General features: G+C 41.8%; 2 protein-coding genes across 4 annotated transcripts in view; both read right to left on the bottom strand.

Annotated features, from left to right (window-relative positions):
• Positions 1-262: 262 nt before the first annotated feature.
• RPRD2 (regulation of nuclear pre-mRNA domain containing 2) lies at positions 263-44,643 on the bottom strand. 2 transcript variants are annotated; one of them, XM_065420142.1, is made up of 11 exons: positions 44,422-44,643; positions 27,944-28,073; positions 15,214-15,314; positions 13,693-13,770; positions 12,270-12,322; positions 11,207-11,333; positions 9,156-9,331; positions 8,015-8,300; positions 7,341-7,601; positions 6,509-6,712; positions 263-5,547 (listed from the first exon to the last, which is right to left on the bottom strand). In XM_065420142.1, exons 1-11 carry the CDS (start codon positions 44,621-44,623, stop codon positions 2,825-2,827), a joined length of 4,341 nt encoding a protein of 1,446 aa, XP_065276214.1. In that variant the 5' UTR covers positions 44,624-44,643; the 3' UTR covers positions 263-2,824. The 2 variants fall into 2 exon arrangements, with proteins under 2 accessions (XP_065276214.1, XP_065276215.1); XM_065420143.1 differs by lacking the exon at positions 6,509-6,712.
• A 4,522-nt stretch (positions 44,644-49,165) lies between these two features.
• Positions 49,166-60,948, bottom strand: part of PRPF3 (pre-mRNA processing factor 3) — a 23,926-nt gene continuing 12,143 nt past the window's right edge. For both annotated transcript variants that reach the window (XM_065420017.1, XM_065420018.1), the window contains exons 8-17: positions 59,558-59,864; positions 58,513-58,679; positions 57,666-57,748; positions 56,527-56,670; positions 55,559-55,658; positions 54,257-54,370; positions 53,365-53,483; positions 52,558-52,641; positions 50,980-51,041; positions 49,166-49,822 (exon numbers count right to left, since the gene is read on the bottom strand). In XM_065420017.1, the coding sequence (XP_065276089.1) occupies positions 49,676-49,822; positions 50,980-51,041; positions 52,558-52,641; positions 53,365-53,483; positions 54,257-54,370; positions 55,559-55,658; positions 56,527-56,670; positions 57,666-57,748; positions 58,513-58,679; positions 59,558-59,864 (1,327 nt within the window). In that variant the 3' untranslated portion in view covers positions 49,166-49,675. The remainder of the gene's footprint in view (positions 49,823-50,979; positions 51,042-52,557; positions 52,642-53,364; positions 53,484-54,256; positions 54,371-55,558; positions 55,659-56,526; positions 56,671-57,665; positions 57,749-58,512; positions 58,680-59,557; positions 59,865-60,948) is intronic.

Below are 60,948 nucleotides of genomic sequence, written 5' to 3'. Positions count from 1 at the left end.
ATAAGGTGAAATACAAAAGTTCAAGAACGGTTGGGTAGTTTAAATCACAGACACAGGAAAAAACGCCTTCATGTCCAGAAATAAGTTGTGTGGTTTCTACATATGTACACGTGTCTTCAGTTACTGTAGACATTTTGTTTAAAGTAACAAGCACAGAATAAAATGAAAAACCTCAAACAAAAAACATGGAGCTTTCATCATTAAAATAGTCCTTTTTTTTTTTTTTTTTTTACAAGAAGTTTTTGTGTGTTTTTTTTTTAAATCAGTCATTTTACTTTTCAAGTTACCCAAAAAGCCACCTCCAAGAGCAATGAAGCCACTCGCCAGGCATGTCAGATGGCATGGAGAGCAGTTCTTAGATGGTCACCATCTGATTTTAATAATTCTTTACTTCGAAATCACCACTTTAAGCAAGAACAGCAGAAATAATTCACATTCTTTTATTCTAGAGGGAAATTTTTTTCTAGTCAATATTGGTTCCATTCTTACATCAGAATCTCCTGCGTTTTTTCACCCCCTTGGTTTCCTCCAACAAAGTATCTTTAAGCTATGACTTCTCTGAAACTGTCCCTTCAAGCCAGGATAGATATTAAAGCAATGGGATTGTGTAGTTTAGGTTTGAGGTAAATGGAATGCCACGCTGTTACTGAAAGCTTCATTTCAAATGTTCCAGTAGAGCAAAGAAGTTGGGCTAAGCTATGCGTCATTTCCAATATATATCAACAACTGTGAAATGTTTTCAGTTTTCGTGCTGGACATTAACATTAGATATTAAAATATATCCACGTCCTACAAGTCCTAAAATTTAAGAGCTGTATGGCTAGACTAATGAGAAATATGATCAGACATTCTGAGTGCTGGTGTATAGGGAACTGAGTTAGATCATCTTACTTCATATCATAGGATAAGTGAATTCTCACATCTTATTACGTAGTTTTCTTGCTTTATATCTTGACTGCTTTTTTACCTTCTGAACATTTTGCTTAACTTACACAAGCTACCCTCACAGTAGTACTTTGGTGTGTTATCCATTCAATAATCATATTGGAGGTTCACTGAAAGGAGCTGCGGTGTCCAAAGAGAACAGAACTCAGAAGGAACAGAAAAGGAATAAATACTGTTTAAATTTAACCCAAAAGTTTAAACACTCAATGTTTGCATGAATTACACATGCAGTTACTTTTTCAGGAATTCTGTTTAACTGAAACAGTCCACACAACAAGGTGCACCATTCCATGATGCTGCCTAAATACAGCCCCCCTATAGACCAGCAGCAGCGACATCTGCTGCTGGCTGCAAAATGAAGTGGAACGCACGTTTTTGTCCTAAGATTAGAAAAGAGAGGTGGTTTTTATGCACTGGCACTATAACATCATTCTTTCTGTAAACCCAGGGCAATTCAATAAAATACACCCATACAACCTTCCGATTCACTTACTTGTGTATGGAATTATACATATTATATATATTAAATAAAACACACAGCCCAAGCACAAACAAATGCTCTGCCATTTTCTCATTCTGTAGTTATTTTTATAGATATTTTCCCATACCTTTATCAGACACTAGTATGTTGTATTCTACTCACTTAAAAAAAAAAAATCAAATAAAGTAATTCAAACTCCACACAAAGTCCTCTATGCACATGGCAGCAGAAGTGAGTTTATGAAAACGTGGGAAGAGTTTAGGTATTGTTTTCACATTGCTGCATGCAGTTTCTCTCTCATCTTACATGGGACTATGTGCTTCAAACAAAGCACAAGGAAAGGTGTGATTACAAAAAGTGAAGAATACATGTATGTCAACAATGCTCCCAGCAAAAAAGTAAATATAGTTTACTAGACCTGGCCTAGCTCTGTGATATAAGACAAGAAAGAAAAAAAATGATGCAGCTTGTACATGTGTATGCAGGCACATGTTTCAAATATACACTGTATACATTAAATGTGTGTGTAAGCACAGATTTGAGTTTTACCACTAGCTACCTCCCTGCATTCACTTATTTTAAATGCATTACTTGATTTATATTCAGCAAAATATAACCCTCTTAGCATGTTGAGGAAGGAAGCCAAGTTGGAGATAGGAAGTGCACATACTTTAGAGACTGTTTTCTGAAACCCAACTTAGGAGAAAAGTTCAAGACCCTCAGTGGCAAAGCTATCAACTGTGAAAAGCAGGTTTTTTCCTTTTGCATTTTGAGAAAGGCAGAAAAAGCAAACAGAAGGGCTGAAAAACTGACCATGTTAGTTGCCTACCCTCTCCCTATTCCTATCAGCAAGATGGAAAACAGCAAGCAGCAAGATGTTCCAAGGCTTCATAGCAAGGGACCGACTGAGCAGACATCAGTGAAAAAAGTGACTGATTAACCTAAACAAAAGGCACAAGGAAGGGTTAATATTTCTATTGCCACAGGGAAGGCTTTGAAAGCTTGGACCCTTTATCTTCCTTAATCAATAGTAGCAACAGAGTTCCTTCCCCCACCTCTATTTTTTGACATGGGTTCGGAGGACTCATGAAGCAAAACAATTTGGTAATCAGCTAAAAATAACATCCCAACATCGCACATTCAATCATTTTTTATGACTAGAAGTTTTATTTCAACGGCAATACTCTTCGGAAAATTCTTATTTTTTGTTAAAACATTTTACTAGATTTACGCCAACTGGTTGGCTTAAAAAAATAAACAACCAAAAAAAGTACCAGAACATATTTAATTTAGAAAAATGTTATGGGGCTCTTTAAGGAAAAACAAAAGTGAAAGCGCTACTTCCACTGCTCTCTAGAATATCCAAAATACCTTCACTTACAGAGACGCATGTCTGTTTCAGTACCTGGGAGGAAAGAACGGGCGTTTTGGTGCAAAGAATGGAGGGCCCCTTACAAGAGGTGGCCGAGGCCTTTTTAAGCTGGGAAATGGGTCTCTGTTTATGAAAGGTTCCCTAGGCCTAAAGTCTGGTCGTGGGTTCCTAATCATCATTCCACTCCGGTTTACATTGTCTCTATGAGATGGGCCAATGTGAGGAACGCTATGGGATGGCCCATGCTGATCTCTCGAAAGGGAAGTTAGGCCTATGTTTTCTCGAACCCGACCAAGGGGTGGACCACTGTGGTCCCGCTGAGGTGGGGCCACATGGTCCCTTGGTCCTGAATGCACATTAAAATGCTCTTTTATAGTTCCTTGATGAATAGTACCGTGATCCTTGGAAAACGTGACACCACCATGTTCCACGGTCAGGGGAGGGGCAGGAAATGGAATGCCCCCGTGTTCCCCAGAAGGTGGCGGCGGGGTAGGGAATGGAACGCCACCATGTTCCACAGAGTGAGGTGGAGGGGGAGGAGTAGGAAATGGAAGCCCGCTATGTTCCACAGAAGGAGGAGGAGGGGCAGTATGAGGCAATGAGAGTGGAGAGGATTTTTCTTTTGAAAAAGGATTAGTGTGATCCACTGATGACATGTGTGGAGGAACTGAGTGATCCCTAGGAAACAGGCTTCCATGATCCTTGGGCGGAGCAGATGGGGGCCCAGCAGGTGCACCAACTTGTTCCCTCTGAAAAGGAGTTCCATGCTCTATGGGAGGAGGTGGTATGTGACGCTCAAAGGCAGTGCTGAAATTATTTGTTCTGAAATTGTTTACACTCTCCTGAAATTGTGGCACGTGTTCTTTGTACTGTGTTTGAAAGCTGGCAATTCCACTGCCAGTACCCATGGTGGGCAGCTCAGTAGCACTTGAGGGCCCATTATCAAAAGCACTACCTGTATTACTTAGCTCAAACCAGCCTACTCTAGATGCCTCTCGCCCGTGTCCTCTATTTCCTTTCCCAAGAACTCTTATAGATTCTACTGTTTGAATTGGTTCTCCTGACATTCCCCTATTGGATGCATTATGGTAACCCAGAGTTTCTATAGGGGCTCCTTTCTCTTCAGTGCTATCAGGCAAGTCTAAACAAGATGACGACACCCTAGTTTCTATACGATAGTGCTCCTCTTGCTGCTGCTGCTCTCCGGTAGAAGTTCCAGCTTGGCTGAGACTAGATAGGCTAACCCCTTCATGTGAGCTACCTTTCGGAACCTGGCTAAAATGCTTTTCCTCAGAAGGCTTGCGAGATGCATTTTTAAGCATGTTCTTAAACTCAATTGTTGAAGTGGCAGAAATGGAAGAACCTAAAGATTTCTCCACACTGGATGTGGGTGGTCTACCAGCAGGATTTGAAAGAGTGTTTTGAGGAGAGAAAAGTGATCTGTGAGGAAGTGAATGGGGAGAGTCTGGATACTGTTTCTGTGACAGGCCAGAATGTATCACAAATTTTGATAAATTATTATGATTGGAGTCTGGTGTGAAAAACACATCGTTCTTACTGGGTGAAGGGGAACCATCAGATCCAGAGTCATTTGCTCGTAGGCTGTAACTTCCATACATTCCAGAGGACGATGACAGTGGATCACAGCTCTCATTCTTCTCAAGGATAGACCTCATAGACTGAGGAAAAGAAGACTTCACACTAAACTCTTGCGCTCTTTGACTGTAACTAGAGAGAACTGGCTGGTACTCTGCAGCGTCGGCAAGCTTACTTGCTTTCAAAATGGATTTTGAAGGCTTCTTCTCCAGGTTCATGATGGCAGATGGTGGTGGCCCAGAATATTCAAAGTCACGATAATCTTCATCTTCTTGAAAAGATGTGTCTGGGTAAAACTTCTCCTGAGGGGAATCCATTAAAGAAGAAGGTATTTCCATATTATCGGACGACTGCTTGTACATGCTGGCTGGAGAATCCCTGCCGAGACCGAAAGACCTATAGGCAGGCACAGAATTAGACAGTTCTTGGGGATATCCATCATCTCTGCTCTGAGGAGGGGACCTTGTGCTACTGGGAGTAGACGATCCAGGGCTTATAATCTTTGATAATAAAGACATAGTGTCAACATTGCTTGATGTTGGTTTATCCATCATCTCATCTTGGGTTGGCGTTCCACTTCGTTCATCACGGACTGGCGTCCCATCCACATTGTCCATAGAAGTGCTAGTAGGACCACGCTGAAAGTCAGATGAATGGCTTTCTGATGTGATGTTGGACCCTAAACTGCTTAAAATTGGAATATTCAAGTTTAGACCACTGAAACCAGGGTTTCCCTTTAAAAAATTGTGTATCTTCATTTCCAGGCTTGGAGAGGTCGGTTCTGACTCCAGCTTTGTTTTTGAAATCTCAGAGGACTGACTCAGTGAGGTTTCTGTTGGTAAAAGGGAAGGACTGGTAGGATGGGTATTGACAAATCCAAGGGAATTTGTTGGTGGTTTAAAACTAGAACTTGAAAGCCCTGGGCTATGTCCAACAGGAGCCTTGTTAACCGAAGTTGAAGAAACCTCAGCAGTAGAAGAATTTGGAGAATAACCAACATTTTTAGACATAAAAGACTGAGTATTGGAAGGAACATTCCTCCCTTTCATGCAAGAAACAGTTGTATTGGCTGGTGATGCTGAAGTGCTCTGAGATGCTGTTTCACTTGATTGGGCTGTATTTCCAGCAACGCTTTGAAGTAAGGATGATAAACCTGGAGGAAAAAAAACAAAACAAAACATTTTAATTACATATTTTAAGAGGCAGAGTAACCTACAACCATTTCAACAGAAAATTCGTGCTAAGCCATCATCATGATTGGTTTTGTGGGCAGAGAAGCTACAAACTTACATTTTTGAAACTAGTTGACATCTGAGCCAACAAAATGGTTAGACTTTGCCATCTCTACGTACTATTCAATACTAATTACTTTGCATTTCCATAGTGCTTTTGATCTCAAATTGTTTTACCAATATAAATTATAACACACATCTAAACCACGTCGGTATTATGTTCATGTTACAGCTAGTTAAGCAGAGGCATGGAAGTGATATTATTAACCAAGATCATACGAGCAAGTAGTAGAGGGAACCCCCCCAGAATCTAGAATCCTCCGCTGCGAACCCCCTGCTCAAACCACTAAAACAAACCCCATCCCAGAGCTAGGAATAGAATCCAAGAGGTACTCACTCATGGGTCCCCTGCTCTGCTACATTTTTTCCATGCAACTTAAGATTTTAGTAAGCACATTACAATATAATTATTTGGCTAACTGGAAAGCCAGGGTGAAGTCCAGCAATTAAACATATTCACACTATTTGCTTACTGTGCAACAACAAGATTTAGTCATAAAAGTTACAACTAATAAAGCAAATATAAAATGTTCTAGGATGGTATCCAACACCATCAGATTTTTAAAAGATTTTTAAAAGATTAAACATATAGGAAAACACTCCCTGAATCTGTTACAAAATTGACTTGGCCATGCCAAATACACTACCTTGCAAAATGTAATTTACATTTGGAAAAAGTGTTACATACTACAAGCTAATTTCCTCCCAGATAAAGTCTTGTTTCAGGAACACACAGTAGGATGCTTTAGTATTGATGCTGCCATCCAAATATAGATGCTAACTATTTATATTGTGCAAAAGGAGTGGATTTTAAATACTTACTTTGCAATGTTGGTGCAGTCTGGGTCTGGGTTTTGGAGAGAACTGACAAAATGCTTTCAGGAGTTATTTCAACTTTGGAAAGAATATTTGCTAACGGATTTGGAGGACCGGATGGAGTCCCCACAATAGGAGTCTTCAGGCCACTAGTAAGAGTCGTGGGGCTCGTTGGGGTTCCTGGGGAAGGTCTTGATGCAGGACTGACCCCTGAGGTGAAAACATTTGCTGCTCAGAAACACAAAATGCTACTTTCCAAGAGCAATGAAAACAGTCAATAAATACACTGCTCATACATACTGCTTTGTTAAGGTAGGGTTTTCTGGCTACTTTCAACTATTACTAATACCAGTAGAGTTGCAGTAAGGTGCTAGTGTAGACAAGGCTCCTGAAGCAACCAGCGTTTAACAGCATCACACAGACCTACATGACACTGTTAAAAATGTCAGCAGCTGTGGAAGCCTTGTCTACAACTAGCATGACCACCTTCACTACTGCATCGTTAACAACAGTAGGAACCCTAGCACAGACCAGACCCTAAGATCACTATGGTGCACAGACGTAGGTAGCACCATGTCCTACTTGGAAACTCTACACTACAGATGCCCTTAAATCATTTAAAAGGAAGCATGTTTAAAACTGATATTGAGAGGGCTTTTAGTACTACTATGTCACAGCTCTCCTGAAGTACAGAGTGAATTACAATTCAATGTTTTAGTTCTAAAATGTTACAGAAGCAAAAAAAGATCTGAGCAACAAAGTTATTGCTTGTATAATGCGGAATTCTGTCTCTGCTGAACAGCACCACTCAGTCACAACCTGCAATTTAGACACTCACCTGTATTCTTCATAACGGAAGTTAAGCTGCTAAGAATGGAGCTGATCTTTGCTAGGTCAACGTTGGCAAGGTTTGGCAGACCAAGTGCCGGCGATGGAGGGACAGGCACTGTGCTCACTGTCTTGGGAGTTGGAGGAGTCTGAGCAGGAGTTGTTACTGCTGGTGTAGCAGCAACCACTGTGGAGGTTGTTGCTTTGGGGACACTTTCAGTCTTTGCAGGTGCTGAAGAAGGAACAACCTGTTTCTCCTTCCTCTCCTCCACTAATTCAAATAGAGAGAGAAAACATGGAATGTTCAATCTGCCTCCCAGAATTCTTTTGGCTTAAGAGCTGCAGGCTTCTCAATGTGTCCCAGGTTTAAAACAAACTACTGTAAAGGCTCAGAGGAAAAGCAATTGTTGATGCCCTTTACTGAACTGTTAGGGTGTGTAAGGACAGCCTCATGAAAAGAAGGTTTTTTATGCTTGTTTTTAAGTTAGAAATATCTGGGTCTGACTTTCCTGCTTTTTGCTGGAGGACTGGCATAGCACCTGAGCTGCAGTATTCCCAGAACAAGGAAAGTTTCTCACCATCCTCTTGATTCTATATGAGGTCTGGAAAAACTGTTTGCCTAGATAGTTTTGTGGATAGTATAAAACTATTAGCCCATTTTACTGCTACTTCCACAGAACTTACCAATAATTTTAGATGCGTCATCTTCCACATCAGACAGTTCCATGTCCTCCACATCCCGATTATCTGCCACAGGTTCAGGAGATACAGACTTCTCGCTTTCCACTGCTGGAGACTGGATGTCGTCCTCTTCCCCCATTCCCTGGAAAGGGGACTCAGAACCAGTTGGAGATGGAGCATCCATACTTGGAGAAGGGACAGGAGACTCTTCTGGATCAGGAAGAGTTGCTTTCAATTGATCTAATTTTTTCTTTAGATTGCTCACTCTATTGGCAAATGTTTTATAAGCCTAAGACACAAAAAAAGGATATTTAGCTTAGTGTCCTTTATAAAGAAGGAAAAATAACGTACCTTTGAACCATTTCTATAGTATTAATAGCAGCATATTCAACTCCCCAATCATCTCTGCCCCTGCATTAAGTATTTCCCTTTTCAATATGGATTACAGAGCAAGAACCTCAGAAGGGATATTCATGTGTCTACTTTTTCCATTTAGTTAATGCTTTTGTTGGAAGAATCTTTTCAAATCCATAAACTATCGTGTTTGATACAATGCTTCAAGAAATGAGGAAAAACTTCAGTACCCAAAGGTCACTCTCAGATCTAGATTACCGACAAAGGTGTTCAGCTTCTCAAAGTTAACTTTACACTCGGCATAACAAATGAATCTTTTCTTTTTTCACATGCAGAGAATTTGCAAAACATATGAGAAAAATGGTAGGTCAAATTATTAGCTCCTACCAACCTTAACAGCATCTAATTATCTAATTATCTCATTAGTTGACCTCCATCATCTCTGCTCTCCTTTTAAACCATTTGTGTTATAATCTCACACAATTTCTACTTCATTCATTAGTACACTGAGATTTTATCAGTCATTTTTCTAGTAAAGAGTTTAACAAATGCAGATAAACTTTGATTATCTGCATGACAGACATTTTGGAAATCTGGACTAAATAATCTGAGTTTATCTTCATTAATACAAATCCCCAAATATTAGCTGAATTACAACATTAAGATGGCTCGATGATTTAATAGACTTTAATAATCCACAACCATATCAGTTTGTATTCTGCATTATGTCCTCTTATTAGTAATGTTGTATCAATAAGATATTTGCTATTGGGGAAAACTTTGCACTTACATTTGCTACCACCTTGACTTCTTTATATTGTGCTTCATAAAAGATACCAGCATTCTCAAGCACTTCAATTAGTGAGGGACCATTTTTCACCTGCTTGTCTAAACCATTTACAAATTCTTCTAACTTTGAACTCGCTTCTTCAAATTCCTTGGAGAACTTTTTTCCTCCTGTTTTGTCTGAAAGAGATAATATTAAAGACAAATTACATTATGCACATTACCTCCCCTGGAATAAACAGCGCTCTTCTCTCTCTCTCTCTCTCTCTCTCACACACACACACGGTAAGTTGGTATGTGCACTTCATGGTTTTTAAGCAGATAATTAGTTTAATAATTGGTAATGAAGTCATTGGAAAGGCAAGGTAACAAGCTGTCTGTGATTAGTAAACCAGTGATTAGTAATAACATCTAAGGTGGGTTGTTTTTTTTTTTTTTTTTTTAAAGAACAAAACCACATTCTATATGCATGTGGGGCCACTAGAGTTAGCCTTTTGAAATTCTACTCTTCCAATCACCTGGGGTCAGTAGTTTTGATCTGTTTAGGGGGCAAGAAAACATTATTCAGCTTTCTTTCACCATTACATTGGTAGGACTATGTTTACGGGCGGCTACATTTTTATGACAAATTATGGTATCCAGCTGCAGTAACTGGATACCAGGTACTTTTAAAGCAATTCCATTTTACAATGAAACTTCCTATTCATTTGGGCAATGAAACTAAATTTGTTTACTCCCTTGTAACATTATTTCCAATCAAGTTTACATAGCTTCCAAAATCTTAAATTATTGTAGCTTTATTGAAGAACTAAGCAGCTAATTATTAAATCTGTAATGTTAAAGTTACAGACTACTGAACACATTAAGAAATCCATGCATTCTGAAACACATACAGGGCTATCCTCAGAACAGAGTAACAAACAAATCCTGGTCATTTACAGTTTGTACTTTGTACTTGCCAGCAGCTGTTGTACATATAGGGACAGATTTACAAAGGTATTAGGTGTCTAAAGCTGCAGATGGGCACTTCTGAAAATCTCACTAAGTGCCTATCTGCAACTTTGGACACTTAAATAAATACCTTTGTAAATTATCAGAGGGGTAGCCGTGTTAGTCTGAATCTGTAAAAAGCAACAGAGGGTCCTGTGGCACCTTTAAGACTAACGAAAGTATTGGAGCATAAGCTTTCGTGGGTGAATGCCCACTTCATCAGAAAAATTTCCATTACTTGCGTCTGTTGAAGTGGGCATTCACCCACGGAAGCTTATGCTCCAATACTTCCGTTAGTCTTAAAGGTGCCACAGGACCCTCTGTTACCTTTGTAAATCTGGCCCAGGGCTCTTATCTCCATGCAGGCTATGTACTAAACTGATGAAGTGTTCCATCCCCTTCTCCTAGCCAGACTACAAAGGTTGGCAGCCTACTTCAGGTATCTGCAGTTACTCCTTTAGCTCAAGCAGCAGAGATGTGCTTTTGGTGCTCAAGCTCCCAGGTTCAATCTCAGAGTTGAAGTTGTTACTACATCTTCAGGACAAGTGCTCTGAAGTTCTGTACTTCAGACTGAAAGGGCACAATGTGCATCTTTAAGTTATTTGAAAAATAAAAACATTCAATACAAGCATTGGGAGAACTACATTTTTAATTAAAAACAACTGTAGAAGGATTACAAGATCTACTACATATGAAAACAAGATATTGGGAGACTATGTACATTAGGAGGCAGTTGATGTGCTCATGACTGAAATCAGAAACATTTCTGTCCTGTGATTTATGAAATACTACAGTGACAGCTAAAAATTTTGCAGTATCAATATTGCTGTAATGTACGGGATCACTGAAGTAGAATACTGCAGTACTGTATTTTTTAAATAAAAGGAGCTGATACCTCTGAAAATGTGTTAATTGTGCTTTGACATCATTTAGCATTCTACAATCTGAAATTCATTAGAGAATAAGGCAGAAATCTAACCTATGATGTAAAAGAGCCCATGAATTACTACAACTACTGATACATTTGTGTTTCCTTTGATGACTGCCAGAATACACGACTTGTACCTTTTAAGCATTTAAGTGTTTCAGTGCTGCATACATCCACCCTCATGGTGGAAAGCTGCTTCTCTTTCAGTTCTATCTGGTCTTCTGAACGCTTATATAACAACAATTCATCAACAAGGGATTGTGGCTGAAAAACAAGAACAGCATCCTCATCACATTCTGCAGAAGAGAAGCCCTAACTTTGCAATGATAACGTCATGGACCTGATTTTAAGTAACAGAAATAAATATTTCATTGAAAAGCTATCTCTGTATCAAAGCAGATGCTTTTTCACTGATGCTGAAATAAATTAATTCAGAGAAACATATGGTTTAAATTCATAACAAATGGAAGTGAAATGAACAAGGTGATGATCAGAACTCTATGTCTGGTAAACAGGAGAAAGATTTGCCAGCAGAGGTATGTCAGTTAGGAGTGTGGGGGGGAAAAATTACACCCTCAACTGACAAACAAAAGCCTTTGTGCAAATCCAGTTATACTGGCAAAAAATCCATTTGCCAGTGTAGCTAATTCCATTCATGAAACTGTTTTAAGCTATAGCAGCAAAATAACTTTTGCTGGTGTAAGCTGCATCTCCACTACGGGGGTTGCAAGTATAATTCTACCAGTAAACGCTTAAGTGTAGACAAGGCCCTAATAAGTGTTTCTATATTTAAACACACATTAAAACAATGGGCAATCATATAATCATACTCATTGGCTACAAAAGCTACAGCAGTTCACTCTTAGCAAGAAGGCAAACTGCTTTCTTGCAGCAGATAATTCTAAATGGTATGGAAGTATTAATTGCCTTTACTAACTACCTCCAGTCCCTAGCTCTATTTCCATGCCCTGTTTTTAAATAGCACCAGCCTACATGATGCTTTACAGAACAGGCTGCACGCCTGCAGAGCTTGCAGCCTCAGGGCACTGTGGGCACTATACAATAACGAACAAATCAACACTGAGGGCCACAGCTTCAACACAAGCCCCGATGACTCTTGGATATAAACAAACTAGTCAACATAACTACGGTCCAAGGACAGAGGTTAATGCAAAAGAGGTTTTCACTTGCTAAACTTACTCTGAATTCAGCAACAATCTTCGACTTTAGAGCAACTTTTGGATTTGTGGATGCTGTTGGTATAAAAATGTGTAAAGAAATTAAGATATCAATTACAAAGATTAAGTACAACAAACACTCAGTACTGACTGCAAGCAAAATTCAGAAAAGACTGTTTTATTTCAAAAACCTTTTAACACATTTCTATGCAAAACATACACAGGATGCATTTCATTGGATTTCCCCCACCACACAGAACACTGAGTGACATCTATCTGCCTTTCAGACACATTAGAAAGCACAGAGCTATGATTCAGAAGCCAACAAGTTAGACTGTAGAGTTCCTGTATTATATATGCACTACATAAACAGTTACTGTGAAAAACTTTTCCAGATCTATTGTATATAAATGTTCTTGTAATGGTTCATCCACTAACCTTGAGTGCTAGTTTATAATTCTCTGAAGAGTTCCTGACCTCTAGACACAGAGAACTGACCCTCTGAGTTTAGTATTTCCTTGGGATGATAGATCACTTACTCCTTTACTTGGACTAACCCATCTCCCTCCTAAAGATTTCCCTGCCCTTACAATTATGTTCTAATATCTCATTTAGAGATTGAGAAACAGAGGAGAAAAAAATGAGATCTAACTCCATTTGTTACTAAAAAATAGCAAAGAAATGTACAATAAGATGATCACATAAAAACCGCTAACTCCCTTGTCCAATTTTGTTCTAGAAAATGATTTTCCATACATATCTTGTGGCCAAATTCTTTCTGGTAATCTAAGATTCCAACTCTCTTGTCCCCTTTTATTGTCCTCCTAGTCCCAGTTGTCCCAGCATTCACACAGAGTGGCATGTGCCAAGTTTTACATCTAATGTTCCATCATCTTGCTTTCTTGCCAACTCAAGGATTCTCCATAGTACAGTTATTGCAAGGTTAGAGACTGATACATTATAAATGTGGTTCCAGCTAGCAAGCTGTACTCCTGATAGTTTTGAATGATTCATTAACTGCACTGCCTCACTGTAAGTATTCCATTTATCCTATAATCTAGTTTGCTGTCGAAGATGTATTCCTGAACTTGAAGGGAATGTCCATGTTTCACTGTTGCCAATGTACATGGTTATTATGTCTGTCTTCTCTTCATCTCTGAATATTCTAACGCCAGTTTCCAAGAAGTTCCACCAGATCTTTTCTCTACCGTTCATAACTTTTGCTCTTTTAAAATTTTATTCACATTTCATTCCTTAAAAAGTGATTTTCTAGCAGCAACTCCTTGGTGTTTTACACATGTCAGTAAGGAACTTCACAAGTCTGGAAGACACATGCTTGCTCATACTTTCGGCCAGGTACTTTGCCAGTTTTGCACTAGTCTTTCTTCTGTTCCTCAAGAAGGCATTTTTAATATTAGTTCACATAGTTCATATTGTTTCCTTACTTTGAGATTTCTTCCACGGCTTATTCGGTTGTTTGTTCAGAGTTTCTTTCAGCTGCTTCTGAGTTTTGAAAGTGGTACCTGGAAAACATTTCATTTTTTGCAGTCTGGCATTATGGGATTCCTTTAAAGGTCTCTGGTTTTGGTGTCATATGGTTGCATGGTAAAAGATTAACAGAAATTTGTTTTAAAATCCACAAACCAATTTTCCTAGATGAGCTGTTGAATGCCCAAGACAAACTACGTTTACTCAGGAATACAGCAAGTTCTATGACGGTCATTCTATTTTTAAAGCAAGTTTCTGTTCGCCTTTAAAAGAACAGAGGATTCAACAATCACAGAGATTGACATAATTTGCTCTTTAAACTCTTAGACAATGACTTATTTATGACTGGCCCAAAAAAATCAAATAGGAAAACACAACACATTTCAAGAGAAATAGTAAGGTATGTTGTTTAGTAGTTTAAATGAGCATTTACTTACCCAAAGTCTAAATTAAAAAGATATGCATCCAACTGAAAAGTTTCTTGTGAAACAGTGTAATAAGAAATATTTATTAAATCAAATTTAGAAGTGAGCTGAATTTTTTTCTAAATTACAAAAGCTGTATGAGATTCCAAATCATTAACAGAACACACATATAGATTTCACTTTTATAGATTTGTAATGTTTAACTGAAAGTCTTTTCATTCGCCAAGAAGCAAGTACAGTGTTTTGTATTTCTCAAGTAACAATTACTGACCCACAATCACACAAAGCCACCTCTAAACCAGCAACAGAAAAGCGGTTTTAACTGTCAATAACGTAATCAGGGAAAATAGAATCATGCATTCATCTCCTTCACCATCAGAAAGAACAGATTTTCCATTATTTAGTTTTAATGTGCATACTGCTTTCAGTTAATATTTGGAATCTCAGGATTTTTAAAAAATATATTTACATGAGTGTCTGAGGACTTTTAAACTATTCTACTCTCTAATTGGTGTTTTCATATTTTTTTCAAATATGGTAGATATTTTACCAACAACATTCAACCTTATTACTATAATCTACAGAGAGAAAATTGAAGAGATTATTTTTACTCTGCCCTGTTCTTCTCAGATGGAATCTTAGTATCAACTGAAGTTGTAGATGTAAAGTCGGAATGTCCCAAAACCTCAAGGTAAAGGGAAGAGGTTTAGGCATGATGCTCAGAACTCCTTTAGGATGAAGTCACCTTAAACATAATATAAATTTTCTATCAACTAGTACAATTGCAATTTACACTATAGCTAAAAATTAAAGGGATTTAATATTGGCTTTATTTAAATGGAAGAATTGTCCAACAAATAATTATCGCAAAGCTCATTCATATTAACTTACTAGCTTTCCTTTTTATTAATTCCTGCAAATGCAGAAAGAGCAATGAATGCATTTAAACAGTGATTAATGAATGTTTTATTTTATTGACTTCAGACTACAACTACTACAAGCACATACTAAATTAGCTTATATGTTAAGAAAGGCAAAAGATAAAGGACTTACTTAAAGCTTCTTTTAGTGCCACAATAGTTTCTTCAGGGTATACATTTCTGTCTTCCCAGATTTTAAAGATTCTTTCTATAGATTTAGAGACTGATGGATCCCTGAAAAGAAGGGCATAAAATATTAGTGTTTTAGCTGTATAATTTTCCATTGTTCTGCAATGGAAAGCTATATGCTAGAAGTGTAATCCCAGTGCTAAAGAAAAGCGAATTTCTAAAAGATCTTTGAGATATGTCAGTCTGTTTGTAGGTAAGCCCCAATTCAACAAGATACCGAAGCACACAGGTAACTTTACGCATAAGTAGTCCCATTTAAGTCAAAGGAGCTATTCTTATGCTTAAAATTATGCATGTGCTGAACTTTGGCTAAAGAGTTTAGCACATCGAAGACTAGCATTTCTATCCTGAACAAGACAAGGTATTGTCCACATGGGAAAACTGCCTAATATAGCTATTATGGAATAGTTCCCCATGACGACACACTATTCTGGAATAAAAGTGACTTTTATGGAATAATTAATTACTCTGCTCACAAAATAAGAGTAAAAATTCCAGAATAAAATCACTTTTAATCCAAAATAGTGTCCACACGGGAGTTATTCCAGCATAGCTAAATTACATCAGAATAGTTATTCTGGAATAGCTATGCCAGTCAATTCCCTCCATGTAGGCACGGCCTGGTACTACTATACTCTAGAGCAGTGTTTTTCAACCTTTTTTTGGGCAAAGGCACACTTGTTTCATGAAAAAAATCACGAGGCACACCACCATTAGAAAATGTTAAAAAATTTAACTCTGTGACTATATTGACTATATATAAAGTAATTCTCTTGAATAGGAATCAAATAAACACAAAGAAAGTATTTTATAATTACTTTATTATGAAATAGTAAGTAAACAGAAATATGAAAAATTATAAAATACTTTATTCAGTGCGCAATATTTTTTTCCCACGGCACACCAGGCAACATCTCGCGGCACACTAGTGTGCCGCGGAACAGTGGTTGAAAAACACTGCTCTAGAGAACTCTAGTCTCAGATCACATATCCTCCTTTCTGTGCCTCTAAGAACCAGTCAGTTTTGGAGATTTTGCAGTTCCACCCATCAGGAACACTGATGTAGGTGGGTAGACACATTTTACCACCATCTCACAAGATCAATTCTTTCTCAAGCCAACTGTCTTATCTTGGTAACTTGATTCAAGGGTAAATTGATAGGAAAGTGAAATAACCTGCCTACCTACAAATAAGTACTCTCAAAGTATACAGATACCACACTTGAGTTAAATTCACACAATTCTCGCTATTTAAGATGTCTCGTGGTATCTCCTGTACATGCAGCATGGTCAGATCAGTCTGGGCAAAAATACAGTCAAATGTAAAAGTACTTTTTGATTCAATGTATTTTGTAATATACATTGTAAGAAAATTCTACCATGCAAATTGAAACAAACAAAAATAAGAGACATTGTGAAATAGACAATTAGATTTTGGGGAGCTTTTAGTGTTCCTTAAAACTGACACCTCCCCAGTTCTCATAAATGTAAAGGCCACCTTTTTAAGAGTCAGGTTCAAGTTCTACTGTCAAAAGCACGTCCCGGCACCTGTTACTTCAATAAAAGCCCCATTTGAGTATCCAAGGGCTGAAGTTGATACTTAATCCAGATCTTGAAAAATCTACTCCCTCAGGGTGAGTGGAAACCTATCACAGCTGAGTACCACCAACTTCTGCAGAACAGCGCGCTCTCTCTTCAAATTAAGTTTTGTGGCCTTTACAGTTGAAAAGACAACTTTCCAAATGTGAACAAAATATTTATCTAAATCAGTAGACAGACACCTCCAAGGCCTCTGCCATTGCTCAGGCCTTCCCAAATTGCAAGCAGACTGACATTAACTGTTTCACAGAGGCTTTCCAAAACTGTGGGCCACAGTGAAATTGTCAAGTATTGGCTAAATTTCTTTCTGCTGCTGTTTGCGGGAGTTTAGAGCAGCTGCGTAAATATATTTAGGCACTGGAGCTGTTAACTAGGAAGAAGGAACTAAAATACAAAGGCTGGTGAGGGACAGATTAACAAAGATTCACACCAGCACATTTGCAAAAGCTAGAGGAGTTCCGGAGGGAAAGGGGAGAAGAAGACAAAGAAGAAATGCATCTTCTCCTTTCCAGCAGCAAGAGAGCTGGAGGAGTAGGCTTCAAATTTCAGACACCTTATTAGTCAGAGGTCACAGAAATACTCCAAGCAGTCTCTTCTTTCCCAGCAGTTTTGGAGGGAGAGAGGATTGGCTTGGACACTAGAGCCCTTCAGTTTAATCATCCGGCTATTGTATTTGGTAAATTTTTCTAGGAGATGGGCATGGATGGGTGACAGACAAAATACAGGGAGGGAGTTAAGGAATAACTACTTAGTCTTAGGCAAAGAGAAAGATAGGCGGGGGGGGGGGGGGGGGGGAGAAAGACAGAAAACAGGCCCTTTAAATAACTGAAGAAAGGCTACACCAGTATCTATTGATGGAAAGAGTAGAGTGAAGGTAGGAAGGGAAAGAAGGGAACACAAAAGACAGGTAGAGTAAATTACATTTTTAGAAATGTATTAAATAAACTATGTTACAATTAAATACAGCACACAAACACAGCACATAGCTGTTATGTTTCCTTCAATGACAGTAGAGATGGCTTGGAGGCTTAGGCATTTTTCTCTAAGGCTAGTAGGCTAAGGCCTGGTCTACACCGAGTGGGGGGTGGGGGTGGGGAAGAAAGAGATTGATCTAAGGGTACGTCTACACTTACTTCCTGGTTCAGCGGCAGGCAATCGATCTTCTGGGATCGATTTATCGCGTCTTGTCTAGACGCGATAAATCAATCCCGGAAGTGCTCGCCGTCGACGCCGGTACTCCAGCTTGGCGAGAGGAGTACGCGGCATCGACGGGGGAGCCTGCCTGCCGCGTCTAGACCCGCGGTAAGTTCGGACTAAGGTACTTCGAATTCAGCTACGTTATTAACGTAGCTGAATTTGCGTATCTTAGTCCGAAGTGGGGGGTTAGTGTGGACCAGGCCTAAGTTACGCAACTTCCGCTACTTGAATAACGTAGCTGAAGTCGACATACTTAGATCTTACTCACCGCGGTGACTCAACAGCTGACACTCCCCCGTCAACGCCACCTGCGCCTCTTGCCCTGGTGGAGTACCGGAGTCAACGGGAGAGCGCTCTGCGGTCAATTTATCGCGTCTAGACTAGACGCAATAAATTGACCCCCCCCCCCCCCCCCCGGATCGATCGCTGCCCGTGGATCCTGCGGGTAACGTAGACAAGCCCTGAGTCTTCTGGCTAAAGTACTGAGTAATTTTTTTTAAGCCTTAAACTTAAGTGACCAAACTGAGATAGGAGGAAGGTGGTCAATGCTGACAGAATTTGCACTTTAAGGAAAAGCACCTGAGATTATCTTAATTTTATTGAATAGCTGACTGAAAATATACAGGAGGCGTTTTAAGCAGGTTTTGAAAGACAAAAAGAACTTCACTTTTTTCTCAGATTCATGAGCAGTGATTTCTTTAAATTATTTTCAGCTTTCGCGAGAATACCGTTTTTAGCAGCAATAACACTTCAGACAAAACTTATTAGAGATGGCTCAATATATCGACTCTGCTTCTTCAACAATGACATTGTGACAAATTCCACATTGAGACAAATTCCACATTGATATCAAGAACTATCAATTGACTCAAAGTGATCTGGCTTAACCTGGCCAGGAATCCAATGTTAACATTTAACAAAAATAAAGTCACAGATTTGTCAAGGCCATAAGAAGTTTTAGGTCTGTGCCCTCCTCTGTGAGCACAGGAGGGACAAGAATTGGGAGCCTGAAGCCATGTAAAAGGTATAAGATTGCTCTAACAAACAATACTGAGATTTATTTTCTGCAAATTCTCTACACCAGAGAGAAAAACAGGAATTTCCTTTAAATGTTAATGGTTTCTCAAGATCCATCCTGAAGCTGTGGTGCGGGCTGGGACTAGACAGCACTCTCTAGGGCTATATACAGACAAACTTGAAACAACACAGCCAGAAATAAAAATCCCTCCCCATGCCCCACAATTCCTTGAATCAATACAAAAATGCAGGGATAAACAAGGAGTTCCAGAAACAACATGGGGAAAAGAAAAACAAGTAGTAGCACCTAGTCATCAGTCATTAGCCACTACAGGGAGTACTATTCCTTTCAAAGTAACCTTAATTAAAGATCACGTACACAGGCTCCAATGACAAAACAGTAAGAAACCTCAAGTGGAGGCATAGGAACCTAAGGCCTGCTCAGCACCTACGTAAAAGCAATTACCCTAGAGAATTTGAGAGACGAGAATAATAAACTGTCTAATTGGAAGTACAAACTAATATCAAAGGAACCTTAGAGGCACTTCGCACCACAGCATCTCTCAAAGCTCATTGTAAGTGGGTTAAATCCTACACTCATTACAGAAGTCAACCCACCTCATATTTTAAGATACTCTGCCAGGCAAAACTCTGGCGAAAGGAATAGACACAGTCTATTCAACTGAACAGGAGTAAAAGTTAACTTACCGCCCTTGGACATTGTAACTTAGTGATCGTGGGAAGTTCCTCAGGTAATGGGATGATGCATTTTCAGTATCTTTTGATGGGTATTAAACTGACAGGGAGAAGCTGGTTGGAAACAGACTCAGTTTGAGAAAGGTAGTGCTGCTTTACAGTTTGAGAGGTTATGACGGGATTGTGCTTGGGGGCTTGGAAGTCTAAAGAAATCTTTGTAGAGTGATATGTTGAATCTCATCACTCATCAAACCTAGAAAGACAGAATTGCATTCTTCCAAATACAAGAGATGGAGGAAAGGTCTCCAAGGGTATGTCAACACAGCAAAGACAAACCTGTGGCTGGCCTGTGCCAGCAAACTCAGGCTTGGGCTGTGGGGTTGTTTCACTGCTGTGTAGGCTTCTAGGCTCAGGCTTCCATGGTCCCAGAGCTTGGACTCCAGCCTGAGCCCAGAAGTCTACACACCAGTAAAACAGCCACACAGCTCAAATCAGCTGGCACAGGCCAGCCACGGGTTTTTCTTTGCTGTGTAGACATCCCCAAGCATACATCTACACTGCAATAAAAAAACGCAGCATGAAGTCTCAGAGCACACTTCAACTGACTACAGCAGTGTAGACGTTCAGGCTCGGGCTGAATCCTGGACTGAGACTCTCCCCTCTTACGGGGTCTCAGAGCCCAGGCTCCAGCCCAGGAATCTACACTGTAATTTTTAGATCCGCAACCTGAGTCCCACAAGTTTGAGTCAGTTGACTCAGGTCAGTTGCAGGTCTTTTATTGCAGTATAGACATACCCCAAGATAGGTAAATTAAGGAGCGGACAAACCAAGTTACCCTGCCATACAGCACTGGGAGAGGATGGAAGTAGTGAGGAGTGAATTGATTTCCCTAATTTAGATACTGCCTTTGTAGATGGTTTTATGGGTCTTTCCCCCCCATCTTTTATTAATTTCCATATGTTTTTCCTCATGTTCTTATGTAATTAGTGTTCCTGGAAGTTCAATATTTTCCTTAGTGTTGATGTATATGAATATTTTTGTTAGTTTCATCGTCCCCTTGTGGCCTGCTACATTTATCTATAAGAGAATTAGTAGCCTAACTATGATCTGTCCCCAAACTCATGTTGTGCTTAATCATTAGCCATCTGGTAGTTTCCACTCTGCCCTGAAGACACATGCAATAGCTTATGGTGCTACTATTTTTATAACCACACTCTTTAAGAACTACTTCGTTACATGTAGATTCTGCAACTGACAGGTCTAAAAGGTGCTACACTTAACTGAATACAAGATTACTCGAAGGATAAATAGGGTTAAGCTTGTACCATCTGGCCAAGTGCCAATTTTAAATGGCTGAGCGTTTCATGCTATCAACAAATACTAAGTGTTTAATACAGATACATTTTATGATGCAGAACTTAAATAGCATCTATTTTATTGCATTTTCATTTTTCTTTGGGGCTCTTCTGCTATACAACATATGTTAAAGCTGTAAAATTGGACTTGAAGTTAAACACTGCATTATTGAAATATGAAATTAGTTTACTATTTTTGATCACAGGAAACTAACATTCAGAGCCAACAGAGTTGTAGGAACAGCATAAATGTAAGGGACATGGACACACTATGCCACTGCTACAATGATCAGAACCCCCTACAGGACACCTTTCAAGATCCATGGATCCTACACATGCCTATCACAGGCCCCAATAACAATTATGTGGGTGTGACCAGACATTCATTACGCTCTCGAATGAACTCACACAGGAAGACGATAAAAGACAAAAACACTATCACCTGTGGGTGAACACTTTTCACAAAGCAACCATTCTATATCTGATCTACCAGTCCTCATCCTCAAAGGAAATCTGCACGACACTTCAAAAGACGAGCTTGGGAGCTTAAATTCATTACTCTGCTAGACACTAAAAATCATTTATTGAACAGACACTGGATTTATAGCTTATAACAACAATCTGTAACCCACTAACCCTCTTTTTTTGTCCTGACTGTGCGTGTTAATGGAACTATGGGGTTTTAACAGGCCTCTACTTTGAACTGTCCTTTACAATGTGCTAACTTTTATGCTAAACGATCTGTTCCATCTTGTGTTTTGCTGTGACACTGGAAGTACCTTTCCCAGACCTGAAGAGCTCTGTGTAGCTCAAAAGCTTGTCTCTCTCACCAATAGAAGTTCATGCAGTAAAAGATATCACCTCACCCACTGTGTCCCTCTGAAGCTCTGAGTCTATAACACTTGTGTCCTATTGGAAGAAAATATCATTTCTGACAATTCTATACTGCCACAAAGTCAGGTACATCTGTCTGTTGAAAGTTTTACTCATCCAATTGCCTGGAGTGAATAACGTTTTTGACAGATGATTAAAATATAACTAATTATTATCGTGGTATAGGTGGGAGAGTAGAGTTTGTGCCTGGGCTGGTAAATACATACATTTCTATCATAAAAAAAACCCATCAATACTAAAGTTACATGTCCAAAAAATCATTTTTTATGCAGAATTAAGGTAACCTACTGGTGCCTCATATCCTTCCAAAATGTGGAAAGTCGGTAAACTTAAACCTCTAAAACCCAGAAAATATAAAGTTATGGTACATGCTAACCCTGCAACGCAATCTTAACTGCCCCGAGAGCTGGCAATAACCACTGGGAATGCTTCAGTAAGTGATGAAAAGGTTATCAAATTACCAATGGAAGTGATGGATTCTCCATCTCTTGATGTCTTCAAATCAAGACTGGATGGTTTACTGGAAGATGCTTTAATCTATTACAAGCTATTAGGCTCAATACAGGAGTAACTAAATGAAATTCTCCAACCCGTGTTACACAGGAGGTTAGATTAGATCACATAATGGACCCTTCTGGACTTAAAAATCTATGAATATACAAAAAAACCTGCAGTATGAGGAAGGACTAAGAGAACATGCAATTGTTTGTTTTCCACAGATTTGAATTCCAGCATTTATACGCATGCACTCCAGCTGCACCCACTTTATTAGGTGTAGCTGTATTGAACAGTGGGGGGATTAGCTGAAGCAGTTTGGCAGAGCTGTGGCTGCAACATGGAGAGTTGCATGTTACCTTGAGAGAATAAGTATGCCTCATTTCTGCACATAATTTTGTAGGCTGTGTCTGTAGCACTGCACAAGGGTGTCTTCTTGCCCGGGGATTGTCACCAGGCTGGTGGGAGACATGACAGTGGTCTCCATGGCTAAATGAGGGACAAATGAAGGAGCTGCTTCAGAACGAATCCTCAAGGTAAGGGTGAAGGGGTAGTAACATTTAGTAAGTCTGAAGTGGAATGTGTGGAATAGGTTCAGTGTTTAAGTGCAGGCCCCATGCAGGGCCTCCTGTTTGCTATGCCTGACCTAACTCAAGATTTGCCTTAGCAAAGAGAAGCTGTAATACCATCCTACAGTGCTCATTTGCTCTGTCCCCAAAGCATTTTGTAGCATCCATGAGTGCAGAATGCTAGTACTCCTCTTACTGGGATACTGGGACATTGCTCAGAGAGGGCTGAGTTAAGGCTTGGTCTACACCTATAACTTAGGTCGACCTAGCTACATTGTTCAGGGGTGTGAAAAATTCACACACCCCAAGACACACAGTTAAGATCACCTAAGTTCCGGTATAGACACTGATAGATTTACAGAAGAATTCTTCCATCGCTCTAGCTGTCCCCTCTTGAAGGGGTGGATTAACTAGAATGAAGGAAAAACCCCTTCTGTAGCAAGTGTCTCCACTATGGCGCTGCTGCACTGTGCAGCATCTGTACTGTAGACATACCCTAAATTAGGTTGCATTATAGGGGATGGAGAATACCTTCACTTTATACTCCCTGATGGTCAGAGGTTCAAATGTAGCCACTTTCTGCATTCGGGAAGGACCTGAGGCACCTTTTATATTTCCTTGGGTTTTGTTTTTTAATAATATCTCTGTTCTCTCTCCCCCCCTCAACAACAGCTCACCTCTCCCCATCCACTGCCTCCTTGGTAATGATTACTCCATTGACAGAATGGTGAATACATGGAGGTGAATACAGCTTGAAACAATAGCTCAGAGAAGTGAGAGTTACCCCATTCATCTCAGTGGATGTTCTTATCCCCTCTACCTTGGGCATGTAGTATCCAGGCTCACACATAGGGGGTAGGAAGAGGGGTTAAGACCTTGCCAGGAGAGGAAGGGCTCCGGATAAATTGACTCTCATAGGGGGCAGGGTCCCCCGATCCCAGATCCACACATAGGAAGGCAAGGACCTCGCTCCCCAGATCCCGGCTTACCTTCGGGCACGGAGAAGGGCTCAGACCTCCCCAGGAAGCAGGACCCTCCTGAGATCCTTGCTCATGCAAAGGAGGGAGGGGGGCTATCCGCCCAAGGGCTGGGGGTCCCTGCTGCCACATCCCCCACTTTTGTTTGAGGCACATCCCTCGCCAGCCCCCAGCCACAGAGAGATGGGGCTATGAATCTCCCACCACCACTCAACCCAGCCTGGGGGAGCAGGGTAGCTTCAAATGGGATGGGAAGAATGTGGGGCTGACAGTCCCCTGACTTCTGCAGTGATCCACCTGCAGGTTGCCCCTCTCTCAGCCTCCCACCTCCCAAGCCCCCACATTCCCATTTATCCTCCTCCCCTTGCCACAGCTCCAAATGTCCCATCTTCATCCCCTAGTTCCCCCAGCCTCTCCTTGCACACACAATCACCACACCCCTTGCACTGCTCCCTCCGCAACATTAATCTGACCCCCCTCCCATATTCCCTAGCAGCCCATGCTGGAGGAGCTGTGTTCAGGAACTCCTTGACCAAATGACGCAGCACCTAGCTTCCCTTTGATCTCACGCAGTCCCACTGTTCAGGAAACAAGATCATGGTATCCTAAATGCTTTCTAGAGTCTATCTTCCCTCTATTTAATGCTAATTTCCTTGCCAATACTTATAAATTAATATCCTCTTGCAGGCTGAGATATTAGAGCACTTTAAAATATCACTCAAACCAGAATCTTTGGTCTCAAGACAAAAATGTGCCAAAAGTTGCCCCCGCAGAACGCAGACAGAGAGCAAAGAATGTGCATAAGACACTCTCTGGAAACTGCCCCGGGTAGAGCTCATACTCATAGTGCAGGGGTACAGCTCAGGTTCAGGGAGCACAGCATGTCACCCAGCTACTTTTACAACAGGCTGCCTGGAAACCCGTTTTCGTCAACAGACCCCTAATCTTGCTGCACAGACTCATTTCACTTTTTTAGGCATGTGCTGACCTGGTGTACCTAACTTAACCCTGAACAACTGTTTCAATATTTCTAAGGGACAGTGGGAGCCGTGCACTAGCTGATATAAATCCTGAGCAACTGAGATCAGTTTGGAGGAGATTAGAGCCAGAGCGTGCACCAAAGTTGTGCGCGCACACAAATGTCTGAACAAGATGATTTTGTAAAATGCTATGGGGGGGGGGGGGGCTGTATCTTGGAACCCCCTTGCTTGGATGAGCTCAAATTTGGATCACTACCACTACCAAACACTCCTGAGGCAGAACAAATTTCAAGATAATTCAAGTCAGCATATGGATTTTAGAACATTTAGGATAGTCCATCTAAGTGGAAAGCTAGTGCTCTGCTATAATAGAAAAAAGTGGATTAAAAACACATTCCGCAAAGTGAATGCACCACAAATATATCCTCAAAGCTTGGTCATGTTTTTTAAGTCATAAAATCGTAGCATTTGGGTTTATAACATAACTGAAAGGCACTCTGGAGAAAGGATAGTCTTGTGGTTAAGGCACAGGACTGGCAGCAGAGAGGTCAAGTGCTATTCTTGCCTCTACAACAGATATCTGGAATGATCTTGGCATTCGAGTCACTTACGCTCACTTTACTTCTTTTCACATGTGTAAAAATGAGGACAGCACTTCTTTGCTTCTTCACAGAGATAGAGTACCATTAAATAAAACACTAATGAAAAGATGCAGTTAAAAGCAAGATGGAAACTCTCCAATAAAAGTTAAAACAACTCTAAAGGCTCTATCTTTCTGTGAAAATTATTGAGCTGCCACAAAACGGTTAGCACTTCACTTGTGGAATGAGCAGCAGGAGTACATCTAATCTCAAGAAACAAAGATCCGTTTACATTAGTATTTGTGAATGAATAGGCATTGCCTGCTTCACAGCCCTTCTGCTTGATCCTGAAGTGAAATTACAGTCCAGCCCAGCAATTAGGGTGTCAAGCAACAAATGAAAATATGATCAGACGCCTTAGAAAGTTTCCACCTTGTATAGATGAAGCAGGTGCACAAATGGTTGCAAAACCACTCTCAAAGTGCAACTCTCAATGATTTACTGTCAAACTGGGCCAACAAATCTAGTGGGGTCTGTCCTGGGTTCAGTACTATTATATATTTTCATTAAAGACATGGATTGGACAGTATGCTTATAAAATACGTGGAGGACACCAAGAGGGGAGGGGTTGCAAACACTTTGGAGAACAGGATTAGAATTCAAAACGACCTTGACAAATTGGTCTGAAGTCAACAAGATGAAATTCTATAAACACAAATGCAAAGAATTATATTTAGGAAGGACAAAAAAATCAAATGTACAAATACAAAATGAGGAATAACTGGCTAGGCAGCAATACTACAGAAAAGGATCTGGGGTTATACTGGATCAAAAACTGAATATGAGACAATAATATGACGCAGTTGTGAAAAAGACACATTCTGGGGTGCATTAATAGCAGTGTGTTCTGTAAGACACAGGAGGTAATTGTTCCACTCTACTCTGCACTGGTGAGACCTTAGCTGGAGTATGGTGTCCTGCTTTGGGCACCCCACTTTAAGAAAGATGTGAATACGCTGGAGAGAGTCCAGAGGCGAGCAACAAAAATCATGGAAAGTTTAGAAAACCTCACTTTATGAGGAAAGGTTAAAAAACCTGGGCATATTTAGTCCTGAGGAAAGAAGACCGGGGGGGGGGAGGGGAGAGGAGAGAAACACACCTGACAATAATCATCAAATATGTTAAGGGCTGTTACGAAGAGGATAATTGTTCCCCATGTCCATTGAAGGTAAGACAAGAAGCAATCCACTTAATCTCCAGCAAGGAAGATTTAGAAAAATCTTTCTAACTGTAAGGATAGTTAAATACTGGAATAGGTTACCAAGGGAGATTATGGATAGAGCCCCGCATGGATACAAAATTTGTATCCGCATTCAATCCACAAAAATGGTGCGTGGATATAAAGCGGATATTCACACACTTGCAGGGTTCTAGTTTTGGAATCGCCCGCACTGGAGGTTTTTCAGAAGAGATTAAGCAAACATCTGTCACGGATGGTCTAGGTATCCATGAACCTGTCTCAACATGAGGGGGTAGACTAAATTGACCTCTTGAGGTCCCTTCCAGGCCTACATTTCTATGATTCTATGAAAGACTTAAACCCTTAAGAACACTTTAAGTACAGTAGCATATATAGGTTAAGATAAAAAATGTGAAAATAAGGAGGTGAAGAGCAGAAATCAAGGCGACAGAAGGCAAAATAAGAAAAAGTGTTGTAATTAATATGACGCTAACAACAACAAAAAAACCCTATCAGTCTTTCTTCACAACATTTTTGTTTTTTTTAAGAAAGCATGTTCTTAAAAACAGAGAAGGGATCATAAAGAAGTAACCTTGTCAGACAAATCAAAGCCCTCAAATTATACCTTATTTACATAGTGCGTACAGAATATTAGGTGCTTTACAGATAATTTCTTCATGTTTCACTTCACCATGTTTCCAGTCAGACACTTCATATCATTAAAAAACATTTCACAGTTTAAAAACTTCCATAAAGCCAAATATACACTCCCTTCTATTCCCCTCCCATATCAAGATCCTCAACTGGCATAGTTGTGTTTATGTCCTCTCCAGCAGAAGATTTTTTTTTACCAATAAAAACAATGTTCTAAAAGCAAGAGATTCTGTTTTTTGCAAATGTGAATGCACCGATGTGTGCATTAATAATCTTAAAAGGTGGGACAATTCATTGAGTAAATAAGGAAACACCTTTGAAATATTTCTAACACTTCTATATAGCTTGATCTGTTAGGGCAATCACAAGTAAATTCACATTTTTAAGCTATTAACCCACAAACAAAAAACATATCACTTACTTAACTAAAGCAGCTGCTTCAGGAAGCACTTCTGCAAATGTATCCCGAAATACAATTGCATTTTTTCTTTTACAGTTCTGTATGACATCATTGGCCAGGTAAAACAGATTCAATCGATGAGGAAAAGCAGCTAAAGACAAAATGAAAAGAAATTCAGTTTTACTCCAAAGCAAAGAGTACCATTAGCATTTCTGATGAAGTTTTATAAATATGTGATGATTTTTTCAGCAATATTTCTATTAATGGTGCAACGGTAACAAGACAGGACTAGGAGTTAAAACAGGGGACTGGAAGTCAGGACACCCCAATTCTATGCATCGCTCTGACAAAGATTTGCTGTGTGACTTTGGGCAATCACTTCAGTGTCTCCATTTCCTCATCTGAAAATTACGTACAATACTAATTTAGCTCAGGTATGTTGTGAAACTTCATTTTGGGAATTGGTTCAAAATCCTTGCATGAAAGGTGCAACTAAGTGAAAGCATTCTCCCTACAAGTACCAAGTCTCTAGTCTAAAGTTGGCCATATAAGGAACCTAAATAAATAGCAAAGGGTCACTGACTTCTTGTAACTTTTATAATCTTTACTCAGCTCATGGGACCATATGACCAGAAAGACTACTGACATCAAGGGGTGGTAAAAGGTCAAAATAAATACTACACGTGATCTTGATGCAGAAAAGGCCAGTTTGGCCCAGAAAATCTGCATTATATGCAGCCATTACAGCCTTTGAAGAAGCACTGTAGCTTGCAGTTTTTGGCTGCCCTGTTATGAAAAATATTTTTACAGAAATTTCATTAAGTAATTAAGAAGCCTGCTATATCTAAAAAAAATAATCACTCATATAGGGTCCCTTTGGCTGGGCAGCTAGCCTATAGCCACACTGAGTGCAGTGACTGGAATAACAATATTACCAAGGAAAGTGACAAATAATTGACAGATTTTAACCTGAAGAGTAATCGTGTTACCATACCTTTACTATAAAGGAGCATTGTCAATTTGGAAAGCTTGTTTATCTGAAAGTTTTGCACCCAAAATAGCTACAAACAACACCTACAATTATTTAAATAGTTAAGAAAATTTAGTTTTTCCTCATTTTTCAATTTGCTCACTTTGTGAGTGAGAGTGCTTCGTGTATAATCAGTTTACATGCTTTCCCTTGTATAGCAGGTTCTCCCTTGAAGAAAAGATCCTTATAACCAACCACAGAAAGCAGTGAAAAGTCATAAAAATGTTATTAAAGGATTTTTTCAGTTTTCAGTATATATTTGAAGAGGACTTTAACAGATATGGGATTTAAAAATGGAATTTTTGAATTGATTCAAGCTGACACACTACAGTACCAATTATTAGTACAGAGCAGTATAAACTAATCTAATTTCGAGTTTTATACTTCAGCCCATCACTACAGAATGTGAGCACCTTCCACATATTCAATGCCAGAGTTATTGCATGAGATCCAAATTTACCATCGTCTACCGCCCTAGCCCCACTCACTGTTTCACCTCTTTCTTTCCCAGGGGCTTCCAGAATCTCCCCACCTTCCTTTCCCGTTCACTCCCTCCGCAAAAGGTCACACAACAAAGCACTTCTCTGGTTGTGGAGGGATGGATATGGCACCCTCTGGAAACTATTTATGCTGCACCTTCATTCAACTCAGGGTGGTTACAGCAAAGAAAAGCTCAGCCTTACCAAAGAAGTAGAGTGTACGGCTTCCCAGCTCCTCCTCTCAAAGAGCAAGCTGATAGACCCAAGCAGGCCAGTCCGCTGCTGCTTTGCTTCTGTGTGCCTAGTCCATTTACTACCGCCTCACTTTCCTCCCTCTTCCCCAAGGAATATACATGCACTGCTGCTTGTGCACAAAGCACTTTCCCAGCAACAGAACTGCAGTGATACACAGGCCTAGATCCTGCTGCTCCTGTTGGGCCATGGGAAAAGCATGGTGTTGAAACACAAGAGGTATAAATCCTCTGCTACTTTTGAAAAGTTGATGAAAGGAAAATGATTATGCCTTTGGGGCACCTATATAAAGCTCTTTCCCTACAGTCCGGCCAAAGCAATACAACAATTCCAACTAGGTCTGCCCTAATTTCACTATGCTCCTACCAGTACCACTGAGGGAAGGACTGTGCATCAGAGCAGTAGCACAGGTGCTACCCTCTCCTGCAGAAAAAGCAAACATCTTCCAGAGGGAAGCGGGATATACCCCATTAAAAACCACTGGAACCCCACTACAGTAGCTTCAAGAAACCTTTCCTTCAGTTGTTGATGCTCTTCCAACAAGGTGTCATACATGGTCATATATAATGGTACTCTGTTAACATGCAAACGGAATGTTGGGGTTTTTTAAATTCCCCACTTGTAAACTTCTTTCAGACTATTGTTCTGAGCATTATTTTTCATATAACCATAACTCCACTAAACCCGTTTTAGCAAAATTACTGCTACTCCAAATGTGAACCAAATTCAGGAAGCATATTAAAAGAGCTGCATAATGACATTTCTACAATGCATTTCTTTAGCAGAGGTAGAATGGTTCACATAGTGTTCAGTTAAAACATTTCTATTATCATAATGGGGAAAGCTATGAGAAGGAAAAATGTTGCCCATAAGTTTGTAGCTTCAATTATAAAGCATATGCAAAGAGGCCTATCCTGTATTGTGCTCTAATCAGAGAAGAGCCCTAAGTATCTCTCATCAACACTTAGATATTATGGTATTAGCAATACAGAAAATACTAAGATAAATCTCCTGATACATGAAATGTCTCTTCTGCCCCTCATTCCCCTAGATGTTGTGTTGTTCCTGCATAGCCAAAAAATAGTGACACAGCAGGGAAGTGCTAGATGCAGCTTATTTTATTTTGCTGCCCTGCAACTGGCCTGAACAAGTCATGACCCAGTAGCTAAATATTTTAACTTTCAAAAGTAAGAGTGTTAGGAGAAATATAGATTTTCATTTGATGGCATTGCTCATTGAGATGAGAAGAGATATACTGTAACTCATTGTTTACTGCATTGGTCTCATTCCATACCATGTAAACAGTCAAATAATAGTAACAAAAAAAGTTTATGGGAAGCAGCTCAGGGCACCTCCTGCTTGAACAGATGACCAAAGAGATTCCCTTGGAGCCATGTCATCTATGTTCTGATTTTGCTAGCTGTTACAGTAGAACCTCAGAATTACAAATACCTCAGCAACGGAGGCTGTTCGTAACTCTGAAATGTTCGTAATTCTGAACAAAACATTATGTTCATTATTGTTCTTTCAAAAGTTTACAACTGAACAGCTTTGGAACTTTACTATGCAGAAGAAAAATACTGCTTTCCCTTTATTTTTTTAGTAGACTGTTCAACAAAGTACCGTACTATATTTGCTTTTTTGTGTGTCTGCTGCTGCCTGATTGCGTATTTCCGGTTCCAAATGAGGCGTGTGGTTGACTGATCAGTTCGTAACTGTGATGTTCATAACTCGGAAGTTCTACTGTACCTCTAATCTACCTATTGTGAATTCAGAGGTATTCACTTACAGTGTCTCTTTGACATGTTGGATAACATGATCTAGACCAGGCAATAGGCCTCTATGGATATGTCTACACTGTAATAAAACACTCGCCACTGGCCCATGTCAGCTGGCTTGGGCTCCGGGACTTTAAAATTGCTGTGTAGTTGCCTGGGCTGGAGCCTGAGCTCTGGGCTCCATGAGGTGGAGGGTCCTCGAGACTGAACATCTCCACCTCAATTTTACAACCCTGCAGCCCGAGTCAGCTGAGCAAGCTGTGGGTGTTATAGTGCAGTGCAGATATAGCCTATATAGCCTAGGGCCTTGTCTACATGGGCAAGTTTTATCAGTTAACTCTATACTGGTATAACACCCCCCCCCCCCCCCCCACGGACACTTTTATTCAGGCAAAAGACTGGCCTTTTTCCTTTTAGATTACACTCCTTCCCAACAAGCTAAATGAAAAATGGCACTCTTGTATTAGAAAAAATGACTACACAGGGGGTTATACCAGTATAACCATATTGGTATAAATCCATGCCTTGGGTTATACCGAAAAATCTTTCCCATGTATACTAGGCCTGCAGTTCGGGCAGGAAATATACACTAGAGAGAATACGTTGCAGCCAGTTGAGAAATGTGATCACTCACATGTTGCAAATTTAAACAGTCAGTGGCCAAGTTTCTTATATATTTGCTGCCCCTCATTTATTGAAACACCATTGGCCACACCCTATATTTCTTCCAAGGAATGAAGTTAAGGATGCTTAATGCAAACACTTGTGGGATGTTACTGAACCTCTAGAAAAGAGATGGAGCCTAATGAACCAATCACCTCTCTGCTTGCCTGCATGGAAACATCTAGAGAGGGGAATCTACTTATGGGTATCAAGGGATATGCTGTGTTTGGTGACAAGATGATGGCCTCAGTGAAGGGAAAATACAGTGAGAAGTCTTATGATTTGTCAAAATGAAGTCTTCTGGCCCCCTCCAAAGGTGGAAAAATTTCAATTAATTTCACAAGTCTGTGTTTGATGACTGGCAAGCTATAGCACATGGTAACATCACAGTTGCTCTACTAGAATCAGAGCATAAGGCGAGAAGGGACCACCAGATCATCCAGACTTCCTGAATATCACTTGCCACTGAATACCACCCGACCACACCAAGCCAAGAGCTAGAATTAGACCAAAATAGAACTGCCCTCATGAGACTAAGCTATTGTGTGCCATGGGCTGAGAGCAAAAGGGACTGAAGTGAACAAATGCATGCGGCCCCTGCAATGGCAGGAGTTGATTAATAGAGATATAGACAGATCTTGGGGAATGATGTGAACCCCATGATGCACAGGAAGATGAAAAAAACCAAGGTCACTGCCACTCTGAGTTGAGGGAAAATTCCTTTCCAAACTTGGTTTAGAAAAGTAAGTTATAGGTGTGCAAAGTGTTAGCTATAATCTCTAACATCCTATTATAGCATGGGCCCTGACTAACTAGCAGACTAGGTCTCTTTCTATGAGCCATGGTGTGATAGACTGGGGTATGTCTGTGTCAATTTATGAACTCAATCATGTTTTGTAACCACCATTTCTTTTCAGGGGCCACACTGTATTGCAACCTCCACTTTGGATTAGAGCATCCATTTTGTAGTAGGGGTTTGATATTTAGCTGAATTACAAGGGAGAGAAGCTGGCATAGATCAAACTAGGGTCAACAGCTCTCACCCCTCCACTACTAGCCTGTCCACAAAAACAATGAAGTCTCTACATAGAAGTCTAGTCTGGGGAGGGGGCTGGAGTTCCTCAGCCTGGGCACGTTCCCTAGAGGAGTCAGAAACTATATTTAAGGGGTAATGGTCTGTGAGGAGTGGCCATCCAAGACCTCATGCCAGAAGGCCGGGGTAAGGAGAGGGAACTCAGGAAGGCCTCGCTAGCCCAGCAGTTTTCAAACTGTGGATCATGACCCCAGAGTGGATCGTGACCCCATTTTAATGGGGTTGCCAGGACTGGCGTTAAACTTGCTGGGACCTGGGCCTGAGCCCCACTGCCCGGGACTGAAACCCAAGGGCTTCGGCCCCGGAGCTCAGGCTTTGGCCCCGGGCGGCAGGGCTCAGGCTTCGGCTTCAGCCCCAGGCAGTGGGCCTGAAGCCCATGGGCTTCAGTTTGATTCAGGCGGGCTCAGGCTCCGCCCCCTCTCCTGGGGTCGTGTAGTAATTTTTGTCATCAGGAGGAGGTCACAGTGCAATGAAGTTTGAGAACCCCTGAGCCTATGGGCACTGACCAAACCCAGAACTCGCAGGAGGGTGAGATGAGACACAAGAGGGCACATTCAGGACTGTGATATTTTCCAAAGATCTGCATCTCTCCAGTGCTCTTTAACAGTAAAGTACCTGTGACTAAAAAATTCCTTTGCTAAGCCTGTATTCCTTGCTTGCCTGCCACACGGTTGTTGAAGGGATTAACACAGAAGACCAGAGCACCCACAATGAGGGGAAACTCTAAGGGATCATGTACAAGTAACGGGGGGCCCAAGAGGAATGGAGATCTAAGGAGGCCAGATTGTAGAGTCCCACTGCCCAAGAAGGGTGTCAGACATGGGGACTGAACCTGGAAGTATGCCTGAGAGATCCAGAGCTAGGAACAGTGACCAGTTACCACCCAGAGCCAGGAGGCTTAAAAGCACATGGGATCCAGCAACTGAGTCCAATCAGAACAGGCTGATGTCCATCCACAGAGGGGGAACTGAGCCAGGCTGCCACACACCAACAGCTGAGGAGCTTGATGTGCCTAGATTTGAATTTTGGAGGACTAAAGGCAGGTGTTTTCTGAGAGAGGATGGTCTTGGACTCTGGAATTTTTGACCCTTACCAGTCTACCAAAACTCAAAGCCAGGGCTTCTCCTTGAGGAGAGGTAAATGGGTAGTTTTTTCTGTATCAGTAGTTCTGGTAGTGACGTATTCCTATTATATTAGCTGTTATAGGCAGTAGTTGCACCTATGCTTTTAATCCACACTGTAAATGTGCCCATGCCATACAATGGGCCCATTTATAAAGCCCAAAATAACCGTTAATTCTCACAGTGTAAAGTCTACAATTTCATCTCTACACCTTTTGTCTTCAGAAAGCAAAAATTAAAAATAAAGCTGTTATGACAACATCTTTTCAGCACTTAGCCATAAAATTATCAAATGAAAAAAGCTATGGGACGAGTTAGTCAAAGCTAGTTTAGCGCAGTTGGCACTACCTGTGGCAAAGTGCCCATGGTGAACTTATTTTAAAGGTGTGTGTGTGAGATCATGAGTTGCAAAGAATTTGCATCAAGTGTGGGAATGTATGCAATGATTACTTATTAATGTGTTTTCTGAAGCGTTAAGTCACATCTGCTTCAAGACACTGACTATACATAGTCATTTAGGAAGATATCCACTGGAGAGCTAACTTCAAGACCTGAACATTTTACTAGACTCTAACAGGCCAGTGCCCAGTTAAAAAAAAAAAAAAAAAAAAGAAGAGAGATTACACCTCCCAACTCAAGTTGTGTCCAAGTCGTCCCAAGGTAGTGATCTAAGCTGCTATTGCCCACCCACCTCGAGTCTTTTGTATTAGCTTTGGCTAGCAGATGACGGGGGAGTCCTATGTTCAGTACACAATCAGGAGGAAGTCTCTTCTCCCCATCCCTGTCATTTCTGGTGCTGAGGATGAGGGAGAGAAAAGACAAGGGTAGATAGGTGTGTTGAGGGAGAAGATGCGTGCGCACAAATGCTGCTTCTTTGCCCTCCCTTTCTCTATCCTGTTCTATGTAGTTTTTCTGATGCTTTTCCTCTCCATTTGTGAGAGCATGCCCACCTACACGCCTCCTTTTGGGAAAGGCGGGCGAGGTCTCCCTGCAGGATGAGGCCCTCCAGCTGCTGTGTCAGTGAAGTGAAACTGATTATAAGCTTGTAAATTTCCCTATGCCGCTCCTCTTGCAGACCTGCAACATGCAGAAGCCACAGACACTGGCCTGCTGCTTCTGCAATCTCTTAGGAGAAGGAAGAAGATCTTTATTCTTCATTCCCAGCCCATCCCAAATAGCAGCAGAGGTTCATATGAGACTCTCTTCTACTGCTACACATTGCACACCCCCAAGTATAAGGCCAGAAGCAGCAAAGGCTGCTAATGGGATGGTGGGACTAGATACATTTATCTTCCTCCTTCTCCAAGAGCAACCCAGTAGCAACAGAATACAGTCCACTGTCTCTACCACTCCTGCCCACAGGAGGGTCCCAGCAGGAGTAGCAAAGTGAAATTTACAAGGCTCATGTCAGGCTCACTTTTCAGTTCCCAGAGGGAAGTCTTTTCACTCATTACTGACTAGCAGAAAAGTACATTTTTCAAGTATTTATGGACAATTATTGTTGCTATTATTTAACACAAAGATTTCTTGCCATTTTCATTATGCTGTGTTAACTGCGGTAACAATTATGAAACAGGACACAAGTAGTTTAGGCCCCAAATTTATGTTTAATAGAAAACCCGATATGAAAAAAGTTAAGATTTGTTATTTAATAATAAAAACAATTCTTAACTCTTTAGTGCTTTTCATCCATAGATCTTAGCATGTTTTTACAACGATCAGTATCTTTCTCTTCATTTTACAGATGAGGAAACTGAGGCAGAAAGCAAATGACTTGCCCAAGGTCATCCAACAGGCCGGTGGCAGAGCTGGGAATAGTGCTCCAGCCACCAGGCCACTGCCTCCCCCAAAAGATATTTTGAATTTAAACCTTCCTCTACAGTGCCGTGAAACACAAACAGCAGAATTGTGCTAATACATGACTGAGATGTAAGATGAGTCAATTACAAAAAAATTTAAAACAAGCAGCCAAATTGGTGAAGAGCAATTAAAATTCAGTTGTATTAATCTACTAGACAACTATTCAGCCAAATTAAGAAGGTTTACCATAATGTTATTAAAAATTCTGTACAACTTTGTTAAATCCATCCGTTGGTCACTGGATGCATTTCTGTCACAGTTGTATTGTCTACACAGACTTCCAGAAATCTTCTATACAATGCCAAAAAATTAGACCACAAGAAAATTATAATAATTTAAGGATTTATTTTAAATAATTTGTTTTGGTTTTGCCAGGGCTCCTTTAAATCAAGTTTTACGTTTCTTTAAATCAACCATCCTATAGATTTCTTCAAGTGGCAAATAAAGTCAGTTAGTTCTAACAGCTAAATTCAATTAATTATGCCACAATCCAGCACTTGAAACCTCACAGTAGTTTTCATGATGTTGAACTTTAACACATGCACCAAGGCAGAAATAAGATATTTTTTTTTAGTTAGGGTCAATTGGTTCTTCTAACCCTCCCAAATTACGAACTACAAAAAAAGTATGTTCAAATAAATCAAGAGTTGATAAAGCTATATTTATAGTTATACACAAGTCTTAATATGCAGTGGGTTTTAGCAATTAAAAACTATATCAAAATAAGAACATACTAACTGCACACTGCTTTTATGAAACAGAATCATATGCAAAAAAGAAGCAAATTTCAATCACATCATTGCATTATGCAACTGGTAAGCTGGGAATGCATGCAGTTAACATACTGGGAGGTACCTGAATAAATCTTTATTATACATCAATGAATGAAGAGACCTTTTATTCGATCATGATGTCTCAACAAATTGTAAAGGAGACATCAGTTCTTCTCATGAAACAGTAAACTGCATTATTGATCTCACACTGCCAATGGCCAAATGTTTTTCAAATTCTTCTTCAAGTGCGCCTCCTGTACTTTTTTTTAAAAGTGATGTTATATTGCTTGATGGATTAACATGTCTGAAATTAATAAATGCATAGCTTACTGACCTGAAAAGCAGTTATATTTAATTTGTGGCTAAATAGTATTTATGCAAGCACACTGAATAAATTAGATAGTCCTGTCAGAAAGTCTTTTATAATATAGATTCACAGTAGTGAGAGTTTTGGAGAAAAAGTGATTCACAGCATTAAATACCTTATACTTCTATAAAGAAAATATTGTCTATTTTAGTGAAACTTTCAGTTTTCACATAAGCAAGCGGTCATTGTCCATATGATTATACTACTAGAACAAAAAACTGGTGAAGAGGTAATTCAATCATGTGCTGACAGAGATATCTAAATGTCAGCGCTAATTCTGCATTAAAAAAGGAGTGGTTCCATTCTAATAGCATCACATCTTTTGTATAAGAATTAGATAGTACCTTATCTGTTAAGAGACTTAAAGTAGAGAAACGCAGAGGGAAAAAAATTTGACAGGATTTGACAACACATACATACTATATGATATAAACAGAGGAAGAAAACTTTGGAATTAAAGAAAATAACTCAAATACCAAAACAAAAATCAATAAATGTTCTGTCTCAAGCAGTATCCAGAGGATGGTAGAAACCATTAGATGAGAACCTAGCTAAGTGTGCAAGACTGACTATATGATGGTGGGTGTAAGTGGGGAGATTTCTTCCTGACCACAGTTTGCATGAAAATCAATGATCTTTTTAACAGTGCTGCTAATGTCACTACAGATGACATTATAGAAAAAATTCTAATTCCCTTATTCATATGTTTAATGAATTTATAAACCAGAAAAAAAATACTGTATAAGACAAGTATCATTTCAGAAATACCACCTATAACACTGCTCAATTTAATTTAATTTTTGTACAATGCTTTCTTTAAGAGTGTCACCCTACTAAGAGATGTAAACACCAAGCTATTTTTTTCAGTTCAATACAAGTACAAGCAATAGAGACCTGCAGTGGGACTGGGATCCTGCAGGTCCCGTAGGATTTGCTGTCTTAATAGCAGGATAACAATTCAACAAAAAATGCGGGAGCGATTGGGAATTGTGAGGTGGGATTAAAAAATTGTCCCACACAGGGCTCTAACAAGAAGAACCTCATTTATCCAATCTAACTGGGACTCGGCCGGCAGCCAGCTCCCCACCCGCCGGTGGCCCGCACCGATTAACTCCTCCCCCTCCCTCCCAGCGCCTCCTGAACGCTGCGGAACAGCTGTTTCGCAGTGTGCAGGAGGCACTGGGGGGACGGAAGGGGAGAGGGCGTGCTCAGGGTAGGAGGTGGAAAGAGGTCGGGTGGGGGTGGACCGGGGAGGGGAAGAGGCGAGGCAGGAGTGGGGCCTTGGGGGAAGGGGTGAAGTGGGGGTGGGAAGAAGCGGGATGAGGGCTTAGGGGAAGGGGTGGAGTGGGGCCTGGGACTGTGCAGAGGCTGAGCACCCCCAGGGAAAATTAGAAACCGGCATCTGTGACTCAGGCCAGATCGGATAACCAAAAATTCGGATAACCCAGAGAATGGGAAAGTGCGAGGCTGCAGTGCCATCTAGAGGGTACAGGAGAGATTGCCCTCTTTTGGACCTGTGTGCGCTGGTTGTTTGGTTAATAAAGAGAACCGGTTAATGGAGGGTCAGACAACTGGGTTCTACTGTACCTTCATCTTAATCTTATAAAAACTTTATTGAGAATTCTGGGACAAAAAGCCACTCTCTTATCTTATTAATTCTACCCTTTGCAAGAGGCTCTCAGGAAATAACAGCTATTAAAAGCAAGTCAAATTTTCTTAATTATTACCAGCTATTATTTGTATTATCATGGACCAGGACTCCTTTGTGCTAGGTGCTGTACAAACGGAACAAAAAGACAGTCCATGCCCCAAACTGCTCACAACCTAAGGGCGGGTCTACACTATGGAGTTAAGTCGACTTAAGTTACACAACTCCAGCTACGTGAATAACGTAGCTGAAGTCGACATAGCTTAGTTCGACTTACTGCGGTGTCTACACCGCGCCGGGTCGACGGGAGAAACTCTCCTGTCGACTTACCTTATGCTTCTCATTCTGGTGGAGTACTGGAGTCGACAGGAGAGCAATCTGCAGTCGATTTAGCGGGTCTTCACTAGACCCGTTAAATCGACCCCCAGTGGATAGATCACCGCATCAATCCCTGGTAAGTGTAGACATACCCTAAGTATAAGGCAACGAACAACAGGTGGATACAGAGACAGGTAAGAGAGTATGAGGAAACAATGAGACAAACTGGCTCAGCATGATAGGCGGTGGACTCAGTACAATGCCACCTAACTATTGTCAAGTTTTTGTAGGGATGATAGAAAAGGAGAGTTTTAAGGTGGAATCTGAAGGAGAATAATTAGTTTTGTGCTGTTTATGGGGAGTTCCTCTCAGACATGAGGGGCAGCATAGAAGAAAGCATGAAGGTGTCGGAAAACGTATCAAATGGGTGATGGAAGCTGCATCATTACGGCCTTACAAATTCATGGACCATTTTGGTCAATTTCATGGACATAAGATTTTAAAAATAATAAATTTCAGTTTCAGATATTTAAATCTGAAATGTAATGGTATTGTAATCGTGGGGGTCCCAACCCAAAAATGGGTAAGTGGGGGGGGGGTCACAAGGCTATTGTGGGGGTGGTAGTGATACTGCCACCCTTACATCTGTGCTGCTGCTTTCAGAGCTGGGCAGCCGGTGGGCAGCTGCTGGCTGGGTGCCCAGCTCTGAAGGCAGCACCACCGCCAACAGCAGCACAGAAATAAGGGTGGCAGTAACATAAGAATGGCCATACTGGGTCAGACCAAAGGTCCATTTAGCCCTATATCCTGTCTTCTGACAGTGATGCCAGTGCTTCAAAGGGAATGAACAGAACAGGTAATCATCAATACCATAGCATACCACCCTCACTTCTACGCTGCTGCTGGCGGTGGCGCTGACTTCAGAGCTGGACTCCCAGCCAGCTGCTACCACACTCTGGCTGCCCAACTCGGTGAAATCTGGTCTCCCCTACAATAGTCAGATTTCAGGGTCCATGTCATGTTTTTCATGTCCGTGAATTTAGTAGGGCCCTATGCATCCTGGGCTGATGGGAAGGCAGGAAGTCAATGTCTCAATGGTGCATAGTAAGAATATGATTTAGTCGCAGAGGTCATGGATTCTGTGACTTTACTGCATTTTTGTGACTTCTTCGGCTTCAGCTATCAGTGGCAGGAGATGTGTGCCCCCCTGCCCTCCCGTGGCTGTGCGCCCCAGCCCCTGCAGTGGGGCTCAGGCTGCCAGTCCCCACACAGTGGGGCTTGGGCTGTAATTCCTTCCCTCCCCCCACACCCCCAGTTATTTTTAGTACAAGTCGCAGACAGGTCACAGGCTCCCATTAATTTTTGTTTATTGCCTGCAACCTGTCCATGACTTACTAAAAATAACTGTGACAAAATCTTAACCTTAAGCTTAAGAGATGATAGGTAGGGAGCAGATAGGCCATGAAGCTCCTTCAAATTGAAAGTAAACAGCTTGTTTGATGTGATAGAGAAGGGGGAACCGGAGGAGGGATGCAAAAAGAGGGATTACATGGTCTAAGAAAATGATCTTTGTGACAACATTCTGAATGGATATGAGTGGAGCAAAACTGCATTTCTCGAGGACAGAGAGAAGGATGTTGCAGTAATCAAGATGCGAGAGGACTGCCCGGACAAGAGTTTTAGAAGTGGATGAACAAGAAAGGCCCTATGTGGAAAATTAAACATAGCCTAAATTTGAGGATTTAGAGAGAGATCTGAATCAAAAATGGTGCCCCGATTAGAGGCCTGAATGACAAGCAGGATGGTGGTGTTGTCCACAGTGAACGGGAATGGAGGTAACAGGGAGGTTCGTGGGGGATGAGGATTAAGAGCTCTGTTTTATCCATGTTGAGAAGGAGCTGATGGCTAGGCATTCACAAGTAGATGTCAGAAAGACCGAGATTTTAGTTTGGACAGAAGATAGGTCTGGAGTAAAGAGGTCGATCTGTGAGTCCTTAGCAGAGAGAAACGGTAGCTGAATTTTCTTTGCAGGTGAGATTACCCAGAGGTAAAGTATAGTGAAAAAAGGGGCCCAAGGACAGAGATCTGTGGAAACTGCATAGAAATGTGGGGGATGAAGAGGATGAGCCAAAGGACACATTGAAGGAACAATTAGAGAGGTGACAGGAGAACCAGGAGAGGACACAGTCACGGAAGCCATGACAGGACAGGATATAAAGAAGAGCATGATCAATGGTGTCAAAGGCAGATGACAGATTGAGGATGAGGATGGAGTACTAGTTCTGAGCTTTAGAAAAGAGGTCATTAGAGGTTTTGACAAAAGCAGCTTCTTAAGAGTTAATATTTTGATTTTTACATGATACCATTAAAAAAACCAACAACTTAACTACTTGTCACGCTAGCAAAACAAAAGAAAATTATGAACTACTCTATTTTGCTCTGCCCAGCAATCCCAGCCCTAGAAGTAAGATTCACTTCTCACTAAGATATTCATTTGAGTTCACATATCTGAAAATAAAGTTTAATTACAACCTTTGATAACAGCAAACTGTTTACAATTTTAGTAAGTCAGACAACTGTACTGTTGAGAATTTCAACAATTAAGTGTTTTTTATGCTAATTAAAAGGCAAGGAAAATAGTTTAATTTTCTATTTGAACCCGCATGCTAGCTGAGTTGCAAATGTCTCACTCTCACAAAATGTCCCCTTTACTTGCAGACTGCTCCAAAACCTTAATTTTCATTGACATTTGTTGCAAGATACATCTCAGTTTATTCCAAATGACAAGCAAGTCTTGCTTTTGAGACTTTCAGACTGCTAGGAAGAATTAATGTGTGATTTTAAAATGCAAACACAGTTATGCTAACTGAAGCAGTGTATAATATAGTTACTCGCCATCATCTCTGCATCTAGACAAATACCTGCAATTCAAGCCCTAATAACTGTACCTCACAAGAATCAAGATTCATAACAATTTACAATCTATTCTGCCAATTAATTCACAGCATTTATCAGCCTGCACAGATTAGAATAAGCGATGCAAGTGCAGGACACAGCTCCTGAATGAGGACTCAATCCTGCTTTCCCTCCTGTGGAGAGCCCTCAAATACAATCAAAGTAAACAAGGTAAAAAGGGCACTCAGCAACTTAGAGAATCATCTCTTAATATGGAAAACGAACTATTTCAAACATTTTTAAGCGTAACAGAGTTATAATGCCACTTTAATGTTACCTTCTTGCTCCTGCAAAACTTACTAAAGCTCATACTGAGACAGTACAAGATTTGAATGTTTTAAGAACATATGAAAGAGCAATTCCAGCAAAGATGATCAAACCATGTTTAGACTAGTGAAAAAGATTAATCTCTCCACTGTCAAGTCCACAATACAACTACTGCCAGTGCTCTCTAGATTTGATTTTAATATCCAATACTCTTCCTCCTACCCACATCTAAACAGACTACTATTTTGGGAGTGGGGGAAGAAGACTGTGGCTAGCATCCAAAAATGAAAGCTGATGTTTCAGGCGGTTAATTTACATCCTTATTTTTTTCTTGGAATTGTATTCGAAAATCTTTACCTGAGACTCTGGAGAGGACTCCTCAGCTACTGGTTAACACTGTAAGCAGCATGCACAGCAATGATAATGCCATATGATAGAACTGAGAGAGATTAGAAGGGCTTGCCTAGAAGTTATGTGCTCTAAAAATTTCTTCTCTGGATAATTATGCCCCAGAGAGCCTTAACTTCAATAAGTTAACTAAAGCTGGAAGACGACTAGCTATCAATTATTAAATATATGTTTGAAACCTGTGGTACAAGAAGGTAGTTATCTCCCCTTCATCCTCTCAAGACACTCCCTCTCTCCCTACCCCAAACATTCTGTTGATTCCCACCACAGTTTTTGGACTTTTGTGAAGTTGTGTTAGAATGTATATTACTGTAAATGATATACACTCACATCCACTTCAAACTGAACATTTCTGCTTGTGAATCAAATACCACACATACAAACACTCTAAGCAACGCAACAGATTTCCCAGACTTGTCCTGAACTATAAACAAAGATCTCAACCAATTTAGAAATTCACATCACTAAATTCCCAAATTCATAAGCAAGATTTTTTAAATTCTGAAACAGATCTATTTTAAAGAGGTACAATGCAAGAGGTACCATGCATTTCTATTACTTCTTATTAACACCACAAATCATCTATTAATAAATGAAAGAAATGGCATTTTTTAAGCTAAGAAAACCAATGCATTTTGCAAACATCTCTGATTGTACCAGCTGTACACAGACTGATAGTTTTGTTTATAGACTCCAAAGTATTTAAAACACAATAAAGGAACCATTTGGGTAGGAGTGGAGGTGGCTTAAATAACTAGGGGAAGCCACTGAGAACCTAATGCACAGTAAGGGACTATAAACAAGACGCAGATTAAAGAGTCTGTAGGGTGGGAATCATAGGATAAGAGACATGGAACCACAGATTTCTCAATAGGGTTTGGATAACGGGGGGGGGGGGGAATTCATATCAGGGGAAATGTCTGGATTAACAGGGTTTGGAAAATGGGGAGAAGGGACTAGACATAGAAGGCAAGTGAAAGGAAGTAAGGGATTATTTCCCCAGAGTCCCTCACAGCCCCTAATGCCTCCCTCCTAATCTCACTCTCCCAATTCATAGAGTCCAAGTCAAGACGGGACCACTGTGATCATCTAGCTTGACCTCCTGCATAACACAGACCAGAGAACTTCCCCAAAACAATTCCTAGAACATGCTTTTTAGGAAAACACCCAATCTTGATTTTAAAATGGCTAGCAACGGAGAATTCACCATGACCCCGGCTAACCTGTTTCAATGGTTGAATGGAGAGTCATTACATTTGCCTCCCCCTCTCTCTCTCTTCCTCCAATGAAAAATTATGGGGTTGTGGTGCCTACTTTCCTAGATGCCCCGCCCCCCACATCTCCCTCCTGGTGCCCTCTTCGCTCATCCAGGGACAGATAATGAGGCCGTGGTTCTTTTTTCTCAAGAGCCCCCCTCCCCCCCATCTCCACCTCCCGCCATGGTGCCCCCCCCCCCCGGAGTCCTGCTCCCATCCCCCCCCACTCACATCTCCTCAGCCACTTCATCCAGTGATACACGATAGTGTTGTGGTGCCTCTTGTTCTCCAGGCACCAGGACGACAGGCCCTGGATGGACTCCATGGTGTTGGTGACCGACTGGAACTTCCTGTCCAGCGACGCCTCCAGGGCCCCCGCCGAGGAGGACGACGACGAGGAGGCCTTGCTGCTGCCTCCGCCGCCGGCCGCCATCTTCCTCCCCTGGTCGCACAAGCAGCAGCGCCGCTACCCTCCGCCGCGGCCGGGAGCGCGTGCACCGCTCAGCCGTCCTCCCCTCCCCCCTCGCCCGGGGGGGGAGCGCGCCTCCTGTGCGCGCGCCCGGGCAGAGATGGGCTGGGCTTGCTGCCGCTGATGCTATATTTAACCAGGGCCGCTTCCAAAGAAGGATGCATGTAACCATGCACCCGCTGCAACCCGTCGCTCCTTGTGCTAGGGCTTCGCAGTCCGGCTAAGGGCGTGCCACGCGGTAATGCAAGCAGTGCAACCCCTGGGTGCTGGGGTGTCCCTGTCTCCCTAGGGTCCACACCGCAACGAGCAGCAATGCACCTGTGCACTAGGGTCCCGCCGCTGCCTCCATCCCGTGACGTACAATCCAAGGAAACACTCGTTCAACCCTAGTCCTCCCTGGCCCGCGCGCGCAGCCCTTCCTACGGCGCGCGCGAGGGTCTCATCCCCCCACCCCGCAACCGCATGCAAGGCAACAGCAAGCAATGCAAACACGCCCCCCGCCCCCCTGCAATGGAGCGGCTCTATCCCCGCCCCCTCGAGCGGGCACAACGCACAGAGGTGAAACCCCGTCACGCTGAACGGGGCCCGGCCTGGCCGGGGCCGGAGCGCGAGAGGCCGCTGCACCCCCTCCTCTCTATGGCACACAGGGGTCGCTCTGCCACAGCCCACCGCCCGGCCTCTCACGGGCACGCGCCCCCTCCCGGTCCCGAGACACTCTGGCTGGGAAGTGCGCGCACTCGCGCGAAACAGTGGGAGCGCGCGCCTCACTCTACCTCCCCGGGTACGCGCCGCAGCCCCGCCCCCTCGCTTTCTACGGGGCTTTTAACGGACCCCTTCCCCTGAAGGGCCCCTCCTGTGCTCGCTGAGCCGCTAACCGGTTAGGCGGCTGCCAGGGGCTGATTACTCTCCATCCCCAACACAGCTCGGAGCCCGCCCATCTGCCGCCATTTTGTACTAGGTTTCTCAAGTTACCCTCAGAACCACAGCCATCTAGTACGCATGCGCCAACCCCTCTCGGGACGCTGCCAACTACGCACGCGCCGAGCCCCTCCAGGCGCGAGGTGTTCACGACGCACGCGCCACACAGTGGTTGCGCATGTGCCAAACTCCTCGTCAGCGTCGCGGAGCATACTGGGCATGCGCGAACGTGACCGCGCAAACGCCGCCTCTTTCCCAATCGATTGTGCGCAAGCCTGAGGAAATCACGTTCCTGCGCATGCGGGCCGCTCTCTCTAAACAAGCCCTGCGCGTGCGCCGTAAACTGAGGCGCTCTTTCCAATCACTGCGCATGTGCGAAGTGGAGGGGCCAGACCTGAGGCGGGAAGGGAGCGCGAACAAATGACCGAGGCCTTCCCCCTCCCCTGGGGGAAGGGTCAAGGGTGTCAGTCCAATCAGGGTTTCCCAGCGCGAACTGGGGAGGGAGGTAGCTGCCTTGGGGCTGTACAAGGAAGGGTATGATCATGCTCCCTCCCAGCATCCTTTGTGCTTCTCCCCCATCTCACCTTGACCACGCTCCCAGCATCCTTTGTGCTTCTCTCCCCCCACCTTGACCATGCTCCCAGCATCCTTTGTGCTTCTCTCCCCCCACCTTGACCATGCTCCCAGCATCCTTTGTGCTCCTCCCTCCCACACACCTTGCTGATGCTGCCAGCACTCACGGTGGTTCTTCCTTCCCCCCCACCCCTTAGTCACACTCGTGGTATCCTTTGTGCTTCCCCTACACTATTGGCCATGGTCCCAGCATCCTTTGCACTTTCCTCCCAGCAGCCTTTGCACTCCCCCCACTGCACTGACTAGAGTTGTACTTTGCACATGGCCACGGGCCCTGCTGGCCCCAGTCATGGAAGAATGCTTATGCTCTTTGGTTCTCCCCACCACCTTTTTGGCCTGCAAACCTGGCACCCTCCCTTCTTCTGCCCAAGAGAGCAGCATCACCAACAGAACTGGCCCAGCTCATTCAGCACTGGTGCCATTTTGCAAAGGCACTCCACACCAGTGGTAGAACCTGCACCAGGTGGTTTGTGGAAGAGAGCAACAGGCTGTTTTATTAAGCAGAGCCTGCCATAGAAGAGTTTGAAAAAAGAGGATGGACAGAGAAACAATTACCACTTTTAAAGGAGCAGGAGTGAGTAATTACCTAAACTTGTAAGAGCTTGATTTTTTTTTCTTACAAGAGATAAGCCCTCTCACTTGCTTCATTACAGTACATTTTTAAAAAACAAACAATTAACAGACAATATTAAATGATTTACAACCAAAGTAGCTGAGCCTTAGCCGAAGGAGAAAAGGATTCTAATACTGTATTGTCCTCAGCCAAAATAAAAAAAAAGCAGCAAACAGTTAAAAAATTACATGTTAAGATTTTGTTATTAAATTAAGATGGCTCAAGAAACAATATTTGGTTTTTAAAAAATGTGAATAAGATTGTCTCTTTACAATGAAGAGGCATATTTTAAAGCTCTCTAACAAGATAAACATGGAAGTAGTACTTCGCACCAGCTTCTGCAGAAGGCAGGCTGATGGAAGAGAGGTGGGTTCCCAGGCTTTAGCTCACAGGTTTTTGGCAAGTTACAGGAAGCTGTCTCTTTACCACCAGCCATCCCCTAGTTCCCATCATACAATATTTTGCTCCTGTGGTAGACACATCATAAACTCATGTCTTGGATCCTGTTCCTGCTCAGTGGTTTGAGCATTGGCCTACTAAACCCAGGGTTGCGAGTTCAATCCTTGAGGGGGCCATTTAGGGATCTGGGGCAAAAATCTGCCTGCCTTTGAGCAGGGGGTTAGACTAGATGACCTCCTGAGGTGCCTTCCAACTCTGATATTCTATGATTCTATGAGCAAAACAGGCTTATTCTGAGAATTGTCAGTGCACAATTAAAGAAAATCTAGAATTAGATGGTAATACAATTGAGTCTTTCCTACATTCAGGACCCAATATACAAAGTCCCTTTCATTGTTTAGAATGAGCTACAGCAGGAAGTAGTGTTGACATCAGAGTATAAATAGTTGAGAGTATAAACAGAAGCACTGTTGTGCCAAAGACAGCCAAAAAATGACTAATCCTACTAGAAACCTGGAGCGCAACTATGCAGGCCATACTGATTAGCAACAAACATTTATTATGGCATTTTCTACCTATCTCCAACCATCTACCCCAGCCCCCAGACACTAGGTGAGCTGCTTATTCCTCCCTTGAAGTCCTGACTCTTGAATACATTCTCAGAAGTAGTTTGACTCCAGCTACGGAATGAAGCAATAGGACCAGATTAAAACAGATCCTGCATTCAGAGATAACACTGTTTAATTCTCCATTGTCCTGCACCTTGCACAGTCATTCCCACCACTATGAAATGAGTGTAAAAGGCTACCACGCTGATCTGATAGCATTTGACATCCACTTTGCACTGATGTAGTTGTCTGCAAAAGATGAAAGGACAGGATCAGACCTAGTGTTCCAACCTTGAAAAATATTCTATATTGCCTGTGATGCAACCACCTGTTTAAAAGCTGTTAACCTAATTAGGGATGAGTGAAAACAACAAAATCTGCTTATAGGAACCCTTTCCCACTTCATTTAAAAAAAAAAAAGGACACTGGACAACTGCTATTTACTTTTCATCTCTGCAGGAGCTGGAATAAGCATCCAACTGAAATAAGTGGGATGACACCAAAGCATTTCCATGAATTTAAAAACAGGTTCAAAGCTGGTCATACCTTGAGGGATGTTACTTGTATGATATACAAGACAAACCAGCTCTGGCTGTAGAAGCTCATGCTAATGTTAATTGAAGAAACCCACTCAACAGAACAGACAATAACTTCCTCAGTAACCATAGTACAATGTGCACTACAGCTCCACGTGCTGATCATACTCACTGCTGCAATTTATAATGCTGCACGGGATATTACAAGAGTTCCACGTTTTCCTAAACATTAAAGTTCAAGCTTCACAACTCTACCTCTTCATTCTTGTCTGCTCGTCTCTCCAAACATCAGCCTCGACTGCTGCTACTCACATCAGCTTCAAAAACAAAACAATTTGACCCTTCCTCCACTTTGTTTCTTATGTATGGAGTATCATCCCTCAACTCATCTGTAAGGCCAGTCCATTTTCCTCATTAAGTACGTCTTCAAGATCCACCCTATGCTATGCCTTTAAGAGATCAGCCAATTAATGATGGCTAGCTGAGCTGGCATCTTTTGTTTACCATTAGAGAACTACAAGGGTCTATAAAAACATGTATTTGGTTGTATCCTTCTCCCCATAAACTTTGTTACTTCTCTTAGATTTTAAAACTGAGAGCTCCATGTTTGTAGCAGAGTAGGCCCCTGATTCTGAGGCTACTGTCAAACAATCCTTCCAAATATACCCAAGCTATGGTTCAAGATTGATGCAAGAGCCAAGTACAGAAGAACGTGGTTTGCATTGAGTAACAGCAGACTAATTGACACTCCCATGTAAAGAAACACATCTTTGACTTTCTTTTAAAAAAGTTTATTATGTAAATATAGGATGTGGGCTAAGTCCCCATCTCCTACTCTGCTTTACAAATTCAAATGCTCCATACTGCATCCTCAGACCATTCGGGGCTGCTCCCAAACTGCCTCCCTGCCCACCAAAGGAACAATCTCTGATTGTATGCACCATATAGTTTGTCCAATGTCAGACCTCATCTACGGAACAGCTGACAAAGCAAGGAGGTGTTTGTACCTCCATTTGAGACAGCTGTATGTGAAGGACTAAAGAGACTACTGAAAATTTTCTGTGCCCCTCCCACCTCCTCAAAACTGAATTCTCTGGCCGATACCACTTTCCAGTGGTTTTGCACCACAATTTCCAAGAGTTGGGTTTATCTAGAAAACAGTGTAGCTGTGATTGTTGTTTTAAAAATATTTCTTTAATCATATGCAACGTACTGTGGGGATTTGAGGGGAGGAAGGGAATTCTGTCCAAGTTTTCAGCCAGGTACTGTTCTCAAATTAACAATGGGAACGCTGGGGGCAGAAGCACCCTCAGTCTGTGGATTCCAACACGGACTCGCTCAGAGCCAGGTCCCAGTAATGCTCAGCTCCGTGTTTTTTAAAGTGCTCCCGTGCCATGTTTTCAGTGGGGCACTGCTTAAATTTCATTTCACCAAAGCTGCGATCCTTCGCTGTACCCTGAAATAGACAGAAAGAGTAGGAGTTTTCTGGTGCATCTTGCTGGCAGGAAAAAACACCAAGCAAATGCATCAACAAGCAAATGCAATTACAAGAGGAATCAAGAATAAACCTCTTTACAATCGAAAAAGTAATTTCTCAGGTTTCTAAACAAGTGTTCAGAGAGGAACTATGATTTGCATAATTAAATTAGTGCTATTTTTATTTGTGCAGAGGTGAAAAGTTGTGTAGAAACATGCTTAAATAAGGGCAATTTCCACTGTCACTTAGTAACGTTTTCTTTTAAATGAACTGCCAGGAAAAGACTTTCCTTTGATACAGTCTGCAACAAACTGAAGTGTTTAAGAGCACTTCAGTGGCTTTAATTGAAGTTACATGTTTTATTCCAGTCTGTGTCCATCTTTGTTTGGCACAGCCAGTGTCCTTTATTATGTCATGCAAGATTATCTCCAAAGACTGTGGAGATGCCAATATTTTTATATAGCATCTCAAAGGATGTGATCATGAAAACTGAAGGGTGCGGGCCCCAACCTCAAGTCACTTGGAACACAAGGGAGCTATATAGCCACAGTACTTCTGGCCAGGACACCTCTCGAAAGCTGCCAACTTGGTTCCTGTCACTAGTTAGCCATAGAAAGCATTGACTGCTTTCTCCACCACAAGGGCTGAGTATACTACCTCCCTCCACCAGAGCAAGCGAGTCTGAAACCCAGCTCTCCTGTATTGCAAAAAGCAGCCAATAAGTTAGCCCTTCCTTTGAATAGTGATTAGATATTTGAATAGGATCATGCATCCTCTGCATTTCCCAGCATTATACCCTTCCAAATGCAAAAATATTCCTGTGTGGACTAGATAGAGAAAGTCACCACATTGTTTTCTCCATCTGAATGAGGTTTAAAAAGATAAACCCCGAACATTTCATATTGAAACCCCAGGGCCAACCTAATTCAATCAAAACAAAAATCAAGTGCCATCAAGTTGGTAGTGAAATGCTTTATGCATAACGATTTGCAAACAGAAGTGTACAGCAAGTAACAAGGCTTTATAGCTTGCACGCATGTTTTAATATTGGCAGTAATGAAAAGCCAAGCGACCCAGAAATTAAGCACTTGAGCTTAAGGCCCCAAATGCTCCATTAAATCAAGATAACAACTTACCTCCCAAACCAGAGAGCACTTGTTTGTCTTTTTAACAGACTCCTCATCAGATTCATCATCATCTGAAAAAAAATAAAGCAGATTTTAGACCTACAGCCAATAAGGAATTCCAGGCAGTCACTAAGAAAGCACCAGCATTAAAAATACAAGTCTTTCCTACCCCAGAGCTCTAAGCAGGGACAGTCCTGACCATGCTTCTATTCTCATTCCACTCAGAGAACTTCTCCCTTCTAAATCCAAACTACATTTCTGCTATTTAGACTAAGACTTTTAACATTTCCCTCATTTTGGGCATGCACACAAATGTTTGCTGATTTCCCTTCATCTTTCTCTACTGGTGTTTAGGGGGGAGTCCTCCATAGCTATTAGTAGTTATGTGATACCTGACTTCATAATCTGACATTTCAAGCACAAAATCGAATTCAAATACTATGGAAGATCTAACTTACTTGCACAGAAGATTCAGCAGTGAGTACATCCCTCTATCACATTTTTATTCCCATTTCAGGGTCCATCGTGTGCCTAGAGCAGTGATACTCTGATCTCTGGTTCAGGAGCCAAATTAGCAACCAACATTACCTAAAAGAGCCACAGTAGTAGCTGGCTATAGTACTATGTATTCATATTTAAACAATATGACAGGGGAAATAATAAGTTTTGATATATATAATTATTCCCACAGCAAATAAAATAACTTAGTGCAAGTTGATAACTTAATTGGTTAACAACACAGTAAAAGCATCCTGATTGGTTAATAATTAAATCAGTGTTTTAATATCATGTGCTGCAAAGAGCAGCAGGACACACATTAAAGAGCCACTTGTGGCTCCTGAACTTCAGTCTGAGTATCACTGGCCCAGAGCCACGGACTGGTCTCTCACATTACACACTACACAATGACGAAATATCTATTACAGTAGTACCCGGGGGTCATCCAATCAGGATCAGCTCCCACTACATTTATAGAGCAGTGGTTCCCAGCACTGTCTGTGTACCAGTATTAGCCAGGGTTATGTGATTTGGGCTCTGGGCTCTGACTTCCTGTCTCAGGGATACATACCTGTACTGGGATCTAGAGGACCACCCTGAGTGCCTCACAGAATTAAGACATACGCCTCCCTGGGAGTATTTGCCTCCCCAGTCTGCAAGGACTGGGCTTCATTCAGCAGTACACACACTTTCCCATACTGGAGTTTGTGTTTTTTCAAACCTCGAGTCTTGCAAATGCAAAGCCAGCTCAAGCTCTACTGGGTGTCAGAAAACTTACAGCTGAATAGGAGAGGCTGACACAGCAGAAGGCAATCTGGAAAACTGATGTAAATAATAGTAAGGAGCATAAGCCAGCACTGAAGTTCTTGGCTTTTTATCATCTAAATCACAGTCCCAGTGTTGGTTTGCTTTAGTAGCATTACAGAGATCTTCAAATTTACAACTCAGACGATCAGATCTATTATGTTCTGCATAAGGATTTGCATAGTAATGGCTTCTCTTCCAGGTTGCAACAAAATGACCCTATTGCCACTTCCATACAGTCACACTAGCCACGTTTCATATATATCCACATGGGTCTATGCTTACCATCTCCCTTCGTGTTTGATGTCTGCTCGTCCCACTTTATTCGATGGAGCATAAGACGTTTGAATTTCTTCTGTGCTTTTGGGCCTGGAGAGAGAGATGATGATAGTCATTTTCACTCAGTTCTTGCTCGTTGACAACTTCAATTTAAGAGTCCTAATAGGGTTACATTCTGCCTCCAAAAAGCAGTGAAAGCTAATGACAGCTGAAACCAGGGAGGAAAAACTAAACACTCAAACACCCGCACAGTTCCAGCTAAAAGCCCTGGGCAAAGAGAATACTGTAGATCAATGACAAAGGAGTATAGTCTCTAACCTAAGCACAGGGCTTGGAGACAGGAACTCTCCTGTGGCCTTTGGCAAGTCACTTCACCCCTGTGCCATCTCAGTTTCCCTTGCTGTAAAATGGGGATAGTATCTCACGAAACGTGCTGTGAGAATGTTTATAAAGCACCATGCAAATTGGAGGCATTGTAGCAGACTCAACCAGGGCTGGCAGAGTCTTTCCTGAGAAGCTGTCACTGTCAAAGCATTGTGACTTCAAATCTAGCAGATTTAATAATGCTGGGTTTCTAAACATATAAGCTACAGTTTAAATATTTAGAGGATTATTTAAAATACTTAAGTAGCTAACATACTTGACTACCCAAGGGCTGGTGCAGAATAAATCTAAGCAGCATTCTGAGTAGAGCAGCTTAATATCTTCCTTTACTTCCATAAATCCCAGTAATTGGCAATTGGGTATCTTGGTTAGAAACAAGCTTTTGAACGTCTAATGTTCTAACCAGAAAGTTCACCCCCCGAGCCTTACCTCCTTCTACTACCACCACGTTGACGTCTTTGTGTAAAACCACCACTCCTGTTAAGTACAGTTGCCCAGCATTTGCTTCAATTTTGAATTTTTTTGCTGGGTTGCCCAGATTTCTGACTCTGAGGATAGAAAAGCAAAGGTTTATCTATTCGAAAAGGAACTACAGAACTATGAACAGTGGACAACAGAGAAAGAAGGTTCCCTTACTCTCCTCCAATTCAGTCCAGTACTTACTCTCACTTTAAACTCTCCGGCACTGTGGGGGTTTACAAAAAACCTTATGCTCAACAGGGTTTTATTCAGTGTGGAGCAGGGACAATATCTACCTTTTTACAGCACCTAGGACAACAGGGTCCCATCCTTAGTTTAGAATACATTATTACATATATTACATTATAAGAGCAGCTTTCATCTGGCTTTTGAATGGCGTTTTATCAGATGTCAGGACTCCTGGGTTCTATTGCCAGCTTTGCTTGTGACACTGGACATTCCATCTCCCAGTGTCTCAGGTTCCCTGTCATTAGGATTAAAAGTCATAAAGTGCTTTGTGATCCTTGGATGGAAAGCGCTATAGAAGCACTAAAGTATAAGAGACTTTCTACATTCACCTTGAATGCTCTCACAGAATGAGTGAAGAATGGAGTTACCTTTTCATTTATTTACTTTTGAGAAAGTGGGGCCGTTTCTCTCTACCATAAAATAATTTGAACAGCATTCAGTGTTTCTAATGGAGTTCAGGGAGCCAGATGACAATAGCCTTGCATTAAAGGAACACTCCATATTAGCACACATTTATAGACAGGCGTTTGTCATCTGTATTTATAAAAAGTCACATGAGAAAAACATCTGTTGAGACAAAGCACCTCTAGGGTCTGTGGGAGAAGGCACTCACCTGTACACAGATATATGCACTCCCTGTGAAATATCTTCTTTAAGTTTTTTAACCTTCTTTGCTTTTCTCTGTTCTGCTGTTAGTTTTCGTGCAGCATTTGCCTCTTCATGAGCTCTGGGTGGGAGGAAAAGAGACAACAGGTAAGCAGAAATGCAGCTTGTTGGTTGTCTGTTCAGAAAACTGGAAGGGGAGTGAGCCTTGGAGTGTGCCTTTTAGACCCAGAGTTAGGAACAGTGAACCAGGCTCTGCCCAGATCCGACTGGCTTAGAAGCATGTGAGTGGGTTAGATCACAAGAGACTGGTTTCCATCCCGAGGGAAACTGGACCAGGTTGTAACAAGTATGAATAGTGGCACTGCAAGCTTCCTGCAATGTGACCCTCCGATTTGCTTTCAATGCCTCTAGTGATGAGGGATCAATCCATTTAGTCCTTGGCCTCTGCTGAAAGAGAGCAATTAGTGCCAGCTGTAATGGTGGAAATTTGTGGTGTGAACTGGATCAAAACCCACCAACTAATTTTAAATAGGTCACTAACCCACCATCAGATGGTACAAACTTTCAGTCAGTACTGCTAGAGGCTGCATTTGATCTAGTGGTGATGATGCATAAGGCCCTGTAGCATTACCATAGCCTGAAAAATCCAGCCATCTGGTTATTTGCAGTTTCAGACTGCACATATGAACTTTTAATTCAGGTACTTTGTTTTAGATTAGTTTCTTAAAGAGCCTACTCAGTTCACCTTTATTACAGTGAAACCTTTGCATTTCCCAGATGACTTCCCTCGAGGATGAATGTGTGCATGCACCACCTAACTTTACTGTGGAGATGTTGCTGTCTGGAGCAGTCAATTGCTTAGTATTAAACCGGAAGCTATTCAGTGTAAGTTACTGAACGTAGTGAGCTGAGGAGGACCATGCTTCAAAGTCATTACTCCACAAGCAGTTGTTGGAGGGTCTGTGAAGCGAGTCAGGGTCTCGGTCCAGTTCCCAGCAGATAGCTGTCCCTACTCAAAAGCCACCACTGCAATTGGGCCTCTTGCTGACAGTTTCAGGACAAGGGGCCAAGAACGGATGGGTCATGAACACTCAACCCTCTTCTAGCTCTCAGAGGAGAGCGTTTCAAGACAAAGTTGAAATACGTTGTAGGGTCATCATCTGAGTAAAATTTGCCATTCCTTCTCCCTTTGCTGCATCTGATATATGCTTCAGTAGAGGACTTTAGTCGCTAGGGCTGTCAGGACACCACCACCACCACCAAATCTACTTTAAAATAAAGTTTTCTTATTCTAGAACATGCAACCTACTTCTGTCTCTTTGCCATCTGTGCTCTAACGTGAGCTTCCACTTTTGTCGGGTCCTGAACAGCTTCTGTCCCCAGTACTCGCATCAGGTTAGAAATTCTTACTGCAAGGGAAATAGAGAGAGGAACATTTTAAAGGGATCTATCAAGTACCAACTTGCCTTTTGCATTTTTGATGCAAATTATGACATCTGTTACTTCCTATAAGTATAAGCTTAAAAATAAGAAGATCTTCAGAATAGAAGTTTTACTTTAAATAAAACTGAGTGCAAAGATTATAAGAGTGAAACAACATTGGGGGAAAACCATCTGAAAGAAAGGTACAAGTTAATTTCTAGGTGAGACCAGATCTCCTCTCTAAGGCTTGCTTCAAAAGGCTCCCCAGCATTATTTAAAAACAGCCTTCTGTAGCATCTTTTATCAGGCTCAAAATGCTTTACCGAATTACTAGCTACAAACACTACACATCACTTGCCTCTGAAATGCAGGTATTTCCAGGTGCAGTGTGGCAACTGACTGACAAGACACAGCAACAATGCATGAAATTTAGTAAAGAGCGGTTCCTCCGTCTGAGCATTCCATGTAGTATGTACATTTGTTGTACCACGTTCTGCCTCTGTGCAACCCTAATGAAGTCAGTGGGGTTGGATGGGGTGTAAGTCACCCCAGAATACTGCCCTATGCACACGGGGCTTGAAGCAGGAATTACTGAGTGAAATTCTATAGCCTGTGTTATGCAGGTCACACCAGATGATCATAACAGCCCTTTCTGGACTTAGTTCTATTAATATACATGCATGAATGTAAATTCATGAACAGAGTAGATCTATAGGATTTCTCTCACACAACTCCTTTGTCTGCTGCAATTTACCAAAACGGAGTTTTTAACTAGCCAATGTGACCATTTGGAGATGTGTATGTTTTAATGTGGCTTTTTGCATACAGCCTGTTCTCCACAAGGTCGTCACCTACCTTTTGGTTCAGGAGGCGGCATTAGGCCCAGCCTGACTTTCTCCTGCAGTTCCTTCTGTGCTTCTCTCCGCGTCTGACGTCGTAACTTCTTCTGCTCTTTTTTAGTTAGATAAACGCCCAGAGTCACTGGTGTGTCACTGTCCACTAGGAAGGCAAACCAATGAACAGTCACTTTACATTTCCCAGTTCCACAAGGGCAGGACCAAATACTGTTTACAATCATTACTGGGGAAAGGAAAGGGAAATAGCTGCAGTCTAAGAGTTATAACCAATTCCTCATGCTTAAGGCTAAGGCAGCCCAACACCACCATTTTTGTCCTCCAGTCTGCTTGTAACCTACAAACACACTCTTTTTGAGCATGTATCCCATATGAGATCATAGTTTCTCTCTGCTACAATCTGTGATCCTTGAGTTACTCCAGATTGTTTATATCAATGCTGAACCAGAAAACAGAGGTTACAATACGGTTTATGTTAAACAGATTAACCACTAATCATCTAAACCTTTCTTTACTATCCTATGTCCCTTGTCTGGGTCTGTGTTACCATGTGGATCACAGAAGGAATTTGGGGTCTGTCTACACTGCACCTAAACACCTCTGGCTGGCCTGCATCAGCTGAGTCAGGCTCACGGGGCTCAGGCTGTTTAATTGTGGCATAGACGTTCAGGCTTGGGCCCGGGCTCCACCCCAAACCCAAACGTCTATACAGCAATTAGACAGCCCTGCAGCCCGAGCCCGACTCAGCTGACACAGGTGTTTAGTTGCTGTGTAGACACCCATAATGTCCAAGTAGCAGTAGCCATCCCCTCTACCACATGGGAGTCTACCAGTTTCCAATATCCAGTTGGTCACTATGCTTTTAAATGTGATCGCCTCCACTCTTTTTGCAAACTCGCCTTCCTAGTCTTAGCTGTCTCACCGCCCTAGCAAAGCTCTACTTTCTATCTTAGCATGATTTCTTTCATGGTGAGAAATGAAGTCAGTGGTATTACAAATGGGGAGGGTCTTAGCCTGGTTCAGGTCTCATGCTGCCAGTGATTTGGAGCACTTGAAGGGTCTTGCTACAAAACTCCCTGTGTACCATGAATTGATCAAGACTACGAAGAGGCCTTGAACTAGACTGCTACATAATAGTACCTGGTGGGCTTAACTGTGCTGGGTGTTCCACAAGGTTTGTGATCCCAAAGTAGTCGTCTCTTTTAGAGTAGACTCCAGCTGTTCTAAAGAGGAGAGAATTCGTATATCACTATTTGTCATCTTAGGGCTGGGCTTCCCGCACTTCCTTCAATGTTCCACAAGCCACAGCATTTGGCGAACAAAGCAATTTGGCTCCCACACACACAACCACCACAATGCTAACCATTAAACTTACGCAAGTTGCTGAGAGGTACTCTAAAGCCAAGAGTTCAGGGGAAGCAGGGAGATGCATGGGTCCTACATAAGTATTAAAGTCCCTCCCATTGCCCCAAATATTCTAAATATCGATCTTACATTTAGACATTAGAGGCAGAACTTTCAAAAATGCTTAACTGACAGTCAATGGGGCTTGTGCTCCAAAGTCATTTAGCTGCTTTTGAAAATCCCACAATGGCTTTTAGCCAAAATCGCTCTAACAAACTGCTGTATCTATTGCACACAGGAATTGTTCTCTCAGTCATTGGAATAAGACAGCTCTGGAATGGAATATGGCAGCTGTTTGGCACCACACCACACACTGGAGCAGTGAGCGAACACAAAATACAACTGAACCTCCCACGGGGAATTCAGGGGAGCAGAATGCAGTTACTCAAGCGGATGCACTTGCTTCCGTAAAAGATGCAGTAAAGGCTTAGGGCCTGATTTTCAGAAGCGCTGAGCACTTCAGCTACCAGCAGCTCCCAAAAAATTTCAATGGAACCAGGGGTTGGTCAGCAATTCTCAAAAGCCAGTCCATTAGTTTCTTCTCTACAATAAAATTATCAAAGCCCAGCAGATAATAGCTTACAGGTCAAAGCCATTAGGGATGATATACGAATCCCACCACTCTATCTCAGGGATCTCCCCTTCTTTCAGCTCCTTTTTCGGGGTAATAAGAGCTAGTTTGGTAGAGGTGTGGATCCCAGTCTTTCTGGCAGCTTGAGAGATCTCTGCCTGTAATTTTTCTAGTTGAGCCTGAGAACAAGAGGAGAGAGATGGTACAAGCAGGTCACTTATATGGGCACACGCAGAAATAGTGAAGCCTTTAAAAAGCAAAGCACACTAGATATATTCTTTTACAAGCTGATCAGGGCATGTCACAGAGGAAGCACAGAATGGAGCCTGGGACTAATGGGTTGTTTTGTGGAGGTTTGTGGGTGTTACACCTGCCCCATGCAAGCATTACTGCACAACCCTAACACACAATTGTTCTCCTAGATGATACTTTAAAACTGGGCTGGGTAACGTACTGGGAAATGTCTTAGCAATAATACTACCTAGCTCTTACATAGCACTTTTCATCAGAAGATCTCAAAGTGCTTCACTACTTCTTTGGAGGAAATCTCTTCCATGGTGTAACAGACCTCCGTATCAGAAAGGGTTTTCCCAATATCCAGCCTAAATCAGCTCTTCATTCCAAGAGTCCTCATTATACCTTACAACTGCACTAAATAGTTACTGCTACGTACACTTATGTTTTTGCGCATGGTTAAAATGTAGGCAAGTTCTCTCCCTTTAAGTTCTTTCAGCCCCCAAATCATTTGTTTCTATTAAAAGTAGGTCAAAAAGTATATTTTTCCATGGAAAATTTCAGCTTTTCATAAGAGAACTAAGTTCTTTGTGTTTTCAACAAAAAGTCAAAAATGTATACAGAAAGACACTTTCCACAAAAACTGAAAACCAATTTTCCATTGAAAAAGTTTTGATGGAAAATGTTCAACCATCTGTAGTGGAAATCTTTCTTGTCCTGAAGCCTCCATCGTTCTTGAATGGGACACAAGAGTTCAGTTCCCATGCCACCCCCTGCTTCTAGTGCTGTTCATTAACACCAGCACTCAAAAACTAGACAATACCTTTGTTCGTAACCTCTGTGCAATTTTTTCAAATTTGCCTTTGTCATGGAACTTAAAGGTGCGTTTCTGACGTTGGGATGAGGCTATGGAGACCCGGGGGTCAAAGTAAGTGTTGGATTCCATGTCTTCAGAAGGTTTCTCTTTGAGCTGCTGTTTAAATTGCTCCCTCTTCACAGCCCTGATGTTTGCTTTTAGGGTCGGCATACGGTGCGTCAACTCAATCTCTTTACCAGTCGCATCAACAGTTCGGCCTTGTTCGTCCAGGATCAATGGGGTAGGCTTTGTCTGGTCCTTTAGCTCTACTTTCCTGATGCAAGAAACATTTTGTTAAAATGCAGTCATGTAGCATTAAACTCAGAGGAAATATAGAGTGTATTGTGACCACCACCAAATAGGTCTTGAAAAGAGTATGGTCTGCTCTTTGGTGGTTTTTGCTAAGCCTTGTTAGTCAATATCATATAAAGGAAACAGATGTGAAGCCATTTTAGTGCAACAGTAATCAAAAAGTAGGTGCCAGTATTATGATCCAGAGCCTAGAGCAACTTCAACTATTATAAGTCTGACCGAAGCATCAGCACAGAGGTTTCCACATTTTGATCACTCATAGAACATCAATAATCTAAACACTTCTCTCTTCTTGATACTTCGGGGAACAGAGGTGAGTTTCATACACCATGAATGATATGGGTATGCTTACACTAGGGGTCCAATTCTCATTTACATCAAGATCTCCTTACACCTCATTGGCAGCGTAAAGGGGTCCTAAAGTGAGTGTAAATGTTATACAATGAAAATGTTATGCTGCCAGAATGGCATAGTGTAACAATGTCAGCCCTGAGGCATTGCCCCCCCGTAAGATTTCCCACTGTTGCTATCATTTGTTTAGCTACATTGATGGCTGCAATGATGCAAGGACCAGTATAGTTAAGGTGACGGAGAGTGGTCTTGCATTCTAACCATTGTGCAATCTAGAAAACCCTTAGTGTAGACAAGGCCACAAGGATCTGATGTAGTTTAGACTACTCGTAGTTGACCCTGAAATGGACTGAACATTCAAAGGACAACTACAAGTGTTACAGTAGAGGTGAACAACAGCAGACAGACAACATCCAGAAGGGCAATGCCTGTCCAACATCACTCTCTGGTGCGTCTATCATTGACACAGAGCCACCAATTATCCAGGGGACTGGATAAATTCATGGTGGCTAAGTCCATAAATGGCTATTAGCCAGGATGGGTAAGAATGGTGTCCCTAGCCTCTGTTCGTCAGAGGATGGAGATGGATGGCAGGAGAGAGATCACTTGATCATTGCCTGTTAGGTTCACTCCCTCTGGGGCACCTGGCATTGGCCACTGTCGGTAGACAGATACTGGGCTAGATGGACCTTTGG

The sequence above is a fragment of the Emys orbicularis genome, chromosome 20, assembly GCF_028017835.1.
Source record: "Emys orbicularis isolate rEmyOrb1 chromosome 20, rEmyOrb1.hap1, whole genome shotgun sequence".
NCBI classification, from domain to species: Eukaryota; Metazoa; Chordata; order Testudines; family Emydidae; genus Emys; species Emys orbicularis.
The sequence above is the reverse complement of the archived record's forward strand: the minus strand, read 5'-3'. Positions and strand labels throughout refer to the sequence as shown.

Bases quoted from the DNA above. Each gene is read 5' to 3' on its own strand.
- RPRD2 (XM_065420142.1), bottom strand. From the start codon at position 44,623: ATGGCGGCCGGCGGCGGAGGCAGCAGCAAGGCCTCCTCGTCGTCGTCC. The intron at 7,602-8,014 runs GTAAGTTCTGTG...TATTTGAATTAG, and splicing joins TGACGCATCTAAAATTATTG to TGGAGGAGAGGAAGGAGAAA. The intron at 6,713-7,340 runs GTGAGTGTCTAA...TTTTCACCTCAG, and splicing joins TTCCGTTATGAAGAATACAG to GGGTCAGTCCTGCATCAAGA.